The following is a 72,089-nucleotide window of genomic DNA, read 5'->3' as shown; positions in this document are numbered from 1 at the left end:
TCCGCTGACCCCTCCGCTGCCATTTTAGTTGTTGTGCTCGCCCTCTGGAGCCCGCCCCGCCTCCCAGCTGAGACGCCCTCCCACTGCCTACAAACAGCGCTCCGTGAGCCACACGCGCTGTGACTCGCTTTGCTCCCAAGCTGAGTGGTCGCTCCCTTGCCTCCCTGGCGACCAGTGGTATCGTTGCTCCGTTTTTTTTGTCATTTGAACTGCCTCCTATCGTTGCTCTGCAGTCTGCCCTGCTTGCCATAATTACATTTCACAAGCGCTATAACCTTTGTATCTGCATCTGCGCATTGAGCTGCTCCGCTTTTTGTCATTGAACTGCCTCCTATTGTTGTTCTGCAGTCTGCCCTGCTTGCCGCTTTTCATAATTACATTTCACAAGCGCTATAGTTACTGTATCTATATCTGCGCATTCCGCCCCAAGCGCTCCGCTCCGCTGACCCCTCCACTGCCATTTTAGTTGTTGTGCTCGCCCTCTGGAGCCCGCCCCGCCTCCCAGCTGAGACGCCCTCCCACTGCCTACAAACAGCGCTCCGTGAGCCACACGCGCTGTGACTCGCTTTGCTCCCAAGCTGAGTGGTCGCTCCCTTGCCTCCCTGGCGACCAGTGGTATCGTTGCTCCGTTTTTTTTGTCATTTGAACTGCCTCCTATCGTTGCTCTGCAGTCTGCCCTGCTTGCCATAATTACATTTCACAAGCGCTATAACCTTTGTATCTGCATCTGCGCATTGAGCTGCTCCGCTTTTTGTCATTGAACTGCCTCCTATTGTTGTTCTGCAGTCTGCCCTGCTTGCCGCTTTTCATAATTACATTTCACAAGCGCTATAGTTACTGTATCTATATCTGCGCATTCCGCCCCAAGCGCTCCGCTCCGCTGACCCCTCCACTGCCATTTTAGTTGTTGTGCTCGCCCTCTGGAGCCCGCCCCGCCTCCCAGCTGAGACGCCCTCCCACTGCCTACAAACAGCGCTCCGTGAGCCACACGCGCTGTGACTCGCTTTGCTCCCAAGCTGAGTGGTCGCTCCCTTGCCTCCCTGGCGACCAGTGGTATCGTTGCTCCGTTTTTTTTGTCATTTGAACTGCCTCCTATCGTTGCTCTGCAGTCTGCCCTGCTTGCCATAATTACATTTCACAAGCGCTATAACCTTTGTATCTGCATCTGCGCATTGAGCTGCTCCGCTTTTTGTCATTGAACTGCCTCCTATTGTTGTTCTGCAGTCTGCCCTGCTTGCCGCTTTTCATAATTACATCTCACAAGCGCTATAGTTACTGTATCTATATCTGCGCATTCCGCCCCAAGCGCTCCGCTCCGCTGACCCCTCCGCTGCCATTTTAGTTGTTGTGCTCGCCCTCTGGAGCCCGCCCCGCCTCCCAGCTGAGACGCCCTCGCCCCTCCCCCTCCACCATCCATATATGACAGGAGTTCCCGCGCGCAGCGTCTACGCGCAGCGTCCGCGCCCAACCCGCGCCGAAGGTGCGCCAAAGGTAAGCCCGTCTACGCCCGTCCGCGCCTGGACCGCGCCCAGCGCCAGACCCCCTGCCCCTCGCGCTGCCCAGCCCCCCCGCACCACCTACGATGCCGCCGCCCTCCTAGCCCTTAACCCCGGTCGCACCCCCACCTGCGTCCAAGCCGCTCCTGGACGCACCCATGGACCGTTCTCCTGCTTCTCCTGCCAATTTACTTGCACCGACAACATCTCCGCTCCGACCACACAACAGACTCCCGACCCCAACCACCTAGAATGCATCCTTCTCAACACCCGCTCGGTCCACAGGCACGCCATTGACCTTTGGAACCTACTAGACACCATCTCTCCTGACGTCGCCTTCCTAACGGAAACATGGATGAACGCTTCCTCCGCCCCTGACATCGCCATCGCTATCCCTGATGACTATAAGATCACACGCAAGGACCGCACCGACCATACAGGAGGTGGAATCGCTATCGTCCATAAGAAATCAATCCGCATCTCAACCAGCTCTGATGCCAACCTCGCCAACTCCGAACACCTTCACTTCCAGATCCACATCGACCCCAAGACCACTCTCAGAGGCACCCTCCTCTACAGACCACCAGGACCACGCGCAAAATTCTGTGAAGACATCACGGACTTCATCACCCCACACGCGCTGCCCTCCAAAGACTACATCCTACTGGGAGACCTCAACTTCCACTTTGAAAAGTTCAACGACCGCAACACCGCCACCCTCTTAGACAACCTCGCAAACCTCGGACTTAAACAACTGGTCACTTCCCCCACCCACATCGCAGGTCACACTCTCGACCCCATCTTCACCTCCAGCAACCATGTCTCCTTCAGCCACACTACAGATCTCATCTGGACTGACCACAGCTGCGTTCACTTCACCTACAACAAGCCGAAACCCATCATCCACCTCCAACCAACTCTACAAAGAAACTGGAACAAAATCACCACAGAGCAGATTTCCACATCACTCCTCCACACCCCCCCAGCCCCCTCTTCTAACGCCAACGAAGCCGCCTCCAACCTCACCCTTTGGTTATCCAACACCGCCGACACCTTAGCACCACTGAAAAAACGTCAACACAAACTTGGCTCCAAGAAGGCCTCATGGTTCAACGACGACCTCAAGAATTCCAAGAAACTGTGCCGCTCCCTTGAAAAGGCCTGGAAAAAAGACCCATCCACCAGCAACAAGGACACCTTCAAAAGCGCCATCCGTACTCACCACCAACTGATCCGAAAAGCCAAGAAAACAGCATTCAAAGATCGTCTTGACAACAACGCCCACAACAGCAAGGAACTTTTCAACATCGTCAAGGAATTCTCCAACCCCTCGGCCAATTCCAACGACATCACCCCCTCTCAAACCCTCTGCGACTCCCTAGCCTCTTTTTTCCACAACAAGATTGCTGACATCCACAAGAGCTTTGACAACCAACCCGGAAGCCAACCCACCTCACCATCAGTTGACCATCCTCCCCCCGGTAACACCCTTAACGCCTGGAACCCAATCTCCACTGAGGACACCATCCGCTTGTTGAATTCCATCCACTCTGGATCCCCCACAGACCCATGCCCCCACCACATCTTCAACAAAGCAGACTCCGTCATAGCTCCGCACCTCCGGGACGTCATCAACTGCTCCTTCAACTCCGCTACCTTCCCAGAAGATTGGAAACACGCTGAACTCACCGCCCTTCTGAAAAAACCAACAGCAGACCCCACCGAACTCAAAAACTACCGCCCCATCTCGCTTCTTCCATTCCCGGCCAAAGTCATCGAGAAAGCTGTCAACAACCAGCTCGCCGCCTTCCTCGAAGCCAACAAACTACTCGACCCCTCACAATCTGGCTTCCGAGCCAAACACAGCACTGAGACCGCCCTCATCGCAGCAACAGACGACATTCGTACTCTACTGGACAATGGAGACACAGTCGCCCTCATCCTCCTCGACCTCTCTGCAGCCTTCGACACAGTCTGCCACAGCACCCTCTTACAACGCCTCAGAAACATCGGAATCCAAGGAAAGGCACTGGAATGGATCACCTCGTTCCTCACCGGAAGAACCCAGAGAGTCCGCCTCCCACCATTCAAGTCCGAGGCCTCTGCAATCATCTGCGGCGTACCACAAGGATCATCACTCAGTCCCACCCTCTTCAACGTATACATGAGCCCCCTCGCGGCCATCGCCCGCCAACACAACCTCAACATCATCTCTTACGCGGATGACACTCAACTGATCCTATCTCTCACCAAGGACCCCAGCACCGCTAAAACTAACCTACACGAAGGAATGAAAGAAGTCGCCGAATGGATGAAACAAAGCCGTCTGAAACTGAATTCAGACAAGACGGAAGTCCTCATCTTAGGTAAGTCCCCCTCTGCATGGGACGACTCCTGGTGGCCGGAAGCCCTCGGAAATGCACCCATCCCGACAGACCACGCACGGAACCTTGGCGTCATCCTGGATTCTTCACTCTCTATGAACAGACAAGTCAGCGCCGTATCCTCTTCCTGCTTCAACATTCTTCGCATGCTCAGAAAAACATTTCGCTGGATCCCCTCCGAAACAAGGAAAACAGTCACCCACGCCTTAGTCACGAGCCGACTGGACTACGGAAACACCCTCTACGCAGGTACCACCGCTAAACTCCAGAAGAAACTGCAGCGAATCCAAAACGCCTCAGCCAGGCTCATATTAGACATCCCACGCAACGAACACATCTCTGGTCACCTTAAAGACCTCCACTGGCTACCCGTCAATAAGAGGATCACTTTCCGACTGCTTACCCACGCACACAAATCACTCTACGACATCGGACCAGACTGCCTCAACTCTCGACTGTCCTTCTACACCCCCTCCCGCCAACTTCTCTCTTCCAGCCAAGCCTTCGCCACTGTACCTCGCATCAACAAGTCCAACATGGGAGGCAGATCCTTCTCATACCTGGCTGCCAAAACATGGAACTCACTCCCTGCTTACCTTCGCCTCACCCAGAATCACCTAGCGTTCAGAAAGCAGCTGAAGACGTGGATATTTGACAAATAATCCACCTCCCCTTCCCAAGCGCCTTGAAACCCTCTGGGTATGTAGTGCGCTATATAAATGTTGACTTGACTTGACTTGACTTGATGACACATGGGCAACTCCTACAGAATTTTTTTTCCTCTCCGGTCTTCCATTCTGCTCCAACTTTCAAAAACCCATCTTGCACCTTCCTAGGCTCTACACTTCATTTAAGTTTTTTTTCTGAGTTGAACCTGGGCCAGGTCTTAGTGTCTCCTCAAGGAAAACTGAAGATGGTGCCCTCCCTGTCATCCTTACAGTCCAATTCTTGGGTACTGGATTGACTGAAAGTGCATGGTGAGATGGGAAGCATTTTCGCTGTTATGCCTAGGGCTCAACCCCACTTTAAGTGCCTAGTCCACCAATTTCTGCCCCATTGGGAGAGCCTCTTCGGAGGTCTAGGAGGCTAAGATTTCTGTACCAACTCAGATCAGCCAAGACATCAAGTAGTGGCTAGTTGTGGCTCATTTGGGCAGGAGAGCTTCACTTGCCCCTCCTTTTCCTTTGATTCATGATGATGGATACCAGCTGCAGGGTTCTGGTTGAAGAACCATGTTAGAGGACTCAGTTCAGGGTCGCCAACATCTAGGGATGTTCCCGAGATTGCAACCTAGGCACAGGGTGCTGGAATATAGGTGGAACTCAAGCTCCTGTCCCTGGAGGTAGTATATTTTACAGAGAAGATGAATGGGTGTGCTATTGACTTGTGCTGTGCTTTCATCTCATCTGTCCCTCTTTATCTATGCCGGCTCATTGTTCCAGGCCATCTTGAGGCAGTTTGGCTACTTCTCTTCTTCCCTCACTGATGACATGGGCAGTTGAAGCATTGTCCCTTGCGTGGCCCTGTAGTCTCACGTATGCCTTCCCACCAATCGTGTTACTGGTCTGGGTTCTCCACAAGATAAGGGGAAAGCAGGCAGACGTCCTCCAGGTGGAGACATCATGGCCCCAGAGACCGTAAACTCTTTTGTAATCCTCCTTGATTGTTTCCCACATGTTCCTCTCCTTTGCTGTAGCCTACGCCTTTACCTGGGGAGCTGTATCTTGGGAAAATAGGGACTGATGCAAGACTGTTCCAGCAAAGTGGCTCTTTGCATTCAACAGTATCTGCTACCCTCAAGGTTTACTCCCACAACTGACAACATTTTGAGGCTTAGTATTCTGTAAAGAGTGTTTAAGCAACTTCCTTTAGACATAATTGGGGTCGAGACTTCCTCTGCAATAGCTTCTTAATGAGAACGGGAGTTTCCATTCTAAAAAGCCAATGGGCAGACTTTCAGAGATTTGGGACTCCAGCTTGTAGAATTATAGGTTTCACATATCTTGGATAGCCATCCTCTCCTAAGTCCTGTTGTTCATTCCTCAGGGCAATCTTCAGACCTGCCTTCGATCTTACCGGCCTATAACAGTCTCCCCTTGAGCCACTGGCCTTGGTGGGACTTACATTTTTGTTACCAATTCATTTTTCTGGTCGTAATTTCCTCTTTCTGCTGGCTGGGTGAATTTTAGAATATGGTCAGCAACATAACCTTGCTCTGATTTTCCCAGATAAGGTGGTTTTATGTCTTGATCCTGGGTGTGTTCCAAAAATCCCATCTCTGTTTCACTATGCAAATGACCTGCTCATATCTATGTTTTATCCTCCCTCCTTGGCACAGATGGTCTATTAAGACGTTCTAGGTTTCCACATGGCTGGTTTAATTCATTTTGTTAGGACAGCTTTCTTCCATCGAGTTGTTTCACTATTTGTCACTTATGGCTTGCATCTCTGCATATCTACTCTGGGCACTGGATCCGCTCAGCTATCTCTCTGGCTAAGCAGGTTGCATGGACTCTTTTTTTCTCCGGTCTTGTCCAATAGTGCAAAACAACCTGGGTGTCAGGCCACGGGTGGCTGTCAGTGGGACTTGCCTGGGAAACATTTGTAATGCTACCATCCGGACATCTCCACACAGGTTCATGTGCTACTATAGGCTGTATTTGCTACTACAGGCTGGATGGGGGTAAGAGCCTTTCTGCTGAGTCTAGTTTCTCTATGCAGTGCTGGCTGTATTTTTTTGTCATTTTCATATAGTGATGTAGTCATGCCACATGGATGCCTTCTTCTGCTATATATATATGTAACTATATATAAAGTAAAATCACCTTGTTGTTAACTGTGAGGGCTTCGGGGGTGCGGCTGCAAAAGAGTGTGAGTGGCAAGTAGCAATATGGTACAAATTGCTGGAGCTGGTGGTTGGGAACCAGTCAATCATCCAGCAGCGATGCGCAGTGTCTCGCGATCAGCCGGACACAGTAAGTGTCTTAAGTGACTGGGTGACAGATGGAGCAGACCTTATGCATCGGACCAGTCAGCACATACTATACATCTGACGAGGGCTGTAGATGAGAGAGGATGATTATCTAAATGAAATGGTAAAATGATGAGTTTCTGAAGTTGAGAGAGCCACTTTCCAGTCTCATTTGGTGAGGTAGGGAGTTCCATAGATACTGCACCTGAACTGTCAGGTTGACAGTTTGCAGCAGTTGGCAGATCTTATTCTGTATCGTGATCCCGTTTTCTGCATAGCACGGGCGCTGAAGGGGTCTGCGCATTTCTCTTTGGTATCTTCAGCGCATACTTTAACTAAACTTATCTAACCAAATCTCTGAGTTAGTGGATGTGCTCAGGAGAGCAGGGACCAGGTTTACTAATGCTTTGGGCTGGATTTTCATCACACAGTGTTTGAGTGAGATATACTATCCTAAGCAAACCAAGATTTGCGTATTAAATTCCTCAAAGTAACTCAAAGTTGCCCTATACTGTACTTTGCGCTACTTTTCGTCAGAAAAGTCCCACCCCCAACATTTTGCGCCTCGTTGGCGCAAAACCCACACACAGAGTTAGTATGTCTGAACCTTCCTATGTCTGAGATCTGCAGTCTAACATGGAGGTTTTTCAAGTTAATGTATGCACTGAAGATGCAATAAAACACCTGCTCCAAACTCAGCACAGAAAAACAACCATGGTATGGCCCTGAAGTTTCTGGCTTGTTGGCAAGAAATTGTAAAGTAGTTTGTTTTGATGCCATGGTAGCAACCCTTGTGTATGAGCTCTTTGTTTTACTGGGAGCTAAAAAGGAACTTGAGAGCAGGCCAAAACTGCAGGCAAGTTATGTAGTATTGGGCCGCTTTGTAATGAACTTTGTTACAGTGACTAAAAGTGTCAGTGGCTTTTTTTCTTTTTTAAAGGGAGCACTGCGGTTCGCCTACTTGAAGAATGCTTTCTGCCGAGCTGCACTTTTTTCTAAAAACACTCGTTACTAAGGTGGCCCTTTGGCTCCAAGAGACAGACTGTCCAAAAGTGACTGCCACGTTCATGTCTGGTAGAAATACCACTCTGAACCTACGGCGCCTTCACTGTGTCTTGGGTAGGGCAGCTACAATTTGGGATGATGCAGTGATCATGTCTCTGGACGCAAAGATGGCATTCGACATGATCGAATGGCTCTTTTTATTTGCCGCACTTGAAAGATTCGGGTTCAGGGAGAGATTTCTATCCTGGATTAGACTCCTTTACTCGGAACAGCTGGCCCGATTCACAGTCAATGGGGGGCAATCAACAACATTCACATTGCAGGAGGGGACGAGGCAGGGCTGTCCCCTTTTCCCCTTAATTTTTGCTTTGGCTATTGAACCCTTGGCGATTTGGATCAGTGGAGACCCCCTCATTAGAGGCCTTAATTGAACGGCGGACTGGGAGGATAAAATCTCCCTTTATGCTGATGATATTTTGCTTTATTTGGCCAGACCTTAATTTTCTATTCATCGTGTCCTACACATATTCACTCTTTTTCAAAAGTACTCTCGCTATACCATCAATTGGGACAAGTCACTGGTGTGTGTTCTATGGGGGCAATGTCCAACCCTGCCTAGGGGCTGCAGGGCCAAGATAGTCACTGGTGGTTTTCTATACCAGGGAATATACGCCACGACTAACCCAACAGCATTTTATGATCACAATTTGGCTCCTCCCCTGCGTCGCTTTCATGATGACGTGCAACACTGGAAAACCCTTCCCCTTCCACTATTAGGCAGGGCCGCACTATTAAAGATGATGGAGCTTCCCTCTTTTGTCTAGACCCTACAGAACCCACCCTATTTGGTCCCAGCAAAGTACTTCGATGCCATTGAATCGGTGGTATGCACTCTACTTTGGGACAATGGTACTCCCCGTATAGCATTGGCTCTGCTTACGAAAAGCTGGTACGATGGAGGTATAGCCCTGCCAGCAATCAAAAGCTATCACTGGGCCTCCCAACTGGTGGCCACCAATTACTGGGTACACCGGCCAGGAATGGACCCAGCCTACAGGATGGGCAGTCATCATATGTTCCCAGGTAATTATCCTAGAGCAATTTATGGAAGGGGAAATATGCACCAAAATACACTCCAACATCCAGCACAATCAATATATGGCATTCGGCAACGGCCACTTTGGGGTGGAAAAATAGAATTACACAAGTCACCCCTGTTGCTACACGGCTGGGAGTGTTATCTGAAGTACCCATGATTCGATAAGTGGGACTTGATTGGTCTCTCGAAAGTTGGTGACATTTGGGTAGGGGGCAAGGTGCCCCCTTTCAGCGATCTCCAACGGGATTACAAATTACATAGTGGAGGAACTTTTAGATACCTCCAAGCCCGTAATGCATTACAAAAGACGATACCCAAAGGTACTGAGCTGCCGGTCTCCTCGTCCCTTAAGGATAGACTACTAGACGATTACCTCCTGGAAAAGGCTATTTCACTGACATACAGAAAAATACGAAACAATACGCCGGATACACTGGGGAGAATTCATGCAAAATGGGTGGAGGTTGTTGGGGACATTAGCGAGGAAGATTGGTAGGAGGCTTTGGCGTCCCCTGGGAGGTGGCAATCCGATCCCGATTTAAATTTAATCAACTCAAACCCCTGCATAGAGCATACTACACCAGTTCAGTGCTAGTTAAAATGAGTGCCCTAAACTCCTCGGCCTGCCCTAGGGGATGTGGTCAATCAGGTACCTACCTGCACCAGTGGTGGGAATGCCCGATTCTCCAGAAATATTGGGGAAAGGTCACATCAGCCCTGTTTTTAACCTATCATAAAACTTTGGAGGTCTCGCATCGCTGGTGCCTTCTTGCTTTATGGGATGGAACTGACCTATCGAGAACTGAGAGAGTGTGGGTCTCCCTTGGTAGTATGATTGCAAAACGTAACATAGCAAGAACGTGGAAAGGGGTAACTAAGTCCAGAATCAGAGACTGGGTACATGCAAGCAGAAAGGCTAATATATGAAGGTAGAGGATGCCCACAAAAATGGATCATAATCTGGGGTGCGGGGAACGAAAGTAGAGGAATGATATCCACACCATTCAATGACGCCTCCTCACTGTTAGTGGACCACGTGGGAGAATAAAGTTCAGATCACAAAGGATTTAATAAGACACAAGACTAAGTTATTGGTCCTATGTAATGTAAAGGCTGGTATTGTACTAACGGACTGGGGGTGTTGGAAATTAATGAGACTGCACTGCACCTTGTTGTTTTTAGGTCTGGCTAGAGCCAGCGCGCATGCGCTGGTCTGTGAGACATTAAGTAACTGGCTTTTAAAAGTGCTACCAAAGCCCTTTTGCCGGCCACCAGCGTGCGGTCAGGTGCGTGTGAACGTGCACAGGCCATCTCGCTTTTGTAATGGCTCATCAAGCCATACTCCTCCACCCCCTCTCTCTCTGTTCTCTCAATCCCCCCCTCCCTGCTCCCCCTCCCTCTTCATCAGCTTCTGACGTGATTTGAGTTGCATTTGTGGATAGAATTACAGCTTTTCCTTATTATGTTGCTATTGTTATTGCCTTCCCATGATATGCTACGCAAAAACAACAGCAACATAATAAAGAAATGCAGACAGAAACCATAATTATAGCTATCCAATGAGGATTAAAAAAACAAAAAAATCCAATTGAAATTTGTTATCTCTGTTTGTCTTTAATGCCTTTTATGAGTTCCGGAAGGACCCGCCGTACTGAAAGCCCTGCCTGGGCGTAGGGTACAGAGACTGACCAGATCGTCCATGAAGGAGCTCTGCTGGTGTCTCAGCCTTCGGGGGTCTCGTTGTACAGTGACAGGCCTGGCACCTCTGTGCGTAACTTCTGCTTCTTTCTCTCTCTGTCTTTTTGTACTTTTATTCCCCTCCCCCTCCACGCCCCTCCATTCCCAGTCTGCAAGCATGCCTCTTCCACTTTTGCTTCTCGGTTGCCTCTGCTTTTCCGGGAAAGGACAACGCACCTCCAAAGTGAAAGCAGCGAGTGGACAGTGACACAGCTCCAACCCCGTGATGGGTTCAGCACCCCCTCTAGAGCCCAGGTGCTCACTGAGCTGTTCTAGGGGATCTTAAAACCGGAATTCTAATCACGGTGCCCAGTCTCATTATGTGTGATCACAGGCAAATCACCTAAGTGCTTATCGGAGCGTTGTTGCCCGCTCTCTGCGGGTTTGAAAAGTGCTCACCACGTCCTAAGTACTTGTAGGGTGGAAGGTCACAAGCGCTGTAACCCCCCTCACCCTCAGGGTTTTTGATATGTAAACCTAAGAGTACAGTCTGCAGGGCTGCCCGCTAGAAAACAGACGGGGCTCCAAAATACGTGTTGACAGAGTGACAAAAGGTTTATTTCAATTGCAACAACCCAGAACTCATTTGTGTAAATCCTGAAATAAAATGACTGGGGAATACATATAAATGCAGAGCGCGTTTGCATACTTATACACATTTCAATGACATAAAAATACTATGTTTTTACAAAGACACATCAACATGGTTACTTGAAAATCCAGTGGAAATCTCAAAGTAACATTGTAGTGATTAGAGAAGGGAAGGGAGCAATGCTTCTGCACTGTGGTTCAATTAAAATAGGTTTTGAGACCTTATAAGTATTTAGTTATGCAGCACAATATCCTTGGTGCAACAACATCAACTGTTGCATGGCTAAACACTTATAAGGTCCCAAAGGCGAGACCTATTGGCTATGCACTCTTCAACCCCAGCGCCAATGCCAACGACATCCCGCCCTCGCAAAAACTGTGCGACTCACTAGCCATCTTCTTCCACCGCAAGATCGTTGAAATCCTCGACAGCTTCAACACCACGACCGCCCGAATACGCCAGACTCCACCTCCCCTGTGAACACCACCAGCGCCAACCGCCTGACCTCCTGGTCCAACATCAACGACGACGAGACACCCAAGATCATGAACTCCATTCACTCAGGATCTCCGTCTGACCCGTGCCCACACCAAGTATTCAACAAAGCAGATGCAGCCATCGCACCCCATCGCACCCCAACTACGGAAGGTCTTCAACATCTCCTTCAAAACAGCGACATTCCCGGAAAGCTGGAAGCACGCCGAAATCAACGCCCTCCTCAAGAAGCCCAAAGTGGACCCCAAGGACCTCAAGTACTTCCGGCCCATCTCCCTGCTCCCGTTCCCGGCAGTCATTGAGAAAATCGTCAACATGCAACTGGCCCGCCACCTCGAAGACAACAACATCTTGGACCTGTCCCAGTCCGCATTCAGACGAAACCACAGCACTGAGACAGCCCTCATCGCCGCCACAGAGGACATCAGGTGCCAACTAGACAATGGCGAAACATCAGCCCTCATCCTCCTGGACCTGTCAGCCGCATTCGACACGGTCTGCTATTGCACTGTAAAAAGACACTCCTCATAGAAGCCGGAATCCAAGAGAAGGCTCTTGACTGGACCACCTCCTTCCTCTCCGGCAGAACCCAGAGCGTTCGCCTCCCACCCTTCCGATCCAAAGCCACCGACATAATCTGTGGCATCCCCCAGGGCTCATCCCTCAGCCCAACACTGTTCAACGTCTACATTGCCCCCCTCACACAAGTGGCCTGCCATTACGACCTCAACATCATCTCCTACGCTGACGACACCCAGCTCATCCTCTCCCTCTCCAAGGACCCGCACACCGCCAAAACCAACCTCCACGAGGGAATGAAGGCCGTCGCCGATTGGATGAGGAGCAGCCGTCTGAAGCTGAACTCGGACAAGACAGAGGTTCTCATCCTCAGACCCACCCCCTCAGCCTGGGACGACTCCTGGTGGCCGACCACACTGGGAACAGCACCAACACCCACCGACCATGCATGCAATCTAGGATTCATCCTCAACTCCTCCCTCTCCATGTCTAAGCAGGTCAACGCCGTCTCCTCCACCTGCTACAACACCCTCCGCATGCTCCTCAGGATCTACAAGTGGATCCCGACCGAAACAAGAAGAACGGTGACACAGTCCCTTGTCAGCAGCAGACTGGACAACGGCAATGCACTCTATGCAGGAATCCCAGCCAAACACCTACGACGACTACAACGCATCCAAACTTCCTCCGCCCGACTGATCTTCAACGTCCCCTGCCGCAGCCACATCACCCCCCACCTGAGAGACCTACACTGGCTTCCCGTTGACAAGAGGATCACCTTCAAGCTCCTCACCCACGCACACAAAGCACTCCACAACGCCGGACCAGCCTACCTGAACAGCAGACTCAGCTTCCACACCCCCACCCGCCAGCTCCGCTCCGCCAGCCTCGCACCTTGCCGCTGTTCCCCGCATCCAAAGCATGACCTCCGGCGGCAGATCCTTCTCCTACATTCGCCGCCAAGACCTAGAACACCCTCCCTACCCACATACGGCAGACCCAAGACCTACTCGCCTTCAGAAGACTCCTTAAGACCTGGCTCTTCGAGCAGTAGCAGCAACCCCCCCCCCCCCCCCCCCTCAGCGCCTTGGGACCCTGACGGGTAAGTAGTGAGCTTTACAAGTACTCTTATTGATTGATTGATTGATTGATTGATTGATGCCAATGCTTGTTTGTTTTTGTTGTCTTTGTTTTTGTGTACTCAATAAAAAGATCTTTTAAAAAAAAAGTGACCGCCGCAGTTTAAATTGAAGGCTTAATTTGGTCCAGACAGTGACTGTCTTTGGCTGTGTAGTGTAGGAGTCTGAACAGGCTCAGCCAATAGTTCTAATTCTCTTACAGAGGCTGCGGCTTACATGTTTCCGGGGCAACGATAAGTGGACGACGTAGACCTTCCTTTGTGAGAACGGATGCAGTATTTAATGACTACCAGAGCATAAAGATACAGACATATAATGTGTAAAGGCATCTTCATTCTGACGAAGGGTTATATTTTTGCCTTTTATCTAAACTGAAATGTTGGTTCATTCTTAGTATAGGCAGTGAAATGGCAATAAAAGTTGTTTTCATGGGGACATAATGCTCGGACGGTCATCAATGAGAAATGACCTCCTGCAGCCTGCTAAAATATTCATACGGATAGAGAAAGTGGGCATCAGTGTAGGCCCAAAACACGTCACCAGCAGGGGGCGTGTCCTGGAAGATGCTCGTGGGTGGAGGTCGACGGAAAAGAGCATCATCACTTAATTAAACATCCCTTGCGGCCTTGTTTAATACAGCTGGAGTGCACGTGGACTTCCTGGCATTTTCAGCAGCTGTTTAGCGGTGGCAGCATTTGAAGGGAAAGCGTCGAGGGCGTAATGCGAAAGTTGTGAGCATGTAATGCGAGTCGAGTGGCGTCTTTGATCACGGTCTTGCCTCACACTGTGATGCGCAGATATTCATTTTCCTTCCAGGCCCTCTCAGAAATGTCCCTGCGCAGATTTCATATACAGAGTTGTTGCTGTAAATGCCTTGCATGAATCACTAACAAGTAAATTTTTCGGTGCCAGGAACTGCATTTCAAGGAAGTAGTTTGGTTTTGTCTGGAGCCTCGAGTAATTCAGATGGAGGTGCGAAAATGGGGCAGTGGACAAGGGAGCTCTATAAAACAATGCTCTGCCTGCGGGGAAATGGCACTTTTTGTATTGTATTGCAGCATTTATTTAGCACTTTCTACCCCTATGTGGTGCGCTGAGGCACTTGCCTACATGAGTAGATACTACATCATGTAGGGTGTGTGGTTAGAAGAATGTTGGGGCATATTAGCAAGAACCACGTTATAATTATCGCCATTTTAAATTCCAATAGAAGCCCAGGTTAGATGTGCGGTACATCTAACCTGGGCTTCTATTGGAATTCTATAACGCATATTAGCAAGCCCATTATCGCCGTTTTTGCGGCAGTTTCCTGCCGCTAAAACGGTGATAATTTTAACGAGGTTCTGGCTAATATGCCCCGTTGTTTTTGTGTTGTGTACAAAGTGTTTCCCTGTCGTGGGTGATTACCATCAAGATGCGGTTATAGTAGTATGGGACACAGCTCACACTAGTATATTGGACGATGTAGTGTTACACAGACCCCCAGTTTTATGGTTTTCAGGGTACTGGTAGCTTTGAATTGCTCTGCAGGAACCTTTATGGCATTTCATATGACTAAGTCTGCTAAGCTGTTTACTGCTCTGGGTTTTCCAATCTAAGATTTGTGTATAATTTTGGTCCTGAGCTGGCATGGTTAGAGGGAGAGAGAAGTGGAGAGATCTGTTGTGATGGACATTTTTATTATCATTCCATATCTGAGTGTCCATGTGAGATCTAAAGAAGTGGTGGTCAAATTATAAGATATTTGCGACCTGCAGTGAATGGACTGTATTAAAGTCCTCCAAAATTGTCCAGTAATGTGTGACAGACATCTTGAGTTATTCCATGCCTGTTCATTTGATGATGTTTGTTTTTTGGCTGTACAATGCTGGTGATGGCCAACCCTCATAGCAGATATGTAGTATGAGAATTTAATAGGTAGAAGTTTCAATTTGTTGCTGACCTATGCATATTATGTTTTAGTATTATTGGTGGTCATAACTGTTATTTATGGAATTATATAATGCCATGGCGAACCATAGGTCAGCCTTTTTTTTGCTTACCCGCATAACGAAAACAGTTTTCTTGTTGTATTTTTCAATTCGTGGGATGTAATCTGACGATTGCACTTGAGTGTGTGACTGTTTTCTTGGCTCTGTTGCCAGGATGGACGTGGTACAGTTACCTAAGAAATAGCCACGTTTTCAACTGTCTTCAGAAGTGTTTATGCTCTTGGCTGCTTCTAATGCTAACTAGTAGTGAGTTCCAGAGCTTAGTGTCTTGTTCTGAGAAAGTAGTGTCTCCTATGGATTTCATATGGTAATGTGGTGTGATGATAAGTGGTGCAATCCTAGAGCTCAGTGTTCTATTTGGTTTGTATTTCTTGAATTTAACTTGTAGGTTTAGGGGTCCTTTTCCTTGGGAGACTCTGTGCACAATACAGACAGAGTGTCTTGAACATTGCCCTTCTACCTATAAGGGTATACAACCTTTACAACGCAACTTTTACAACGACCTACCATTACCACGCATTTTTTACAACGCAGGATCCATTACAACGCATACCATTACCACGCATGTATTTACAACGCAGGTACTTTTACAACGCATACCATTACAACGTAAGTATTGGTAAGTATATTATTTTATTAAAAATATTATTTGGGTTTTTGGGTAAAGGGGTATTTTTAGGGTTTAGGGTCAGTTTTGGGTTTTTTGGTAAAGGGGTATTTTAGGGTTCAGGCTCAGTTTTGGGTGTTTGGGTAAAGGGGTATTTTTAGGGTTCAGGGTCAGTTTTCAGTTTTTGGGTAAAAGGGTATTTTTAGGGTTCAGGGTCAGTTTTCAGTTTTTTGGGTAAAGGGGTATTTTTAGGGTTCAGGGTCAGTTTTTAGTTTTTGGGTAAAGGGGTATTTTTAGGGTTCAGGGTCAGTTTTCAGTTTTTGGGTAAAGGGGTATTTTTAGGGTTTAGGGTCAGTTTTCAGTTTTTGGGTAAAGGGGTATTTTTAGGGTTTAGGGTCAGTTTTCAGTTTTTGGGTAAAAGGGTATTTTTAGGGTTCAGGGTCAGTTTTCAGTTTTTTGGGTAAAGGGGTATTTTTAGGGTTCAGGGTCAGTTTTCAGTTTTTGGGTAAAGGGGTATTTTTAGGGTTCAGGGTCAGTTTTCAGTTTTTGGGTAAAGGGGTATTTTTAGGGTTCAGGGTCAGTTTTCAATTTTTGGGTAAAGGGGTATTTTTAGGGTTCAGTGTCAGTTTCAGTTTTTGGGTAAAGGGGTATTTTTAGGGTTCAGGGTCAGTTTTGGGTTTTTGGGTAAAGGGGTATTTTTAGGGTTTAGGGTCAGTTTTGAGTTTTTGGGTAAAGGGGTATTTTTAGGGTTCAGGGTCAGTTTTGAGTTTTTGGGTAAAGGGGTATTTTTAGGGTTCAGGGTCAGTTTTGGGTTTTTGGGTAAAGGGGTATTTTTAGGGTTTAGGGTCAGTTTTGAGTTTTTGGGTAAAGGGGTATTTTTAGGGTTCAGGGTCAGTTTTGAGTTTTTGGGTAAAGGGGTATTTTTAGGGTTCAGGGTCAGTTTTCAGTTTTTGGGTAAAAGGGTACAGGGTAAAAATTAAATATAATTACATTTAAATTACATTAAATTAAATTGATTACATTAAATTAAATTAAATTAATTAAATTAAATTAAATTAAATTACATTATATTAATTTTAATTAAATTAAAATTTAAAAAATATTATATACTTACCAATACTTACGTTGTAATTGTATGCGTTGTAAAGGTATATGCGTTGTAAATACATGCGTGGTAATGGTACTTCGTTGTAATGGATTCTGCGTTGTAAAAATTGCGTGGTAATGGTAGGCGTGGTAAAAGTATGCGTTGTAACGTCATACATCCACCTATAAGCCTCCAGCAGAGCGTTTGCAGGACTGGAGTCATGCATTCTTTCGAGTGAAAATAACATACAACTGTGAAGGCAGTGGTGGCTGCTACCGGGAATCAGTAGTGGGGCAGGGTGGGAGGAAGGGGCAGGGGGGATGTCATTAAAAAAATCACTTACCTCTCGGCCGGCTGGCTGGCCGACCACCCCTTCTCCTACGTCCTCTTCCCGGCTTCTTGGCGGAGACAGGAAGCAGGATGCATCAGGGCTCCCAGGCTCCCTACAGCCAATCACAACGCTGCAATGCAGCATTGTGATGGGTCTGAGAGCCGTGGCACAGCGCTCAGCCAGGGGCTTAAGGGGTGGGCATGTTCTCCATGCAGGCTATAATGCAGCCTGCATGGAGAACATGATATGTGCGCATGGCTGTTTTGGGTGGCCCAAGAGTGCCGGCCAAGCACTCATGCTCACATAGAGAGTGCAGACCACTCCTCCCCCTGCTCTGAGAGCAGCCCCACCCCACAAAGACACCACAACGGGGAAAGCTAAAATGATAATAACCTTTAGTTATTATCATTTACATTTTTCTTTTTTTACACTGTAAAAAGCAGTGGGGCGACGCTCCTCTGCCTTAGCAGAGGAGCCGCCACTGGTGGAGCAGGAGCTTTGCCGCAGCATTTTGGATGAGTTGAATTTTGTGTATAATGAATGCGGGTAGGCTAAGGTATGGGTGTTGTTAAAGTCAAGCTTAAAAATTTCGAGCCTGAGGATTGCTTGGAGTTTATGCTGGTCAGGGCCAGCTTTACTACTGGTGGCACCCTGTGCGACAGTGTTTGTTGGCGCCCCACATGACCACCTCGACATGGATTCCCTCACTACCAAAATCAAAATCAAATCAGGTGTTTGTTAAGCGCGACTACTCACCCCAAAGGGTCTCAAGGCACTGGGTGTGGGGGGGGGGGGGGTCGCAGGTTCCAGTCCATCAAGGAGGGGTTTGTGGAATGACCCACCATCCACATCAGTGGATGGTGGGTGTTCTGAAGGTGAAGTGGACGCATCGATGGTCAGTCCATGGGAGTTTGGTGGTGTGGCTGAAGGTGATGGAGTTTCCTGTTGTGAAGAGGGGTTCGAGAGTGTGTCCTGCTGAGTGCATGGGTTCGGTCACGATCTGGCGGAGTCCAATGTTGTGGAGGTTGTCCAGGAGGGATGTGGCGCTGGGGTCCAGTTGGTTGTCGAGGTGGAAGTTGAGGTCTCCCAGTAGGGTGTAGTTGGTGGGCGCAATGGCATGCGGGGAGATGATGTCTGTGATGGAGTTGGCGAAAAGTCTGCGGGGTCCTGGGGGTCTGTAGATGAGGGTTCCACGGAGGGTGGAGGTAGGGCTGGCCAGTATGTTGAAGTGAAGGCATTCCATCAGGTCTGTGGGCTCGTCGGGGATTGTGCTCAGGTGGAGGGTGGATTTGTGGACGATGGCGATTCCTCCTCCAGGGCGGGTGGGGTGTTCCTTCTTGGAGATCTTGTATCCTTGGGGAATGGCAATGGCAATGTCCCTTCCCGAGGTGGTGTTGGTCCAGGTTTTGGTAAAGAATGCTACCTCCGGGGTAGTGCTGTCGAGGAGGTCCCAGATTTCGGAGGCGTGTTTGTGGAGGGATCGGACATTGAGGAGGATGCATTGCAGGGTCTTCGGTTTGCTTGTGTTCTTGCAGGTGTATTGCGCTGGGACAGTGGTCTTGGCATGCCAGCAGCGGTTACAGCTGAAGGGTACGTGGGTGTCGGCTGGTGATGCTAGCTTGCACTTGTTGTTGCGGCCTGGGTTGAGAGCGTGGAGTGCCGCTGGGTCATAGCGTTGGTGGTGCAGAGGTCCAGGGTTCCTGGCGCTGCTCGCAGTCAGGTCGCAGATGGGCGCAGATGGGCTTGCCTTTGGTTCCCCGGCGGCACGGCCGCACCACAGCTACCATTAAGTAGGGGTTGGGGAGGGCTGGACAACTGGGAGGCGGGAGTGAGGAGGGGAGCTGGATTGGGCCAGTCGCACTGGTCATGCTGGGGGGGGGATGCGGTGGCAGCAGCGGCGGGGAAAAACAGGCAAAAAAAGGCAAAAGGAAAAAGGGCAAAAAGAGAGAGAAAAGTGCAAATAAGGCAGCAAAAGTGCAAGAAAGAGTGGAGGAAAGACACAGAGGACACAGGAAAGTGAAAGGGGGAGATTGAGATAAGGGTAAAAAATGAGTGAAAAACGGAGGAAAGACACAGGAAAGTGAAGTGGGAGCTTGAAATGAGGGGAAAACAACAGAAAATGGAGGTTAAGACCCAGAAGGAGAGTGAAGGGTGGAGATAGAATTGAGGGAAAAATCGAGTAAAAAAGGAGAGAAAAAGCGGAGCAAGAGAATGGAAACAGAGGTCCACTGGACCACCAGGGATGAAGCGCAGGTGAAACCTGCGGGTGGAGGAGGGTCTTGAACACCAACACTCAAGAGTGCAGGGGCTCGGGGGAAGGCCTCACTTAATGGTGGAGCTGCAAGGGAGGGAGAGCAATTTCACTGATAATGAGTCAGTGGTCTTGCTCCCACAATTTGACTATGCCCCCCAAGTATTCATAACCACTGACTCTTAGATTCATTTAGTTTTATTGTGCCACTCATACCAGTTTAAGGTGTCAGAACACTTTACATCACACATACGATGCACGGAGGCAATTGTACGTGTGTAAATCAGTGTATAGAAAATGTTACATAAGACAGAGGCCTAGAAGGTGTAGGAATCACATGTCATCCATACTGGTAGGCAATTTAATTTAAGAGTCTTTGGTCTGGAAAAGCACAAATTCGGAATTTAAAATCTAAAACCAGTGTTAGGGTTTTCTTTAACAATAGGAATTGATTTCTACCCAAATGAACCTTTTTTTGCAAAATTAAGATGAGGAGAGACAAGGCAAAAAAAATGTAGCTGTAATATACGCCTTACTCGCCTTTCTCGCTACTACTAGGAAAGTACGCAGATCCAGATGGGGCGGTCGCTCCTTCTCACTGAATGCTTCCAGTTCTTGGAACTCTCTTCCCCTTAACCCAATCTGCAAATCTTTCGTAGACTGCTTAAAACTCACCTCTTTAGCGCTACATAACATCTGCCTGTCTGATCAAAAGCGCTACGAGGCCTCAGGGTAGTTACGCGCTATATAAACTCTATTTCATTCATTCATTCATATATTCCTTACAGTTTGCATGCAGCTCTTTGAGGACAGTTAATAGCTGCCTTAGGATCTATATTAGGATTTTAACTTTTAACCTGCAAGTAACAAAATGATCTCTCTGACAAAAGCGATAACCCATTGACCTATTTATAGTGTATTCACTCTGTAATCTGAATGAGACACGTTCTTTGCTGCAGGCATATTAACCTTCTGCGCTATGATGATTTAAAACTTCCACTACCAGACAAAGCTGTGGTCTAGCTCCAGGAAGAACATTATTGATGCTTGAAAATTGCTGGGACATGGAACATGGCATCAGGTGCTTTTAAAAAAATAATCATGGCACTCCCATCACAACTCATCGTCTGGTGCTGTGGCCCCGATCGCATCGCCCTAGAGCGGCCCTGACGCTGGTGTGCAAGGTATGAGAAGATGCAACGTGGTGTTTTCAGTGTGTGGAAGGCACTATTGTGACATTGTTAGCATGAAGTATCAAAGATAGGTCTGAATCCATGGTCAATACTAACTTCTCTTGATGTTATCAGAGGGAATTCAAGTTTGTTAAGTCATATGGCTGTAGGCTGGTAGCTTTGCCATTGTCCATATCATAATCTCTGTTTTTGTAGTATTGAGCTCTAGATGGTTATTCATTATCTATGTGTTTATGGCATGAAGACAGTCATCCAGTTGTGCATTATAGAGGTCTTGAGGGGTACCCATTTTTAAAATGATTTTTGTGTCATCTATATAGTTGCTTCAGGTGAGGTTGTATGATTTAATCAGATTTTTTAAGGAGCTTAATTAGATGTTAAAGAATAGAGGGGATATGATGGACTCCTGTGGAATGCCACAGTCTTTTGTGTAAGGAGGTGATGTGAAAGGGGGTAGGTAGACTGCACTTTGTCTGGCTGTGAGTTAAGAAGCAATCCATTTTGAAGCATTTTCACAGATGCCGATATTGTGAAGTCGTTGCAGGGGTGTGTGGTGGTAGACAATGCCAAATGAAGCGGATTAAATCCAGAAGTATTAAGGCAGCTATGCTATTTTTGTCCACTGTGAGTTTTATATCATCCCAGATGGATATGATGGTGGACTCTGTGCCTCTGCCTGGATTGAAACTGGACAGTTGGTCTGACAGTAAGCCATAATGTTTGGTTAAGTTAGGGAGTTGAGCAAACTCTGCTTTCTCATACTTTTTTCATGTGCATCATCTTGGTTCTAGGTTTTTCTTTTTGAGGAGAGGTCTGATGCAGGGACTTCTTGCACAGGCATATGGCTATCTCTGCTGCACAGGTTGAGTGAAGGATATCTTTAAAGTTTCTTCTGTTATTTTACGCTTTTTGTAGTAGCAACTTATAGGTGTGAGGGAGATGAACACCTGACTTTAAACATGGCTTTAAATGACTGTGGGATGGATATCTTTACATGAGCTACAATGACGCTGAACCTCTATCATTCATCTTACCAAGAGGTTATCAATGTGTGTATTCTCTTCGAGTTCCAATATATAACATTTTATTACCATCTCCAACCTATCAACTTCTTCGGAGTCACTTCTTATTTTCAAATCCAGATTACAATTTTTTAGGGAAACTTTCTCTATTTACATTTTGCCAGAAGAAAGAGGGAAACCTGTTTGGGAAAAGGCAAAACCTGCGAAAATTGATTTGAAAAATTCCAACTTTAAATGTTATGCCTTGAACCAGGCGAGAACACCGTACTCAGCAATTAATGCACCCTGCAGTATTAGCACAAGACAATACAGGCAACTCATATTGAAGCCCTAGTGGTAAAGGACAACTTAGTATTGTTCAGTTTATTGTTCTCATAGTTCTGACCTAAATTGACACATCCTCTGCTTCCTAGCTCTCAAATTGGTACTATTTCTTGCTTTTTTGTTCTTGCCAAATAACTGGAATTCTGTCTTGGTGGGATGAGCCTCGGCTAGGCGCTGGACACCATGTCTGGATGATATGCAAGCAGTGTTCAAGGCATTGGATGTCAGAAGCAGAGGAGATTTTCAAAGAGAGTTGTGTACCATCAGGATATTGGTGAAATCTTGCTGTCGTTAGCAGTGAGTAAAGCACCAAGTGGCTCAGTGTAAAGGATGTAGATGACAGGAGATAGTATGGAAGCCTGGGGGACTCCAATTGTAATAGGGATCTTTTATCACCAGGAGGTGCCCATGTGAACAAACTTGTGTACATTGAAAGGGACAGGGGAAATTGCCAGTGCATCCTATGTAAGACTTTAGGGTTTTGATGAGGGTTTGATGGTCAACTGTGTTGAAGGCGTAATAGAGGTGTATATGAGGGTGCTAGCATCACATTCAACTGTGGTTAGGAGGACATTTTCAGGGATGTCTAAGGTAGCGGCCTCCATGCTGCAGCATTATCTAAAGCCAGACTGGTGGTGATTCAGGAGATCGTTAGCATGGATATGACCTTGGTTTGAACGTAAACTGCTTTTGCAATTAGCTTTCCTAAAATGCATATGTTAGTGATGGGCTAGTGGATGAGGAATATATCAGGGTCTAAAATGTTTCTGAGAGCATTTTGGAAGATGCCTTAAGTGAAAAAAGTATTGGTATTCCACTATAAGAGCTGGTTCAACTAGAACACAAAGGTTATAGATCACTGATAAAAGCGGCCTGCAAGTACTAAATCAAAAAGAATATGAGTGATTGATGTGGTGTGGTGTAGTCGAATAACCAAATAACCTTTTTAAGAAGATTTGATTTCAAAATGTTCTAACACATTCACAGGTCTATCTCCAGAAGGTTTTTATTCTTTTTTTCTGATGCATAAACTGCAAAATTATGTGTTTGTCTACACACATACCACACATTTCAACCCAACATAGTAGTACAGATGTGCCTGAAAGTGAAGATAAATTCCACAAGATACCACATACCATTTTCATCTTTTGGGGAAACAAAAGTAGCTTGTTTGCACTCGATCAAACAGTATAGTTTGGCTTCTGTGGCCTCTCAGTGTGCTAGAATCTGTGGAAACATGCACAGTAATGTGAGAAGCCACCTTTGGTTACAGTCTGTGCTATTTGCTGTTACGCTGTACTGCACTCCTGAATCTAACTGCATTGAATAGCGGGTGGATGGTAGTGACACTTGAGTATGCAGATTACATAAATACCAAATGAAATAATTAAACTCTCAAGTCAACAAGCACTGGCAAAGCCAATATTTCTTGCCTTGAAATCCTGTTATTTTTTAATTCATTTTTTATTGCAAAACTATGCAATAAACATAAAAAATGTGAAACCAATTAATTGTGAGGTATAAATCGCGAGTGAAAATCTGAATGTTTAGTAAATAATTTAAATATCTGAAAAGTATGCCAATGTGTAGATGTGTTTCACAGAATTAGAAATGTTCGCCTATTTTCGTTTCGTGGCGCTTTGTCCATTTGTGAGTAGAAAAACTCAACTCAAAGGAGATCTCTGGCGCTGACGCCAAAGTCCCAGGACTCCAGGGCTTCCTGTGTTATTACATAGGGTGGTAACAGATGCTCCGTCTTTTTTTGCACTGTGGGGGTGGGCAGCTGCATGCCCTTCAGAGTCGTTATAAAATATATGTATATTCTACATATATATAAATCACTGCATGACTTAAACGTTTCTGGCTGACAGTTTACAAACAGACTAAATCACGCTTCAGATGTGTAAAAATAACAGACACACCCCTGCGAGGGAGGATTAACCAGATCCAGATGGGAGTGAGCAGCTGTTTACTGTGACATGTGCACTGTGCAGCCAGTTATATTGGCGCCTGGTCACCTTCCTCCATGACCTTGAGAGTTTATGAGCAGAGTCATGCCTTACTGTGAGGACTCAATCCAGCCCAAATGCATTCACCCCCATGGATCGGAAAATACCAAAGGAAATAGCCATTCATCAGCTGGTGAGTGCTGTTGCTAGTTATGGGGTTTATAGTGTTAGCCTTGGGATAGTGGGAAGGTGGAGATGGGAAAAGATGCTAATGTGTCATTGGGGCATTTTACCGACAGCTTGACTTTTGCTGAGTTTTGGAGGTGATGTCACCAGAGCGGTTGGTTGGGCTTGGCGGGCCGGCTCCCGCAATGTGCTCTATGGTTTTGGATTTGAAAGTGCAGTGACAAAAGTATGCCCTTTATGGGACAAAATTATGAGGATTTGCAAAAATCTTTTGACAGACTGCCAGTGGGATTTGCTTCATTTAAAAACCCAATGAGGCTTTCCTTGAATACCGTGATTGACCTTGAATAGTGAAAATGACCCCTATACTTGGATTTGGGACGCACACCATGAGAGTGCTCCTGTCTTGGTTTAGAATTTGAAGGACTCCCAAACTCAAATGTTGTAGAGAAAACCTGGGTGATGTCCCACACCAGGAGGGTGGAAGAAACCAAGGTTGGGTCAAGTATATATGCTATCTCTCAGTGGCATTAGGGCTGGTAAATATGTGGGTGAAACGAGAAGGGATCAAAGGACTATACCAATTATAAAATCAATCTATTGGAGCTGGTTTGATCCAGCCCGGGAGAGTAATCTAGTAATCAGTGCAGAATTATGGACCATTCTGTCATTTAAACATGTGCCTTATTAATAATATAGCAGACCAGATGTCAAAAACACTCTCCTTGGAATATACTCTCCTTTGTTTCATTTTCTCAGTCATGAGGAGAGTCCCCAGAAAAAGATGCACATTGGGGAAAAAACCTCTCTACATGTTTAGCTGTCCATTGTAAGGTATTCCTAGGGAAAAGTAGAAATCCCCAGTCCTGATCAATTACAACGAGGGGACTCAGGAGAATATGTTGAAAAGCCTAATTCCGATACTTCGATCCTGATTATCTTTGCCACGTGGCAGTTTTTACTTGCAGACTGGAGGATTACTGATCACTGACTACTTAATCCTGCTTTTTAACCAAAATTTTAAAGAGCAATTAGATATATGATCATGAAACTTTTCTGATGTTTAGAAAATCTTACGCTATACATATATTTGTCTGTTTTATTGATACATATTCTGAAATAAACATTTTTGATTGATTGTCATCGGCCTACCAGCGAAAAATGCCACAGAGAGCAATCCTATCTAGAAACATCTTAAGAGGAAACAGACCATGAAATACATAAATACACAAGGCCCAAACACACCCGGTCATGCAGACTATCTGACATATGAGGCGCTCCGTGCATATTAAATTAAGCGGACCCTGTGATCATGCGCTGTCACTCCTAATCAGGCTACATGAAGAGAACTTTGCTGGGTTAAGAAGGGGTAGCCAGGGACAGGTCACAGATTCCATTAAAATATAGCAGGGGGTTCGGCCGGGCTGAGTTCTTGCTCCAGCCTTGTTCTCACTTTATATTAGGCAAAACAATAAAGACCCACTCCCTCGGCGTACGACCAAATCAGTGACTAAAGAGGGGTGTTCCAAACGTCCTGCTCCCTACAAATCTCTTACCAATATTGTAAGAGACACTATGCACTGTTCTCCGCCAACGTATAAAAACCTGTTCTCCCGGGCCACACACCAGAACCCACACATAAGGTGTACCCGAATTCCGGGAATTACCACTGCATCCACACCCAACGTAGGACACTGCTCTTGTTAGAGCAAAAAATGTGAAAGACGCAAATGACACCTCACGGAAACACCACCGTCGGGGTAACTGGTATCAAATTTCCAGACAGGCCCCTGTCTCATCATCGGTTGTCACATGCGTCTTAAAGAAAAATAAGATGAAAGGAAAGAAGTGTCCAAAACAACCAACATATATAGTGACAAACTAGTGAAGGCGCAGAAATATCTGCTAGTGACCAACACATACAAACAAAGTGAAAATAACGTAACAAAGTGCCTAAAAACACACACACACACAATAATCCGTCCCTTACCCAACTTTATTCATAGGGCGGAGATTGTGTGCTTGTATAAAAAGGCTGGTCGTTAATCATGTCTACCACAACCTACTGCCAGTGCCGACATGTTTCACTGCTATGTTATATTAAAGCAGTTTCTTCAGGGCTGCACTCTGGGAATGTCACTTCACTGTTTTGGACACTAGTTCTGTAGTGTGCTGCCAAGAGAGAACAGGTAAAAGAACCAATTAAAAACATGTAGACCTGAACCAGGAGCCAACGCAGCCTGGATGTACTGAGAGAGGTATGGGGTGTACAAAGTGAAATATTACCAGGGGGCAGCCAGGCCATTCATACCGGCCGCTCCTGTTTCTTTAAGGGCAATAAACACTTCTCCCGTAAGTCTGTACCTTATTGCTCCAGTATAAAATCTGTAAAAGGTAAAGTGTATGCATTTGTATCATGATCAAACTGAGACATAGGCTTCGTATTCCTGTCTCCTCGTTTGTACCAACACACTCCGCAAGGTTCTGCACCGGTGTCATAACTACGGCGTGCCTATAACTGATGTGAGAAAAGCTCTCTTAACGCATGCTCCCCATCCCATTGAGTGGCAGGCTGCAAAAGATATCTCAATCGCACACCCCGCTGTCCTTACACTTTTTCAAAGACAATGCTTCGCTCATTAGGTATCCTGCCCCTCAATGCCGAGTGGCGTGTTGGAAAAGTGGTGCTAACAACATCTATGCCCCACACAGCGCCCCTCCGTATAAACAGATTACTTTCCTGCTCGGATTCTCTAACGGGCCTCCTCTCACCGTGCCGTGCTCGGAAGGCGCCTTTCCTCAGCCGTGCACGCAAAGTGAATCACGGGGCTACAAGACTGCAGTGCCGGCCGGGTCCCGCCCCTCCCTGCGTACCACGGGACTTTGGTGTTTATGTGTCGGCCATCTTTGCCTAGTGGCCGGGAGTTATTCAGTGCAGGTAAACGTGTGGAAATTTATAAATACAATCACTCCTGCATTCAAAAAATAAAGTACAAATTGAGTAAAAATAGAGTAGGCATATAAGTAATGCACTGCAGGAGTGCCGACGGAACCCCGCCGCTCAGTCCTTGCCGCTAAGGAGAAAACGAAAGAAAAAGAACTCCTATGTGGCGGCCATGATAGCCTAGTCAATATTGATAACATAAGCCCAGGTATCTACAGTATCAAGGCTATCTAGGGCCAGGTTGCGTCCTTGCAGGAATTTCGAAGTATGCCACCTATGCTACATGGAACTAATCACTGCCCCTCTTGAAGCTGGATCTAGTGAGCTATGCGCTTTGTAGCAAAACAAACCCTCATCCATCACTTCTTGTGTATCAAGAAACCTTGGTCTTGAATGGGACCCTGCATAGATAGTAATAAGGGATTCAACTATACTCCTCAAACCTATCTAGGCATGTATGATATAGATATTTACACACCTCCATCATTCCTCATTCTCAAAAAAGGGGGGGGTTGCGATCACCTCTCGCCATACTGCCAGTACCACCCCGGTGTTACAAAGGGGGGTTATATATCTGGACCATACACTAACACAGGCCCACCATATCCAATCAAACAACCTAAGATCAACTGTATAATGTGGTGAACAATTCAGAACATACAGGTCAAATATGGAATTTACAGTTTGACGCGGTTCCATTCAATAATTTCGTTCAGACCCGTCCTGTCTGTTTTCTCATTATAAATCCAGCGTGATTCTTTAGCTAATAGGATCGCCTCTAGTTTTTGGGGGGACCCTCGGACCTTCTCAAGGATGGTCCATTGAAAGGTGTGTTTCGTGGAAAAACAGTGTTGGACCAATCTCGTTGTCAATTTGCCAGCCCTAATGGTACTCAAATGCTCTTGTATGCGTACTTTAATTTTTCGACTGGTCAGGCCGATGTATTGTAAACCACACTGGCATGTTAACCTATACACCACTTGAGTGGAGTTACAATTGCTAAATTGGTTGTGGAACCACTCCTTGCCAGATGTCAGTGTCACACTTTTGCTCTTTCTAGTCAATGGGCAGGGAGGGGCGGGACCCGGCCGGCACTGCAGTCTTGTAGCCCCGTGATTCACTTTGCGTGCACGGCTGAGGAAAGGCGCCTTCCGAGCACGGCACGGTGAGAGGAGGCCCGTTAGAGAATCCGAGCAGGAAAGTAATCTGTTTATACGGAGGGGCGCTGTGTGGGGCATAGATGTTGTTAGCACCACTTTTCCAACACGCCACTCGGCATTGAGGGGCAGGATACCTAATGAGCGAAGCATTGTCTTTGAAAAAGTGTAAGGACAGCGGGGTGTGCGATTGAGATATCTTTTGCAGCCTGCCACTCAATGGGATGGGGAGCATGCGTTAAGAGAGCTTTTCTCACATCAGTTATAGGCACGCCGTAGTTATGACACCGGTGCAGAACCTTGCGGAGTGTGTTGGTACAAACGAGGAGACAGCAATACGAAGCCTATGTCTCAGTTTGATCATGATACAAATGCATACACTTTACCTTTTACAGATTTTATACTGGAGCAATAAGGTACAGACTTACGGGAGAAGTGTTTATTGCCCTTAAAGAAACAGGAGCGGCCGGTATGAATGGCCTGGCTGCCCCCTGGTAATATTTCACTTTGTACACCCCATACCTCTCTCAGTACATCCAGGCTGCGTTGGCTCCTGGTTCAGGTCTACATGTTTTTAAGGTCCAACACTGTTTTTCCACAAAACACACCTTTCAGTGGACCATCCTTGAGAAGGTCCGAGGGTCCCCCCAAAAACTAGAGGAGATCCTATTAGCTAAAGAATCACGCTGGATTTATAATGAGAAAACAGACAGGACGGGTCTGAACGAAATTATTGAATGGAACCGCGTCAAACTGTAAATTCCATATTTGACCTGTATGTTCTGAATTGTTCACCACATTATACAGTTGATCTTAGGTTGTTTGATTGGATATGGTGGGCCTGTGTTAGTGTATGGTCCAGATATCTAACCCCCCTTTATAACACCGGGGTGGTACTGGCAGTATGGCGAGAGGTGATCGCAACCCCCCCCTTTTTTGAGAATGAGGAATGATGGAGGTGTGTAAATATCTATATCATACATGCCTAGATAGGTTTGAGGAGTATAGTTGAATCCCTTATTACTATCTATGCAGGGTCCCATTCAAGACCAAGGTTTCTTGATACACAAGAAGTGATGGATGAGGGTTTGTTTTGCTACAAAGCGCATAGCTCACTAGATCCAGCTTCAAGAGGGGCAGTGATTAGTTCCATGTAGCATAGGTGGCATACTTCGAAATTCCTGCAAGGACGCAACCTGGCCCTAGATAGCCTTGATACTGTAGATACCTGGGCTTATGTTATCAATATTGACTAGGCTATCATGGCCGCCACATAGGAGTTCTTTTTCTTTCGTTTTCTCCTTAGCGGCAAGGACTGAGCGGCGGGGTTCCGTCGGCACTCCTGCAGTGCATTACTTATATGCCTACTCTATTTTTACTCAATTTGTACTTTATTTTTTGAATGCAGGAGTGATTGTATTTATAAATTTCCACACGTTTACCTGCACTGAATAACTCCCGGCCACTAGGCAAAGATGGCCGACACATAAACACCAAAGTCCCGTGGTACGCAGGGAGGGGCGGGACCCGGCCGGTGTTCTAACTATATTTCCACCCCCGTCGTTTTGTACACCCCCTACGTCAGAGGGGTGTCGATTCATGCAGGTTCCGCCTGTCTGTTCGTGCTCCGCTGTCTGGTTGCACACCCTACGAGTGTCACTCACTCTGCGCATGCGTGCTTCGGTTTATTGATTTTATTTATGCTTTTTTCTCTCGTGACATTATTCCCATTTGTGCGGGGGAAAATAACCCAATCTGGCAACACTGGTTGCGGCGGCATTTATAATTTATTTGGGGACAGTGACACTACTGTCACTGAGTGTCACCAAATCAATGATAAATGCCGCCGCAAGGGAGCTCGAGTGCAGCGCGGTCGCCCATCAATGGTGCCGCCTGGGGCGGACCGCCCCCGCCCCCCCCTAGCTACGCCCCCTGGGGGGGGGTGGTTGTTGTAACAGCGGTGTGGTGAGGCAGGGCTCCTTGTAACGTCTTCATGTTTGATGGGGCCACAGAGGGTAACACAGTCAGTAACGCAGTCACGTCTGGGGAATAACAGGCAGAAGTCACCTGCACCAGGTGTTCACTACAACCCAATGAGTCTCAGTCACTGAGTGTTTACAAGACTGATGCAACAAGATGAGGCCTGAAGTATGTTCACCCAGAGAGCAGGTGTGCAGAGGTGTCAGGCGGTGAATGCAGCTGAGAGCCACAGTCCTGCGCCCTGAGATCCCCGAGACCCCCTGAGAGCCACAGTACTGCGTCCTGAGACCCCCGAGACCCCCTGAGAGCCACAGTCCTGCGTCCTGAGACCCCCGAGACCCCCTGAGAGCCACAGTCCTGCGTCCTGGGATCCCCGAGACCCCCTGAGAGCTCAGTCCTGCATCCTGAGACCCCCGAGACCCCCTGAGAGCCACAGTCCTGCGTCCTGAGACCCCCGAGACCCCCTGAGAGCCACAGTCCTCCGTCCTGAAACCCCCGAGACCCCCTGAGAGCCACAGTCCTGTGCCCTGAGATCCCCGAGACCCCCTGAGAGCCACAGTCCTGCGTCCTGAGATCCCCGAGACCCCCTGAGAGCCACAGTCCTGCGTCCTGAGACCCCCGAGACCCCCTGAGAGCCACAGTCCTCCGTCCTGAGACCCCCGAGACCCCCTGAGAGCCACAGTCCTGCGCCCTGAGATCCCCGAGACCCCCTGAGAGCCACAGTACTGCGTCCTGAGACCCCCGAGACCCCCTGAGAGCCACAGTCCTGCGTCCTGAGACCCCTGAGACCCCCTGAGAGCCACAGTCCTGCGTCCTGAGATCCCCGAGACCCCCTGAGAGGCACAGTACTGCGTCCTGAGACCCCCGAGACCCCCTGAGAGCCACAGTCCTGCATCCTGAGACCCCCTGAGAGCCACAGTACTGCGTCCTGAGACCCCCAAGACCCCCTGAGAGCTCAGTCCTGCGTCCTGAGACCCCCGAGACCCCCTGAGAGCCACAGTCCTGCGTCCTGAGACCCCCTGAGAGCCACAGTCCTCCGTCCTGAGACCCCGAGACCCCCTGAGAGCCACAGTCCTGCGCCCTGAGATCCCCGAGACCCCCTGAGAGCCACAGTCCTGCGTCCTGAGACCCCCGAGACCCCCTGAGAGCCACAGTACTGCGTCCTGAGACCCCCGAGACCCCCTGAGAGCCACAGTACTGCGCTCTGAGACCCCCGAGACCCCCTGAGAGCCACAGTCCTCCGTCCCGAGACCCCCTGAGAGCCACAGTCCTGTGCCCTGAGATCCCCGAGACCCCCTGAGAGCCACAGTCCTGCGTCCTGAGATCCCCGAGACCCCCTGAGAGCCACAGTCCTGCGTCCTGAGACCCCCGAGACCCCCTGAGAGCCACAGTCCTCCGTCCTGAGACCCCCGAGACCCCCTGAGAGCCACAGTCTTGTGCCCTGAGATCCCCGAGACCCCCTGAGAGCCACAGTACTGCATCCTGAGACCCCCGAGACCCCCTGAGAGCCACAGTCCTGCGTCCTGAGACCCCCGAGACCCCCTGAGAGCCACAGTCCTGCGTCCTGAGATCCCCGAGACCCCCTGAGAGGCACAGTACTGCATCCTGAGACCCCCGAGACCCCCTGAGAGCCACAGTCCTGCATCCTGAGACCCCCGAGACCCCCTGAGAGCCACAGTACTGCGTCCTGAGACCCCCAAGACCCCCTGAGAGCTCAGTCCTGCGTCCTGAGACCCCCGAGACCCCCTGAGAGCCACAGTCCTGCGTCCTGAGACCCCCGAGACCCCCTGAGAGCCACAGTCCTCCGTCCTGAGACCCCCGAGACCCCCTGAGAGCCACAGTCCTGCGCCCTGAGATCCCCGAGACCCCCTGAGAGCCACAGTCCTGCGTCCTGAGACCCCCGAGACCCCCTGAGAGCCACAGTACTGCGTCCTGAGACCCCCGAGACCCCCTGAGAGCCACAGTACTGCGCTCTGAGACCCCCGAGACCCCCTGAGAGCCACAGTCCTCCGTCCCGAGACCCCCTGAGAGCCACAGTCCTGCGTCCTGAGACCCCCGAGACCCCCTGAGAGCCACAGTCCTGCGTCCTGAGACCCCCGAGACCCACTGAGAGCCACAGTACTGCGTCCTGAGACCCCCGAGACCCCCTGAGAGCCACAGTACTGCGCCCTGAGACCCCCAAGACCCCCTGAGAGCCACAGTCCTGCGTCCTGAGACCCCCGAGACCCCCTGAGAGCCACAGTCCTGCGTCCTGAGACCCCCGAGACCCCCTGAGAGCCACAGTCCTGCGTCCTGAGATCCCCGAGACCCCCTGAGAGCTCAGTCCTGCGTCCTGAGACCCCCGAGACCCCCTGAGAGCCACAGTCCTGCGTCCTGAGACCCCCGAGACCCCCTGAGAGCCACAGTCCTGCGTCCTGAGATCCCCGAGACCCCCTGAGAGCCACAGTCCTGCGTCCTGAGACCCCCGAGACCCCCTGAGAGCCACAGTCCTGCGTCCTGAGACCCCCGAGACCCCCTGAGAGCCACAGTCCTCCGTCCTGAGACCCCCGAGACCCCCTGAGAGCCACAGTCCTGCGCCCTGAGATCCCCGAGACCCCCTGAGAGCCACAGTCCTGCGTCCTGAGACCCCCGAGACCCCCTGAGAGCCACAGTCCTGCGTCCTGAGACCCCCGAGACCCCCTGAGAGCCACAGTCCTCCGTCCTGAGACCCCCGAGACCCCCTGAGAGCCACAGTCCTGCGCCCTGAGATCCCCGAGACCCCCTGAGAGCCACAGTCCTGCGTCCTGAGACCCCCGAGACCCCCTGAGAGCCACAGTCCTGCATCCTGAGATCCCCGAGACCCCCTGAGAGCTCAGTCCTGCGTCCTGAGACCCCCGAGACCCCCTGAGAGCCACAGTCCTGCGTCCTGAGACCCCCGAGACCCCCTGAGAGCCACAGTCCTGTGCCCTGAGATCCCCGAGACCCCCTGAGAGCCACAGTCCTGCGTCCTGAGACCCCCGAGACCCCCTGAGAGCCACAGTACTGCGTCCTGAGACCCCCGAGACCCCCTGAGAGCCACAGTACTGCGCTCTGAGACCCCCGAGACCCCCTGAGAGCCACAGTCCTGCGTCCTGAGACCCCCAAGACCCCCTGAGAGCCACAGTACTGCGTCCTGAGACCCCCGAGACCCCCTGAGAGCCACAGTCCTCCGTCCTGAGACCCCCGAGACCCCCTGAGAGCCACAGTCCTGCGCCCTGAGATCCCCGAGACCCCCTGAGAGCCACAGTCCCGAGACCCCCTCACTCACTCCTGCAGACCTGGTGTGCAGGGCTCACTTAACCAACACTTCACACTAGGAACAGAACTGAAGCATGAGGAGAAGATTACACGCCAGCATGTTACAAAAGCAAACACTACATTACATGAGACAAAAGTGACAATCGTGAGCAAACAAAATACATGAAGAGCAAATGGTGCATTACAGGAGGAAAAGTGACGTGTGCAGGTTACAAAAGCGAACAAAGTACAAGCAAAGGCATAATACTGCACCGGAAACCGACGGCTCGACCGCTGTTGTCTACACATACTGAAGTGCTCGGTCAGTGACGCAGGGTGGCATCTGCTCATGTATCTAAACATAGCTCACTAAGTCCTGACCCTCACTCAATCCTGACCCTCACTCAACCCTGACTCTCACTCCTGACCTGGCCCTCACTCACTCACTCCTGACCTGGCCCTCACTCACTCCTGACCCTCACTCAATCCTGACCCTCACTCAATCCTGACTCTCACTACAGACCTGGCCCTCACTCAATCCTGACCCTCACCCAATCCTGACTCTCACTCCTGACCTGGCCCTCACTCACTCCTGGCCCTCACTCACTCCTGACCCTCACTCAATCCTGACTCTCACTACAGACCTGGCCCTCACTCACTCCTGGCCCTCACTCACTCCTGACCCTCACTCAATCCCGACCCTCACTCAATCCTGACCCTCACTCAATCCTGACTCACACTCACTCCTGACCCTCACTCAATCCTGACCCTCACTCACTCCTGACCCTCACTCACTCCTGACCCTCACTCCTGACCTGGCCCTCACTCACTCCTGACCCTCACTCAGTCCTGACTCTCACTCCTGACCTGGCCCTCACTCACTCCTGGCCCTCACTCACTCCTGACCCTCACTCACTCCTGACCCACACTCAATCCTGACTCTCACTCCTGACCTGGCCCTCACTCACTCCTGGCTCTCACTCACTCCTGACCCTCACTCAATCCTGACCCTCACTCAATCCTGATTCTCACTACAGACCAGGATGTGGTCGAAGGCGGTATTTCGGGGACTCGTAGCAGCTTGCTATCGTGCGAGTGTCCCATGAAAAAGCATCCGGGGCGCATGTTGCACTCCTAGCACTTCGAGCGATCAAGCGCTAGTCTCTATTTTGAAGGGGAACGACAGTGTCCGTTCAGTGCAGGGAGCTCTGACTGTAGTTCTATAGGTTCCTGGTTCGTTCGGGGAGTCGGCTGTAGCCGGTTAGGGGCCATTCTCATTTTTCCTTACACGCTTGGGAAGCGTGAATCACTATCCGTCGGAAGCGTGATCATGATATATAAGTACGCATGGGTATTTTTAAGAAAATGCACTTTTCCCCCGCGCCTGGAGGTTTAGGCATGGGGTGACATTGCAAAGTGCTCCTAGAACCCCGGTCTTATCGCACCATTGTAAAAGGAATTTGAAAATGTAATCTACTTATCTCCCGGGCCTTATGATATCGTTACCGGTGCTCATTCAGGCGAGCCATTCCCTCTCGTATTTCCTGGTGCCAGATAAGTACACGACCATGGGAAGTTAATTGAGTGCCCATGATTGCCCCAATCAGCGAGGGGCAGAGAGGAGAGGCAGGACAACGCAGGGGCAGAGAGGAGAGGCAGGACACAGCGCAGTGGCGGAGAGGAGAGGCAGGACACAACGCTAGGGGGGAGAGGTGAGGCAGGACACAACGCAGGGACTGAGAGGAGAGGCATCTGGAGGGGAGAGTTAACTAGGGGAAAGGGCAGGGACATGAGCGGCTTTGAAATGGGGCTGGGGCTAATGGGGACATTAGCAACATGGAAGGAAATTAAGAAGATAGAAAAAAAAATGAAGTGAAATTAGAGAAAAGGTGGTGAGAGGAAAAATACCAGAAAGATAGAGGTGTGCTATTGGAATGAGAGGGGTGCTTGAGGCGTGGAAAGGGAAGGAAGAACATGGAAACTGGAAAACGAGAAGAAGAGCATTGGCAGGTGGAGAGGCAGTGACTCAGAAAGGTGGGTGCCTTTTACAGAGCAGGAGAGGGCAAGGAAAACTAGAAGGGAGAATGGCACTCGGGGAAAGAACCCGATAGAGCTGAAATTGAAATTGTGCATTCAGGAGAGCAGAGAAGGCCAAATGGGGAAGTGAGGGGCGGGGACAGGGAGGAACAGGACAGGAATGGGCAGAGCAGGCCTATAATAGGGAGAAAAACATGTGCAGAAATATAAACGGGCGGGGGAGGGGCAGACAGGCAGAATACGAAGGAAAAGGTGGTGCGAGGCGGAAAATGTGCAATAGGGTAGATGGTCTCTTGTATCCTGGAGAAGATAGGGGAAGAAAAAGTGGACTAAGATACGGCTTGTGGTGAAGAGCGGTGCAGGCGGGAGACAGGGACGCGGAACTGGTGAGAGGAAAGGGGCAGTGTAGATCGCACAGAAGGCGAGGGGAGGGAGGATAAGCGAAATCAGTGGTGAGGGAACGGGTTGCAGAGAAGGTGCTGAAGAGAGATAGAGGGAGAAGGGTGGTGGTGACCGGTGCGGGGCTGGGGTTGGACAGGCGGTTAGGGAGGGGTAGGATTGAGGCAAGAGAAGCAGAGGGGTAGAAATAGAGGAAGGGGCGAGAGGGAAGGAGGGCTGCAGTCCTCGAAGACACAGCTTTTTTTGTTTTACACTCAACATGTTCATTGATAGAAATGTCAAGTATAGAACTCTCAAAAGGTAAAATTGGATTTGAGGTTATACACTAGGGCTTCATGAAAAGAAATACTCACAGGTAGACAAAAACAACACAGATACTTTGGGTGGCGAGCACTTTTCAAAACGGTAGGCTGAGCTCCCTGCACATGCTCGCGCTTTCAGAGATGCCCTGCATTTTGCTAGAGGAGCTTTTAGCTGGTCGCAATCAAAAGGTACCCTACAGTAAAAAAAGCTGGTCGCTGTTGAATACCATAGATTGACTAGAAACCATACAACATGCATAGACCTTCGTGTTGAATGCAAATTTTAAAAAAATGGTCAGGTCACAGACTACCAGAAACAGGAGGTGTCGTTTCTCAAAGGAAAACTCAAATCCAAGTCACCCAAAAATCGAGTGAGAGGTATCTTTGAACCAGGTCTCTGTGAGGAAGAGCATGTCAAGTTTGTGAAGGGTGATGGTATCGGAGATTTCAAGTTTGTGTTTTACTGCAGATCTGCAGTTGTGAAGCATACAGCGCAGCTCTGTCAAGACTGTTTTGGTGACGGGGGCACTTGGGCTCTGAAGGGTGATCGGGATATTGTACTTATGTGGGGGTGCTCGGGAAGGTTTAGGTGGATGCTTTGTTCTGACAGAGGTGATGGTCGGAATAGTGTAGATAGTGGGGTTGCTAGGGTATGTCTGTTGAAGAAGGGTGGCGTTCAAGGGCTTGTGTGAGTTAACGACGTTTGTAGACGGTAGGTTGAGCTTGGCTGTAGTCAAGTCAAGTCAAGTCAGATCATTTATATAGCGCACTACATACCCAGAGGGTCTCAAGGCGCTTGAGTAAGGGTGGGGAATTATTTGTCGAAAATCCAGGTTTTAAGCTGCTTTCTGAAGGCTGGGTGGTTTTGAGTGAGGCGGAGGTGAATGGGGAGGGAGTTCCATGTTTTAGCCGCTAGGTAGGAGAAGGATCTTCCCCCCATGGTGGATTTGTTGATGCGTGGAACCGCAGCGAGGGTATGGTTGGAGGAACGAAGCTGGCGGGAGGGGGAGTAGAAGGATAATCGCGTGTTGAGGCATTCTGGTCCAAGTTCGTAGAGTGCTTTGTGTGCATGAGTGAGGAGGCGGAACGTTATCCTCTTATTAACAGGGAGCCAGTGGAGGTCTTTTAGGTGACCTGAAATGTGGTCGTTACGCGGGATGTCTAGTATGAGTCTGGCTGATGCGTTTTGGATGCGTTGGAGTTTTCTCTGAAGTTTAGCGGTGGTACCGGCGTATAGGGTGTTTCCGTAGTCCAGGCGGCTTGTAACTAGTGCGTGGGTGACCGTTTTTCTAGTTTCGGTGGGGATCCAGCGAAATGTTTTTTTGAGCATGCGGAGGATGTTGAAGCAGGATGATGAGACTGCGTTGACTTGTCTGGTCATCGAGAGAGAGGAGTCCCGGATAACGCCCAGGTTTCGTGCGTGGTCCGTTGGAGTGGGTGCTTTTCCTAGGGTAGCTAGCCACCAAGAGTCGTCCCAGGAGGAAGGGGAAGTACCTAAGATGAGGACTTCGGTTTTGTCTGAGTTCAGTTTGAGACGGCTATGCTTCATCCACTCGGCTACTTCTTTCATTCCTTCCTGTAGGTTGGTTTTAGCGGTGTTTGGGTCTTTGGTGAGGGAGAGGATCAGCTGAGTGTCATCAGCGTAGGAGATGATGTTGAGGTTGTGTTGATGTGCGATGGCCGCGAGGGGGCTCATGTATACGTTGAAGAGGGTGGGGCTGAGTGAAGAGCCTTGTGGCACGCCGCAGATGACTTCGGTGGCCTCCGACTTGAACGGTGGGAGGCGGACTCTCTGAGTTCTTCCGGCGAGGAATGAGGTGATCCAGTCCAGTGCTTTTCCTTGGATTCCGATGTTGTTGAGGCGTTGTAAAAGGGTGCTGTGACAGACTGTGTCGAAGGCTGCGGAGAGGTCAAGGAGGATGAGGGCGACTGTGTCTCCATTGTCCAGTAGTGTTCGAATGTCATCTGTTGCTGCGATGAGGGCGGTCTCAGTGCTGTGTTTGGCTCGGAAGCCGGACTGAGATGAGTCGAGGGATTTGTTGGCTTCGAGAAAGGCGGCGAGCTGGTTGTTGACTGCTTTCTCGATGACTTTGGCCGGAAATGGTAGGAGCGAAATGAGGCGGTAGTTTTTGAGTTCGGTGGGGTCAGCTGTGGGTTTTTCAGAAGGGCGCTGAGTTCGGCGTGTTTCCAGCTTTCAGGGAAGGTGGCGGAGTTGAGGGAGCAGTTGATGACGTCTCGGAGATAGGGAGCAATGATGGAGTCTGCTTTGTTGAAGATGTGGTGAGGACAAGGGTCTGTGGGGGATCCTGAGTGGATGGAGTTCATCAGGCGGATGGTGTCCTCAGTGGAGATTGGGTTCCAGTCATTAAGGATGTTTAAGGGGGGTGAAGGTACGGCGGAAGGTTGGGTGGGTTGGTCTCCGGGTTGGTTGTCGAAGCTGTTGTGGATGTCTGCGATTTTGTCGTGGAAGAACAAAGCAAGGGAGTCGCAAAGGGCTTGAGAGGGAGTGATGTCGTTGGAGTTGGCAGTGGGGTTGGTAAACTCTTTGACGATGTTGAATAATTCCTTGCTGTTGTGTGCGTTGTTGTCAAGTCGGTCTTTGAAGGCGGTTTTCTTGGCAGTCCTGATCAGTTGGTGGTGTATGCGGGTGGCGTTTTTGAAGGCGTCCCTGGTGCTGGTGTTTGGGTCCTTTTTCCAGGCCTTCTCGAGGGAGCGACAGAGTTTCTTGGATTCCTTAAGATCATCGTTGAACCAGGGGGCGTTTTTGCTGCCAAGTTTGATTTGACGTTTTTTCAGAGGTGCTAGGTTGTCGGCGCTGTTGGTTAGCCATTGAGTGAGGTTAATGGCTGCTTGGTTGGCGTTCGAAGAGTGGGCAGGGGGGTTTTGAAGAAGTGATGAGGAGATCTGGTCGATGGTGATTTTGTTCCAGTTTCTTCGCAGAGTAGGTTGAGGGTGGTTGTGGGTTGTGGTCTTTTTGTAGATAAAGTGAACGCAGCTGTGGTCCGTCCAATGGAGAGCTGTGGTGTGACTGAAGGAGATATGTTTGCTGGAGGTGAAGATGGGGTCGAGTGTGTGACCTGCATTGTGGGTGGGGGTATTAACAAGTTGCTTGAGTCCGAGGTTGGCGAGATTGTCCAGAAGGGTGGTGGTGTTGCTGTCGATGCTCTTTTACAGGTGAAAATTGAGGTCCCCCAATAGAATGTAGTCTTCGGAGGGGAGGGCGTGTGGGGTGATAAAGTCCGTGATGTCTTCACAGAATTGTGCACGGGGTCCTGGTGGTCTGTAGAGGAGGGTGCCTCTGAGTGTGGTCTTGGGGTCGGTGTGGATCTGGAAGTGAAGGTGTTCGGCGCTAGCAAGGTTGACGTCAGAGCAGGTTGAGATGCGGATGGAATTCTTATGGACGATAGCGATGCCTCCTCCTGTTTGTTTGATGCGGTCCTTTCGGATGATTTTGTAGCCTTCCGGGATGGCGATGGTGATGTCTGGGGCTGAGGAGGCGTTCATCCATGTTTCTGTTAGGAAGGCGATGTCTGGGGAGATGGTGTCTAGTAGATTCCAGAGGTCGATGGCGTGTCTGTGGACCGATCGGGTGTTGAGCAGGATGCATTTTAGGTGGTTGGTGTCAGGTCTCAGTTTGGTGTTAGTGGATGTGGAGTTGGTCTTAGTGCCGTCAAACTTGCAGGAGTTGCATGTGAAGGGTCCATGGGTGTGTCCAGGGGCAGCTTGGGCGCAGTAGGGGAGTCGGCCGGGGTTAAGGGCTAAGAGGGCGGAAGCGGCGTATGTAATACGGGTGGGGTGGGTGGTGCGGGGTCCAGGGGGTCTGGCGCTGGGCGCGGTCCAGGCGCGGACGGGCGTAGACGGGCTTACCTTTGGCGCATCTTCGGCGTGGACGCTGCGCGTGGACGCTGCGCGTTGGGGCATTCGACTTAAATGGAAGGGGGAGGGGCGAGGGAGGGACAGCTGGGAGGCCGAGGGCGGGGTGTAGGTCCGAGCAAGGAGGCGCCACAACAAACGTGACGATGCAAATGGCTGCTAGCAGAGTAGCCAGGTTGGATTGGGCAGTACTACTAAAAGCAATGCGAGGCAGAAACTAATGATGCAGGCGCTACGGTGTCAGATTACTAGAGGCGACACAGATACAATTTATGAGCAATGCGAGGCACAGACAATTAATGCAGGCGCTGCGATGTCAGAGCGCTACAAGCAGCACAGTTACAATTTACGAGCAAAGCGAGGCACAAATCAGTCTGCAGCCCAAGCGCTACGATACCACTGCAGACGGGTGGGGAGCTGCGTGGGGGAGCGGCCATCTCTGGAAGAATCCGGACGGTCACAAAGGAGATGGCGGAGGGTCGGGGCAGTACACTCAGTGGGAGGGAGGGACAGCTGGGAGGCCGAGGGCGGGGTGTAGGTCCGAGCAAGGAGGCGCCACAACAAACGTGACGATGCAAATGGCTGCTAGCAGAGTAGCCAGGTTGGATTGGGCAGTACTACTAAAAGCAATGCGAGGCAGAAACTAATGATGCAGGCGCTACAGTGTCAGATTACTAGAGGCGGCACAGATACAATTTATGAGCAATGCGAGGCACAAACAATTAATGCAGGCGCTGCGATGTCAGAGCGCTACAAGCAGCACAGTTACAATTTACGAGCAAAGCGAGGCACAAATCAGTCTGCAGCCCAAGCGCTACGATACCACTGCAGACGGGTGGGGAGCTGCGTGGGGGAGCAGCCGTCTCTGGAAGAATCCGGACGGTAGTGGAGTGAGGGGGCGAGGAGCATCTCATTGGAAGTTGGGAGGGAGTAGAGGTGCATAGATGGGTGGAGATCTTAGAGCATAACAGTGAAATGGCAGCTGTAAGCTGGGAGATGGAGGTGATCAGAGAGCCTAGCGTATTTTCCAGTGAGAATGAGGCAGAGCACGGAAGGTTGGGTGGCTCGATTGAGACAAGGGGGGGTGGAATTGGTGGTGGAAGGCAGGGAGAGGTGGGGGGACAGGAGGTAAGTTGGGGAGAGGTGGGGGGACAGGAGGTAAGTTGCGGTGTGGGGTTCACAGGTGGAGTAAGTGAATTGGGCGTTAAGGGAGAGTTGTCATTGTTGGTGTTGCAAGAGGAAGAGGAATTAAGGACAAATTTAGAGGGAGAAAGGTGCGGAACACGGCGGTAGGGAAGTAGGAGGGGGGAGGCCTGAGTGGCGTCATGGGAATGTAGGAGGTTTGGGAGGAAAAGAGGTGCAGTGGTTGTGGAGGTCCTGTCAGTTAGGAGAGGTGGCAGTGAGGGAACGGTCATCTGGCAGAGTGAAGGGGGTTGAGAGAAAGGGAAGTTGAGGAAAGGAAGTGGTCCTGCTGGGCCCGAGGGAGGGAGATGGAAGGGGTTACTAGGAGGGGAAAGGGGGTAGTGCAGCAGTACTGGGGGAGTAGGAGGGAGGAGAGAGATGCAGTGGGAATGTGGCGAAAACGGGATGAATGACGAGGGGATGAAGGGGTGGAGAGGAGGGATAAGGGGAGCATAGGGAAGGTTAATTGGGGGATAGGGTTGGAGGAGAGGTGGACTAAAAAGGGGGGTGATAGGAAGAAGTATGGGGAGGAGAAGAGATTGGAGTATCGTGATAGTGCAGATGGGACGAGGAGCGTATTAGCTAGTGGTAAGGCTGAAGTAATGTGGGAGGGGACATGCTGTGAGGAGATGAGGTAAGTTGGGGCGGGGAGAGAAGAGGGCCGACCTGTGCTTCTCGAGAGTGCAGCCAATTGGAGTGGGGTGGGGTCGGTGGAGGAGAAAGGGAGTAATGGGTGGAGCTGGAAGGAGAGACAGGGGGAAACCCGGTTGCAGAGGAGGGGAGTAAGGTGGGGAAGAGGTGGTCAAAGAGCGAGAGGCAGGCGTCTTTGCCTTGGATCATGACAGTACCGTTGTTATAGAGTGAGATAGTGAGGTAGCCATTGAAGCACTCAGAGGGGGAAATTTTTAGTTGTTTCCCATAAGGGATAGAGGAGGAGGAGGTGACGTTAAGGGAATTGTAAAAACTGTTGGACCAAGAGGGGGTGTCGCGAGTGACGAAAATGAAATCGTTTTTGAGCCTCCCAAGACAACCATTGTAAAATTGATCAACAAAAAGGGAGTCCGGGAAACGTTCAACAGTGTTATGCTTCAGTCGTTTTATTGTAGCTTTAGTCTGGTCGGGAGGATAAATGATTTTGTAGCAATTGGCTCCAGACTTAACTCGAGAGGTGGCCATGTTGGGAAGATGAGGCGAAGAAGGGTGGGGGAGGGATGAGAGGGGTGTTATTGGGAAAGCGGTGGTGAGGAGAAATAAAAGGGCAAAAAGGGGGGCGCATAATCCAAACGTTTTTGGTGAGATAACTCAGTTAAAGTGCCGTCAGGGAAGTGAGGTGGGAATTTGTTGGGCCCTTCAACTAGGAGTATGAGGTGCCACCTAGCACTAGATAAAAGTTACAAGGGAAATATTTGCAAATAGTAGGGACCCATCACAGAGCAAATACAGACAAAGTAGAACAGAATAAAAATGACCACCCAGTGACCATTGGAGAACACTGAACTTAGTACCAGCCTGCTAAAAGAACCATATTCGGTACCAGCCGCCATGAATGCCCAAATTCTCAACAGACTACTATATGACCCTAAGCTCCTGTGAGACACTAACGTTAGGGCAAAGAGCATAGGGTGGATCACAAAATGATTAGCAATGTCTAGAAAATGCACAGTAACCTCGTCATCTTCAGACCACCTCTGATGCAGCAGGAGTCATGACTCAATTTGAACTGTCCCCACGGAGACAGTGCACGTGTAAAGTGAATGCAGGTGCACATGGGATGTATGTCCTCGTCCTCGAGGCCTCCACTGTGGACAGTGCACGTGTAAAGTGAATGCAGGTGCACATGGGATGTATGTCCACGTGCCCGAGGCCTCCACTGTGGACAGTGCACGTGTAAAGTGAATGCAGGTGCACATGGGATGTATGTCCACGTGCCCGAGGCCTCCACTGTGGACAGTACACGAGTAAAGTGAATGCAGGTGCACATGGGATGTATGTCCTCGTGCCCGAGGCCTGCACTGTGGACAGTACACGAGTAAAGTGAATGCAGGTGCACATGGAATGTATGTCCTCGTCCTCGAGGCCTCCACTGTGGACAGTGCACGTGTAAAGTGAATGCAGGTGCCACATGGGATGTATGTCTTCGTCCTCGAGGCCTCCACTGTGAACAATGCACGTGTAAAGTGAATGCAGGTGCACATGGAATGTATGTCCTCGTCCTCGAGGCCTCCACTGTGGACAGTGCAAGTATAAAGTGAATGCAGGTGCACATGGGATGTATGTCCTCGTACTCGAGGCCTCCACTGTGGACAGTACACGAGTAAAGTGAATGCAGGTGCACATGGGATGTGTCCTCGTGCCCGAGGACACCACTGTGGACAGTGCACGTGTAAAGTGAATGCAGGTGCACATTGGATGTATGTCCTTGTCCTCGAGGCCTCCACTGTGGACAGTGCACGTGTAAAGTGAATGCAGGTGCACATGGGATGTATGTCCACGTGCCCGAGGCCTCCACTGTGGACAGTACACGAGTAAAGTGAATGCAGGTGCCGCATGGGTTGTATGTCCTCATCCTCGAGGCCTCCACTGTGGACAGTGCACGTGTAAAGTGAATGCAGGTGCACATGGGATGTATGTCCTCGTGCCTGTGGCCTCCACCGTGGACAGTGCACGTGTAAAGTGAATGCAGGTGCCACATGGAGATAAGAGATAAGTTTACGTTTTTACTTTTCCTGCTAAGATGTGCTGATCTACCTCAATATTACATTTAGACTCTGTCGAAGATTTCTGCGGTGTCTGCAACGAAATAACTTCCGACGTAGGTCAGGAAAACATTATGGTGAATATACACAATTATTTTTAATAGGAACAATTGTAGAGGTCTTGGCAAAGATACTTTCAAATTTCCGTTTAATTTTAAATGTATTTATTCGTTTTCCTAAAAACAAAGAACCCCACAGGGGCAATTGTATCATCGTAATACAGTGACTCATACATTGCAAAGACAGCCTCTTAGCAAGGCTAGGCATAGCGGTAACCGAAAGTCCAAAAAGAAGAAAGCACTAAGAGATCCCAAACAGAGTCCATCTTGCTATTTGCTGCCCCTGTTGAGAAACAAAACCCCACAACCCCCTCTCCATCCGGCATCCCCTGAACAGTCTTCATTGAGTACCTTTACAATGGTCCCAGAGCCCTCAACCATTTCCTTAGGCTGTGGGCAGGTCCTTTCATAGCTCCGGCAGACGCAGCATCCTCAGATATTGAGGCAGGGTAATTTCGTGAAATTGAGCTGAGAGAAGGTGTAGGAATGGGCTCCAAATTTTCTGGAAGGTGTCAGTGGAGTTGTTCAAGGTAGCAGTGATGCGCTCCATTACCAGTATGGACCTGAGCCTATGAAGCCAACCCATGTCTACGGGGGGGGGAGGGGAGGAGCCTGAATGCGTGAGGACATTTTCTAGTGCTGCACCCATGTCCATGTCGTTCCCCAGGCAGAGCTGGCCCTTGCTGCCTCCGACCCCCCGCTGCTTTTGGTGCCCCTTGCTCCTCTAAGGTGCTATCACGGCGTCATGGGGTACCCTTGCCAGCCCACTTGCTGCTCTCATTAGCTCTAGCCAGTCTCTGCTTGCAGCGCTGCGCCTTTGAATGGCCCAATGTATCCGGGCACGGGATCGGCAGTTACTTGTGGCTGGGCGTCTCTCCGCTGTGTTGCTCTGCTGGGCCCTGGGCTCGGCACTGCTCTTTGCAGCTACAGTGCCACCTCTGCGGGGGGCCCCAGCTTCACTGTGCCCAGCCCTTGTCTCCAGCCTGACACCGCGCCTACTCCAGACCCTGGCCACCTCAGCCCCTCACTCTCGTAGTACACAGGAAGAGCCTTCTCCGGAGGTCCTCAGGGCCGACAATCTCTTCACTCGCCCCAACGCAAATCAGCACACACCTGTGCTGGCTGCCCCGTGTCCTGCGGGTGATAGGGCCTCTTTGAGCTTGTGTGCTCTGTCCCCTAACTGTGGCTCTCCGGCTTAGTGCTGTGCCAGGCGACTGTTGAGGGTCTTTCTGAAGGTGTTCAAGAGGGGGCGTGTCTGAGGTCTTGTGGTAGGTTGTTCCATGTCTTGGCTGCGATGTGGGAGAAGGATCTTGCTCCTGCTCTGGCTCTGTGGACGCGCGTGGTTTTGGCTACTGCAAGGTTGGAGGAACGTAGAGGGATCTGATTTTCTGGTGGAAGTAGGTTCTGAGCTTGTTGCCACTGACTGGGGACTGTGTGAAACGTGGAACAAGTATGCATTTACCATGCTAGGAAAGAGCACTGGCACTGGGGACCTTGTAAGCATGAACGAAGTGACTTTATGTGAAAGTTGCTTTAGATATCAGTCACAAACTATGGTTGACCATTTCAAATAAGTGCAGTTTTCTACAGATTTTTTTTCACAAACTCTGAAAACTAATTTCAGTTTACAAATGAAAAAAAACATGTTTACCTGTTTACAATGCAAAGTGAATAAATATTTTTTTTACTATCTTTCCAACAGGCACTATGTAAACAATGCTGCAGATGGATACATATTGAATGCATTCGAAAAGATGCAACATCCTTGTTACATCAAGAAGTTTTCAAATGTAGCAAATGTATTTAATGAACAAGTTACTTACCGTCGGTAAAGATGTGTTCGCATGTGAGCTGTAGATCACATGATTTGCATAATTGTGCCATCTAGTTTTGGTTACGGATGTTCAAAAGTAGTTTTTCTTTGAAGAAGTCTTTCCAGTCACGAGGTTAGGTGACTCCTTCTTTTGTTGATAGTGCGCATGGGCATCAATTCCATTGTTAGACTGTTTTCCCGCAAGAGGTTGAGAATGCAGTATATAAGTGTAGTACAGAGTTGTCAATGCGTATGTTAAGTAAATAATAACAACTGCAACAACCACAGGTGTCGGGGGAGGTGGGAGGGCACATGTGAATCCACAGCTCTACATTCCAAGAACAGATGCTTACACTGATAATGACCAAGATCTCAACTGTGTTCTCAGTTTGCAGTACTGTGAGAGAAGTAAAGAAACCTTCTCAGTGAAGTGAAATGAGTTATTCTGATACATTGAAACTATTTTCACAACTTGTTTACTGTAATATCGTTGTTTGAGGTGCTCATTTTATTTTTTCTGATACATTGGAAATATTTTTACAACTTCTTTACTGTAATATCGGTGTTAGTGGTGCTCACATTTATTATTTTTTGATACATTCAAACTATTTTTACAACTTGTTTACTGTAATATCAGAGTTTGTGGTGATTATTCTAAATTCTATTTTTGGATATCCAGAACACAATATTGTACTTCAGTGAAAATTATTTTGAAAACATTTGAAAAATAAATTATTAGAGTGTGATTATGTATTCTTTTTAGTGCTTTATTAAAAATATGCTGGGGCATGGTCACTTTCATTGCCATGACGGACACCGCCAGCAAATAAACTGACTGTATAAGCTCCACAGCGGCCCCTCGCCAGGCACACCAGGAGCGGGGAGTGGTCAGATACATACCACGCCAGATAGGAAACCTCCCTAACCTGCCGTGCCAGCTCAGGGGTAATGAGACAATAACCCAGCCGAGTATAAGTTCCCGTCGCCGAGGTGTAGCAGGAGAAGAGTCTGGATCCCGAGTGTCTTTACCTACATACTCCAGGGTATAAATGTTAGATCCCTTCTCAACAAGGGGAGAAGGAGTGCTTTGGTAAAGGGCACATGGTTACAATAGTTAGAGTTGCAAAAGTCCAAGACAGAAGAAACCAGTCCCCAGGAGAGGAAAGAGGAAAGAGGGAAGGAGGGGGGGGGGGCAGGGAGCTGGGAAGCGGGTCAGATCTGGCAGATCAGCAGTGGGAGTGAAAAAACCTCGTGGGGGCCCAAGACGGTAGAGTAAACGGTCTCCAAGCTTAGATGGGGTCTCATAGTCATAAATTGAAGTCTGGGCGCCATTTTAGAGTCAGGCAAGTTCCAGGTACCTGGGCGCAATGAACCCTGGGCACAATGGCCGCCATCTTAGGGTCAGGCAGCTGGGTTCAGGTCGGCCCATGCCAAATCCCCCAGAGTCAGGGTATATTCCGAGGCACACACTCTCGATGTCAGGGAGGCCCTCAGCATCCGTGGGAGACCCCAACCACAAACATCAGAGGTCTCCTACTGGTGCGCCCTGCAGGGGCTATGTATTGACCGCTACAGGCAGGCAGTTGCGCTGATTGTTATCATGCTGCAATAGCCACTGGGTAGATGGGAGTCTTTGTCGCTTTTTTATTTCAGAGTGCTGGGTTGGAGTTAATTGGATGCTGGGTTGGAGATGGGTGGATGCTGGGTTGGGGATGGATGGATGCTGGGTTGGGGATGGATGGATGCTGGGTTGGGGATGGATGGATGCTGGGTTGGAGATGGATGGATGCTGGGTTGGGCATGGATGGATGCTGGGTTGTGGATGGATGGATGCTGGGTGGTGGATAGATGGATGCTGGGTTAGGGATTGATGGATGCTGGGTTGGGGATGGATGGATGCAGGGTTAGAGATGGATGGATACAGGGTTAGAGATGGATAGATGCTGGGTTGGGGATGGATGGATGCTGGGTTGGGGATGGATGGATGCTGGGTTGGGGATGGATGGATGCTGGGTTGGGGATGGATGGATGCAGGGTTAGAGATGGATGGATGCAGGGTTAGAGATGGATAGATGCTGGGTTGGGGATGGGTGGATGCTGGGTTGGGGATGGATGGATGCTGGGTTGGGGATAGATGGATGCTGGGTTGGGGATGGATGGATGCAGGGTTAGAGATGGATGGATGCAGGGTTAGAGATGGATAGATGCTGGGTTGGGGATGGATGGATGCTGGGTTGGAGATGGATGGATGCTGGGTTGGGCATGGATGGATGCTGGATTGGGCATGGATGGATGCTGGGTTGTGGATGGATGGATGCTGGGTGGTGGATAGATGGATGCTGGGTTAGGGATGGATGGATGATGGATTGGGCATGGATTGATGCTTGGTTAGGGATGGATAGATGCTGGGTTGGAGATGGATGGATGCTGGGTTGGAGTTGGTTGGATGCTGGTTTGGAGTTGGGTGGATGCTGAGTTGGAGATGAATGGTGTGGGGTGGATGGATGTTTGAGAGGTGGATGCTGGGTTGGGGATGGATGAATGCTGGGGTGGGGATGGATGGATGGATGCAGGGTTGGAGATGGATGGATGTGTGAGGGGTGGATGGATGTGTGATTGGTGGGTGGATGGATGCTGGGTTGGAGATGGATAGATGTGTGAGGGGTGGATGGATGAATGCATGGATGGATGGTTGACTGTGGGTGCTTGGAGCATGAATTGATGGATGAATTCGTGGGGAGGCGTGTTTTTGCACCGCTGGATGGGTAACTGAAGAAACTGTGAGGCCAGAGGCCTAACGGCCCCCAAGGCCTGAAGTGCGGCGTATTCGCCATTCACGCTGGCTTGTGGCCTCTGTGTGTTTGCAACAAGGTGACCCATTGACACTGAAGGTGCTGTTTTTTCTGTATTTGGCATTTAGTCGGTTTATTGGAAGTAAACCAAGACTCTTGCCTCAGAATGTATTTATTGTTGAAGTGAATGCTTACAAATTAAATCCTCGTTTCCCTGTGACTTAGGAATATAAGGTCACCTCCCTGGGCACAATAGAGATGTATGAGTGGGAGTCCCACAGGTGAGGGCCAGTCTCTCCCCTGAAAGTGTAGTTATCCTCTTCTCCACCGGATGTGATTTCACGCTATAGATTAGTGAGGTCAATGATATTTTAAAACCCTGAACGCCAGATCTCTGCAACCCGCCCTTTCACCGCCTGCCTCTCCATTCAGATCCTCCTAGTTATCAAGCCAGATAGACATCCACCCATTCATCCACCACCATTTCACTCATCCTTTCATCCACACAACCACCTTTCCATCCACCACGCATAGAATCACATACATCCACCTATTCAGCTCCCCGCCCACCTGCCCAGGTATCACATCCCCTACCCAGGCGTCCTTAAACGAGAGAAAAGCTCCAAGTGTCAGACATTTGGTTGTAGAAGTTACTCGTGGGGGAAGGGGCTGAAGCACTTTGAGCCCAATGGGCGTTGCACAGCGTGTGGTTGTGTTTAGTGCACGACCAGCACGTGCCGTGTGCACGTGGCTTGTGTTTTGGGAGGTCAGGCTGTGGATGGGGAGGGGGTGGCCCCCAGCTGTTCCTGGGACTTCAACCGCTGCCGTGGGGAGTTTCAAATCAAAGAACATATTATATAGTGCGCATGCATGCAAGGACACGCATGCGCACTAAAACGGCAGAACACCGGGGAGCTTAAAAATACCTGTATAAAGCCAAAAGTACATTGTGCGGTTGCGTAGGATAGTGCGCATGCGCACACACGAGGGGGGAGCGCATACAGACGGGGAGCAGGGAACCACGGAAAACCGGCACGTTTGTGAGACAAACGTATGCGTGGCTACTGTCACGTGGATCCCAATAACCGTTTTAGCCTTGTTGTGAAGGACGCGATACTCTAGCCCTTACGCGTTGTGCAGGAGCAGAGACTACTTTGGCATCCATCTTTGTGAGGGATGCGGCCTGTTATTTCGGTGAGAAGACCAACCTTTCAGCGGCCATCTTTTTGTGTGACGCCTGCCTCCCCGGCCGCCATCTTAGCATGGGGAGCGCGGCCGCTCGTCTACCACCCAAGAAGCCATTGTTATGCGGGGCGTGCGACGCTGCGACCGGTTACCGTTAGACAGAAATGAAGGACTTCGACATCATATCCGATAAATGCGCCGGTTATGGGCGCTCCTGGAAACGCACGCACGTGAGTGTGGACTATCTGTGGATCAGGCTTCATGGGGGTATAAATGGGGAAGGGAGGGTGATAAAGATAAGAGATGAAAAGTGACTCCTGGTTCTCTTCTCCTGTGACGATCTGCTGTTCTCTTCCACCCCGCCTACATCTTTAACTCCCTGTTCTCTTCTCATGTGCTGATCTGCAGCTCTCATCCACCCACCTCCTTCTTTAACTTCCTGTTCTCTTCTATCGTGCTGATCTGCTGTTCTCTTCCACCCCACCTCCTTCTCTACCTCCCTGTTCTCTTCTCCCGTGCTGTTCTGCTGCTCTCTTCCACCCCACCTCCTTCTTTAACTCCCTGTTCTCTTCTGCTGTGCTAATCTGCTGCTCTCTTCCACCTCACCTCCTTCTCTAACTCCCTGTTCTCTTCTCCTGTGCTGATCTACTGCTCTCGTCCACCCGCCGTCTTCTTTAACTCCATGTTCTCTTCTGCTGTGCTGTTATGCTGCTCTCTCCCACCCACCTCCTTCTCCAACTCCCTGTTCACTTCTCTTCTCCAGAGCTGATCTGCTGCTATCTTCAACCCGCCTCCTTCTCTGCCTCCCTGTTCTCTTCTCCCGTGCTATTCTGCTGCTCTCTTCCACCCCACCTCCTTCTTTAACTCCCTGTTCTCTTCTCCTTTGCTAATCTGCTGCTCTCTTCCACCCCACCTCCTTCTTCAACTCCCTGTTCTCTTCTCATGTGCTGATCTGCTGCTCTCATCCACCCACCTCCTTCTTTAACTACCTGTTCTCTTCTCTCTTGCTGATCTGCTGTTCTCTTCCACCCCACCTCCTTCTCCACCTCCCTGGTCTCTTCTCCCGTGCTGATCTGCTGTTCCTTTCCACCGCCTCCTTCTCTAACTCCCTGTTTTCTTCTCCCGTGTTGATCTGCTGCTCTCTTTCACCCACCTCTTTCTCTAACTCCCTGTTCTCTTCTCCTGTGCTGATCTGCTGCTCTCTTCCACCCGCCTCCTTCTTTAACTCCCTGTTCTCTTCTGCTGTGCTGATCTGCTGCTCTCTTCCACATGCATCCTTCTCTAACCGCGCACACACATACATACAACCATGCGCGCGCACACACATACATACAACCACGCGCGCGCACATACATACAACTACACACACACACAACCGCACGAACACACACAACCACACCACACACACAATCGCACACACAACCACACACAACCACACACACAACCACACATACAACCACACACACATACAACTACACACACATTCAACCACACGCACAACCACACACACAACACACACACACACAACCACACACATCTATCGCCCTCACTCTATCGCCTTAACTCTATCTATCTGTCACCCTCACTCTATCTGTCACCCTCACTCTATCTATCTGTCGCACTCACTCTGTCTGTCGCCCTCACTCTATCTGTCGCCCTCACTCTATCTATCTATCGCCCTCACTCTATCTATCTGTCGCCCTCACTCTATCTATCGCCCTCACTCTATCTATCGATGGCCCTCACTCTCTATCTATCAATCTATCTATCTATCTATCTGCCTCACTCTATCTATCTATCTGTCTATCTATCGCCCTCACTCTATCTATCACCCTCATTCTATCTATCTATCGCACTCATTCTATCTATCTATCTATCTGCCTCACTCTATCTATCTATCTGTCTATCTATCGCCCTCACTCTATCTATCACCCTCATTCTATCTATCTATCGCCCTCACTCTATCTATCTATCGCCCTCATTATATCTATCTATCTATCTATCTGCCTCACTCTATCTATCTATCTGTCTATCTATCGCCCTCACTCTATCACCCTCATTCTATCTATCGCCCTCACTCTATCTATCTATCTATCGCCCTCACTCTATCTATCTGTCTATGTATCTATCTATCTATCTATCTATCGCCCTAACTTTATCTATCTATCGCCCTCACTCTATCTATCTATCTATCGCCCTCACTCTATCTATCTATCGCCCCACTCTATCTATCTATCTATCTATTTATCTATCGCCCTCACTCTATCTATCTATCTATCTATCTATCTATCTATCTATCTATCTATCTATCTATCTATCTATCTATCTATCTATCTATCTATCTATCTATCTATCTATCTATCGCCCTCACTCTATCGCCCTCACTCTATCTATCTATCTCTCTATCGCCCTCACTCTATCTATCTCATTCTGTACTCCACCACCTGGTCTTCTAAAAGTACAGCCCTGCCACTTTACATGCCTTTTCCAAAGGTGCCAGGATACAGGAATCCTGCAATGATCTATCATCTCCAATGTTGCCTTCAGAGGTTTCTGGGAGAGGGGATCTTTTAAGTGGATGCAATTTGTTTTTATACCTGACCCACTCCACAGTGTCATTTATGAGGACAAATTAAATGCAGGGGTGCAGGTTGTCAGCTGGTCGCCATGCCTGCTTCCAGCAGGCAGGTGATAGCTGCTGAGTCCGCCAGTGGTGCCAGTCAGCAGTTATTATGGACTGCATGGCCATGCGATGGGGGTTTCAGGCCAGTGGTGGATTGGATATTTGTATAGCCGTGCTGTCCCTGTGGTCCTGTCTTTTGCTGTGCTCTGCCTGTTTAGCAGAACACAGCACCACTGTTTGTAGATGGACATTTCTGAGAGTTTTCATTTCTATTACCTACAAACATAGCACGCATATTAGTAGACTGCAAGTAAAACCCCCAGAGTTTAGCTGTGCTATTGAATGGTCAAAGATCCTCTGTTCAATGGTACTCATTTTATCGACCCTAGAAGGATGAAAAGCTATGTAAACTCATGTGGAATCACAAGTGAACATGTGAGTATAGGAGAGCAAACACAGATCCTTGGAGTAGGCACATTAGCTCCTTGGGCCACCAGTGTAATATATAACTGTTACCATACCTCATGTCCCAGTAAGATAATGGTGTTCGGACAGTGTAGTGGCACACACAGTAGAGTGTTTTAGTGATACTGCCTGTCTTCAGAGCAGCCTGTGACCGAAAAGGGGGCTCTCTGTAAGCTCACTGACTCCTAGCAGTCACTGCAAACCATGCTGAGTGCTCGGGTGGCAGCTATAGAAGCTGTATAAATATTACATTGCCACCAGTTGACCCGTGATCCTCCGGTCCTAATGGAGCAGAGCCTTTGAAAGTCAGCAGGATAGTATGATATTTACAGAGCTCTCCCTGAGCCCGGTGCAGCTGACCTGCTGTGGCTGCCATTAATAAATACAATTGATGCTTCCTCGTTCTGAGCTGCCAGTGCCCTCTGCCTTTAGTTTCCTGTGCGGCTGAACTGTGCAGCCGCTGCCTGGTCCCTTCTGCTCTGTTTTCAACCTTGGCTGGCAGCTATGGGGTTAAGGCTGCTCGAGCAGGAGCAGTGTTCGCCGCTGGATCTTGAAAGCGCATGCGTGTAATCACATGCATGCGCAGTACACGGGCAGTAGAGTGGGGTGCTTCAAAATACATGCAGCCAAGACATGGGGTTTCCACGCATGCGCATAATTATGCGCATGCGTGGAAACGCGGGGGGTGTAAAGACAGATGGGGTGGCTCTATCGATAGTACACCGGCACTGCAGTCTTGTAGCCCCGTGATTCACTTTGCGTGCACGGCTGAGGAAAGGCGCCTTCCGAGCACGGCACGGTGAGAGGAGGCCCGTTAGAGAATCCGAGCAGGAAAGTAATCTGTTTATACGGAGGGGCGCTGTGTGGGGCATAGATGTTGTTAGCACCACTTTTCCAACACGCCACTCGGCATTGAGGGGCAGGATACCTAATGAGCGAAGCATTGTCTTTGAAAAAGTGTAAGGACAGCGGGGTGTGCGATTGAGATATCTTTTGCAGCCTGCCACTCAATGGGATGGGGAGCATGCGTTAAGAGAGCTTTTCTCACATCAGTTATAGGCACGCCGTAGTTATGACACCGGTGCAGAACCTTGCGGAGTGTGTTGGTACAAACGAGGAGACAGCAATACGAAGCCTATGTCTCAGTTTGATCATGATACAAATGCATACACTTTACCTTTTACAGATTTTATACTGGAGCAATAAGGTACAGACTTACGGGAGAAGTGTTTATTGCCCTTAAAGAAACAGGAGCGGCCGGTATGAATGGCCTGGCTGCCCCCTGGTAATATTTCACTTTGTACACCCCATACCTCTCTCAGTACATCCAGGCTGCGTTGGCTCCTGGTTCAGGTCTACATGTTTTTAATTGGTTCTTTTACCTGTTCTCTCTTGGCAGCACACTACAGAACTAGTGTCCAAAACAGTGAAGTGACATTCCCAGAGTGCAGCCCTGAAGAAACTGCTTTAATATAACATAGCAGTGAAACATGTCGGCACTGGCAGTAGGTTGTGGTAGACATGATTAACTACCAGCCTTTTTATACAAGCACACAATCTCCGCCCTATGAATAAAGTTGGGTAAGGGACGGATTATTGTGTGTGTGTGTGTTTTTATGCACTTTGTTACGGTATTTTCACTTTGTTTATATGTGTTGGTCACTAGCAGATATTTCTGCGCCTTCACTAGTTTGTCACTATATATGTTGGTTGTTTTGGACACTTCTTTCCTTTCATCTTATTTTTCTTTAAGACGCATGTGACAACCGATGATGAGACAGGGGCCTGTCTGGAAATTTGATACCAGTTACCCCGACGGTGGTGTTTCCGTGAGGTGTCATTTGCGTCTTTCACATTTTTTGCTCTAACAAGAGCAGTGTCCAACGTTGGGTGTGGATGCAGTGGTAATTCCCGGAATTCAGGTACACCTTATGTGTGGGTTCTGGTGTGTGGCCCGGGAGAACAGGTTTTTATACGTTGGCGGAGAACAGTGCATAGTGTCTCTTACAATATTGGTAAGAGATTTGTAGGGAGCAGGACGTTTGGAACACCCCTCTTTAGTCACTGATTTGGTCGTACGCCGAGGGAGTGGGTCTTTATTGTTTTGCTGAATTTGAGTGGAGGGCGACCCGCTCCAGTATCCCTCTGTGCTCCTATAATTGTTTTTACTCACTTTATATTAACCAAGTGGTTGAGTTCCTATCTACCATTCAAGCAGATGCTCCCTCTTTAGCAAACCAAAATAATTCCCACCCTTCTATTCGCAGATGACACTCTTCTGGTTTCAAAGACCCCGTTGGGCTTAAAAAAACTATTAATTAAATCCAAGCTCTTCTGCGATGGGAGGGGTTTGGAAATAAACACCTCTAAAACCAAGCTAATGCTGTTGAACCCCCACAAGTCCTTTAGAGGAAATCCTAGACAATACTTCCCTGGAGAGAGTGAGCTCCTTTGATTACCTGGGAATCAGACTATCGGAGGGTATGGCCTGCAAACACCATCTCAATAAGGCCTACCTCAAATTCTCACAGATAACAGGGGCTCTGAGGAAGGAGCACTGTCTCTCTTACACAAAGTCAATAGCACCTGCGTTGAAATTATATAGCTGCAAGGCTGTGAGTAGTGCCCTTTATGGGGCAGAGCTGTGGGGCATGGGGAGAGTAAGTGACCTCACATCCACGGGGAACAAGTTCCTCAGAAATCTGGTATCCCTCTAGCAAAGTACTCCGCTGAGCATCAAACCTATTAATGATCTAGTGAAGCTTCACCCTTGCTCTTCTGGCAGAGACTAGTTACCACTCTGGAATTGACACCCTTTGTCACAGCCTTCAAAGAGGTTCATGCCCTAGATACTGTGAATAAAATAGGCTGGATCAAACATGTCAAAGGCCTCTTGTCCAGCATTGGCCTATAAGGACACAATATTGACAGTTCCCCGGCCCTTCGCAGAAGTCAGATCAAATTATTGTACTGGGACTGGTTCGAGCAAAAGGCATACTCAAACAGTGATCAAGGCAGACTAACCAAAGAATTTAGATGGTTTAAAGCCTGTTGCTCCCTAGAAAGCTACCTTGACATTATCAAGGTTCCAGCCGACAGGAAGCTCTACATCCGAATCAGGTACGGCAGTCTCCCAATTAATGAATTTATGAACAGTTGGCTGACCAACAAAGACCAGCCAAAGGACTCCCCCTGCTGTCCCTGCCCGCACAAATCAATAGGTCATGGATGGATGCATGACAAGAACAGCATCTCAGAGGTACTTATTATCAGTCATTTACCGTGCTTGTACTAGACATACAAGCTATTCACTTCTAACTTCAATGTACATGATCATATACGCAGAGTCCAGTGTACAATCGAGTAGTATGCGTATCTCACTTGACGTTTCAAATCATGGGGCAGTTCGTATTCCACTAGATCATAAGACTCAGCCACATAAGAGCAACCTATAGGAAACACGTTTAGAACTTAGCGCACACACGTACGGTGCAACATCATTATTCATAATACTCTATAGCCCTATGAGGTTTTTTGATGTTTTACTGTTCAACAATAATACACTAAAAAATACGGTGTTGCATTCAAAATTTGTGTGGGGACATTAAACAGTACTTTAATTGATTATTTGTTGATGCACATAACACAAATGTCATTATGTTTTTCGTGGTTTTTTACAGTAGTCCCTGAAGAAGGGACACCGGTCCCGAAATGCATCGGGCCCATCTTCCCCTCAATCGCCGCGTATAATTGATTGATTTGTATTAATTGCAAATGAATATAATAATGATTATGTTAATATAGAACTGAATTGCAAGAACAATTAAAGCTGAAGGAGACATCTGATACCACACAGTATAAAGGGATGAGAAGATGCAATAATTGCATCCACTGCAATAATGTAATGCAACAAAATTTTGTAACACACCCCAAAACTGGAGAAAAGATTATTTTAAAACTCACATCAGATTGCAATTCAAGTTTTGTCATATACAGTATTAAATGTTCATGCGGATTGATGTATATAGGGAAAACAGAAAGAAAAATTAAAATAAGAATAGGAGAGCACAAAAGCATGATTCGCAATCTCAATGTAAACTCCAATCTAGCAGCCCATTGGCTAAAACACCAACACAATATCACCCAAGTACGTTTCATGGTGATAGAAAAGATTGAAATGAAAGAAGGGACAGACTGTCTCAAGTTCTTATCTCAAAGGGAGGTGATGTTGACTAAAAAAATTCAGACAATGGAACCATTAGGTTTAAATGATAAGCTAGATCTAGGCTGTTTCCTGTAAATACACAAACACAAGAATGCCATGATTATGCTGTCTTTCAGTTATGTATGTGACACATTGAAGATATACACAGATTAATGTCAAAACAACCGGTCATAGAAATATTTTTTCTGTATCATATGTAAAAGTAGAATATAACTGTATCTCAGTACATTTCTAACCATATTGTTGACTCAAAACACCAGTCAAGAACAAGCTTGGATGTATAAGCTACTACATTGTTTTCATAACATTTACTCATATAATCGTGTCACTACCAATCATTTGATATCTTTATTTAAAATTGTGCACATGAACAATCGGTACCCTGCGTTGTGACGTCACCGAACTAGAACACAGCGACATGATGCGACTCATACTAATATTTTCATTTAAGAGGTAGCTTGTATTTCGGGCAGTTTCCACTTTCCAACAACACACGGTTTCATATGTTTTTTAAAATAGCCTTACTACAGAACAGGGCTTCATACGGGTATAAGAAGCTTTATTTATGTATATTGCACCTTTTCAATATGGCCGCTGGAACGCACTCTGTATCTAGAGTCCTTCTTCGACAATCGTATTTCTCGAACTTAAGATATAAACTCACACGAGATTAAGACTATCACGGAAACCAAAACGGCGGCGTGACTGTGTACGGGAAGCTCTCTCACATACCGAAGGTAAGCGTTTGTTGTAGTTTACCCCTATACATTGCACAAACTATATGCAAGCTGTCTCTTCAATCGTATTACTTCGGTACTGATTCTGCGATTTTTTGACATTTTTCGCAGATCGGGAACGAACACTCCTGCTTAAGGTATTTCATTTGAACCATGTCCAAACATGTCGCACAAGATGTTTCGTAGCATTGCTATCGTCCACAGTAATTGATACAGGGAAATATTCTTTTTTTAGAAATCGCTTTCACTTTAAAGGCTGATGGATGCATGAGAAGAACAGCATCTCAGAGGTACTTATTATCGGTCATTTACCGTGCTTGTACTAGACATACAAGCTATTCACTTCTAACTTCAATGTACATGATCATATACACAGAGTCCAGTGTAGAATCGAGTAGTATGCGTATCTCACTTGACGTTTCAAATCATGGGGCAGTTCGTATTCCACTAGATTATAAGACTCAGCCACATAAGAGCAACCTATAGGAAACACGTTTAGAACTTAGCGCACACACGTATGGTGCAACATCATTATTCATAATACTCTATAGCCCTATGAGGTTTTTTGATGTTTTACTGTTCAACAATAATACACTAAAAAATACGGTGGTGCATTCAAAATTTGAGTGGGGACATTAAACAGCACTTTAATTGATTATTTGTTGATGCACATAACACAAATGTCATTATGTTTTTTGTGATTTTTTTGAAGAAGGGACAACGGTCCAGAAATGCATCAGGCCCATCTTACCATCAATCGCTGCGTATAATTGATTGATTTGTATTAATTGCAAATGAATATAATAATGATTATGTTAATATAGAACTGTGAAAAATGTTATAAGTGAATAGCAAAAGAGTAACAAAATGTCAAATGTGAGATTTTCAAGAAACAGAAAAATAATTCAGAAATCACATTAAAAAGAAAAATCTGAAGCTAGACTAAGATTTTCAGTATTTTTTTGTTTAATAAAGAAGAGTAGCCAATAAATTATCAGCTGTGCGTTTGGTCAGGTCATGATATCACTAACCGTCAGTGCAAAATGGTGTAGTATGTACCTGGTATTGCATTTAGTAGCACACTGTAACAAATATACTACCACAGCATGGTGTGGTAGGCCACTGTCATTAGCAGACAGCACATTTTCCATTGAAATGACCACTAAATTTGCACAGACATTCAGTTTTACTGATAAGACTATCTAGCGATAATGTATGGAAATTTGGATTAAGCAAATATTTCTCATTTGTGCACAATCAAGTGTCTTGATTTGTTTTGATCCTAATATAATATTTGTTTCCATTACACTTCTGAATTCTTTTTAAAAGTGCTTCTTTTGTGCTTTGCTAAATTTTGATTTAAAAATACCTGTACTGTTCGGGTATATGTATTTAAATTTTTTTGTCTTAGAAGAAAAGGACATTATACAGCCTTTTCTTTCACTCCAGCAAGATTGTCACATAGTTCATTTCACAAAATCCCTAAATGAAATCTTTAATACAAAATCCTTAAAATCCTTTTCATTTCACAAAATCCTAATCCTTAGATTTTGCAGAAACAAATGTAAACAACAGTCTCTAAATTGAAAGAATAAACAGAACTTTTTCAATGGGCCAGAGGGACATTTAACCCTTTGTCTGAAATCAGGATAAATGGACTGGATAAAAACAAAATGTAAAGTCTTTCAAGTCATCTTTAATGCTCATTCACCTTCAGAACTTCAGCATGAATATTTCGGTGCCTTCTCAAGGGTCACAGGCTGATATTACTGGGACCTCTCACAACCCTGAGCCTGGTGCACACCAGCTGCACCACTAATAGCTAAGTACCTGTCTCAAGTAATCTGTGCTTAACCTTCTAGTAGTAGCTTGGCAAAATTGAGTCAGGCTTAATTTAGGGGCATTGTGTAAAATGTTCTGCAACGTACAAACAGTAATGAAGTGAAAACACAAAACAAGAAAAATCCCAATCTAATTTGAAAAATAGAGTAAGTTAATAAATAAAATGAGACCAAATGACAAAAATCTAATCAGTAGAACGAGAAATAAGCAATCTGGCTAGTCCCATATCTGAAATACAATATTAGGTTTTTAATCTCGACTATGGATTTCTACATGGGACAGCTAGGCTTCTGGGTGGTAGTCACTGTAATTCCATCTTAACTATAGCATTAAGTGCCATATTACAAGTACAGCGATCCACGGACCACTATACTCACGGTGGCAGTCTGACCGCCACCATATCCGGCGGTCCGAACCCCACAATATCACTGCCACTGCCAGGATCCAGCAGCCCATAGCAGTGACGGTGTAGAAAGCAGGCAGGAATCACGCTGATGCTGATGCTGGCACTGCCGAGCAGATTCCAACCTGCCTTTCAACCAAGCATTTCACGGTGGGGACCCAACATGAAATTCTTAGCAGACAGGTATGGAAAGCGGCCCCCAACAGGGCCCCTGGGTAAATCTGCCATGCACAGGGGGCCCATCATGTGCCCCCTAAAAGTGCACAGTTGTGCATGCACTGTGTGACATGCACTATATGGTGCATGCCACACCATGCACGAGCGTGCTGTAGACACTCTCACGGCAGCGGTAAGCTGTTTAGGGTCTCCTTCGACCATAACATACCAGCTGCCATGACACTGCCGCCACGCTACCCACCCGCCTTAGATTCACCTAGGAATCTGGCCGGCGGGATCACCACGGGCTTGGCGGTCTTCCTTGGACCGCTGCAGTGGAAGGTGTACAGGAAGACTGCCAAACTCGTCATACTTTTAAATACCATGCTCACTGCTGCATGGGCCACAATTCCTCTTTTGGGGTGACTTATTCCTATTTAAAAGGGAGGTTTTGACCTGTCAAAAGTGTATATTTTGACAGGTCAAATTGAAGTTTTTACATTACTACATTCAGGTTTCAATGGTAGGCCTCAAGTCATGTTTGCACTGCCACTGTAGCGGATGGCATAACATAACAGGTGCATATAACAATAGTGGCATGTACTAGGAACTTATAGGCAAGAAAAATATAACACTTAGTAGTATGCTATTTTGTTCATGATAAAAGGGGAGCACAGGCACATTCCCATTAGTTAGCTGGGCTAACGTGCATAGAGTTCTAAAGCCAGCCGAAATATAGGGTTCAGCAAAAGTAAAAATATCTGAGGTGACCACGTGGAAAAAGGCAGATTTCCAACACCTGTTAAATGCAAAGTAAACCCAAAGCCCAGATAAGAGCCTACATTTTCTGGACCCTACCATTAGCAACCTAGCTAATAAATCCCATCTTCCTAGATTCCAGGGGATGAGCAGTTCATTTAACCCAAATGTAAGTTGCACTTGCACCCAACAGTAGAATTATGCTGTTAGGGAACAGTAGCGGCTCCTCCGCCATGACGGTGGAACGTCAACCCACTGCTTTTAAGCAGTGCCAAGTAGAAACATAAAATGATGCGGGTGGGCAGGGCTCCTTTGCTTTCAGCACTCCTACTTTCGCAATGACTGTTTGGTTGGCCCCAGTCATGCACACTTTTCCCGTTCACCATGCAAGCTCCATTACAGTCTGCATGGAGAACATGCCCACCCCTCCAGGCCCTGGCTGAGTGCCATGTCACGGTGCTCAGACCAATCACAGCACTGCATTGCAGCATTGTGATTGGCTTAGGGAAGGGAGCCTGGCTGCCTGCTTCCTGTTGTTGGAGCCGGAGGCAGGAGAGAAGGACCTTGTATTTTTCCGGCCCCCCCACTTAACCCGCTCCCTGCGACCCCGCGTGCCCACTCCGACACCCGTGAGCTATGTCGGTCGCCACTGTTATGGAAATATAATCTATAGAAATCTGACTAATTCTAAATGATAGTTCTGCATGCACCAGATGCAGTGATACTTTACTTGGATGTTTAGTGTTACAAATGCATACTCAAACATTAGCAACATAGACTAATGCATGTAGTGTTTCTGTTCACCAGAGTCAAAGACCATACACTTATCTTAGCATGAATAAATAAGCTAGTTAGAGCCTGATTACGAGTACAGGCTACATTATTTATCAGGTGTGATAAATAGCGCCTATTATAACTTTCCAAGGAATAAAATGCAAATTGTGGTATTAAATACACCAAAATCTGCATGATATGGTAAATACTGTAAACATTTCCCCTGTTTGAAGATTGAAGTGTGCAACGCATCCGTAAATTAGTGGATTTCTTAAACATCTCCCAACTCGCAATTCTGACCTGTGCACAAACAAGGGTTTAATCACGGGCCGGAATATACTGACCCATTCGTCATCAGGCCCTTAGATTTCATTTAGCGTCTCTTGCAAGATTAGTCTCTACTGGCCAACAGCCATCTCCATTTTCTTGTCCAGAAAGTTGGAGTTTTGGAAATTACAAGTTGTCTGAGTAAGAGAAAGATGTCTGAAAACAAAGCTTCCCCAGAGAGCTGATGCATTTTGTGGGTGGGTCTGGGATGTTGGACTGACTTAATCTGCTGATTATTGTATCAGACATGCTGATCCCATGCTTTCCATGATTAGCCTCATAGGGATTTATGAAAGATGTTTGCAAGCATCTGTAAGACATTTGTTGTCTACAGGAATCAACAGAGAGCCATAAGTTGCTTTCATTATCTTGTTATCGTAGCATGTAAGTGGAAAGGCAATGCTCTGATTTGTTTTGATTACTGAATAATAAATAAACTAACATACCACACCTAACTGTGGTGATCGATTAATCTATCTGGCAGAAAGTAGATTTTTCTGTTATCTATCTTCCCAATGGTTGGTATTTAATACCAAGGAAATATCATGATAAAGAAAGGCTGTCTTTATCTGTCACAAGGATTCTAAAATTCAGGGGCATATTATCAAGGGATTTATCTCTGCTTTTTTGGCTTTAAAAGCCAAGAAAGCGGAGATAAATTTATCTCCCTATTACCTAGCTGTCGCTAACACCAGTTAGCGACAGCTAGTAGGAGATAGCGACCATCTTGGGCCCCGCTTTGCATGTCAGAGAAATTTATCACTAATGACATGCAAAGTGGGCGTGCCAAGATGTCAGCGACTGGAAACAGTCGCTTACATCGCTATCTCCTATTACCAACTTTTGGAGATATTCGCGCTAAGCGCGAATATCTCCAAAAGCTAACACCTGCCCTGAGCAGTTCTTAGCCATGTTATCCAATGGAAGGTGGATAACATGGCTAAGAGAATTTGCTCGGTAATGCATGAATATCGCTGACTTTTCAGCGATATTCATGCATTTCGGCCAATTTTTATCGCTTAGGAGATAAACCTTGATAATATCAAGGCTCCTAAGCGATAAAAATCGTCGCTACACGGCGATAAAATTATAGCCTCTAAGCCAACATAGCGATAATTATCGCTAGTTGTTGGTAATATGCCCCTCAGTTGCAAGCCACAGGTACGTGTGGAGCACCAGTGACATACAGCATATTATATATCATGGTAATTGCTTAGCACACATTGGTCACTGGTGTGTTGCTATAGTGGTGTCATGGGCTGACTGCAAAGCGTCTTCATGCGCAGCTTTAGGATTTTGTTGAGATCAGAATACGTTTGCAGAGGTTTGTTTTGTCTAGAGCGCTGTGAGTAGCTATTTGTCGTAGCAGCCAAGATCAACTCAATGTGTAGGGTGCTTTTTTGTGTTGCACACTTAATGGGTATGCTAGCAGGACAATATTCAGTTAATTCTGTGCATGTAATTTGTGTCTTTAAAGAATATATTAATTTTACTGGAGTAGTTAGTTTTTCTTCTTCTTTGTGGAGAGCCGGGTTGTGAGCCATAGTGGGAACAGCTGTTGCTCAAGAAGGGCACAGGGCAAAACATTGCCCCTATGGCTCAGTGTGACCCTTGATGGTTCCACACTGAAGAATCTTTCCGGACCTTGCTTAAAATACACTCTAGTGGTATTTGGTGGGGTTCTGCTGGCTAGTTTTTGCTGGTTTAAGACAGACGCTGCTTTGTCTTGTAAAGAACTGAACGAAAAGAAAAGAAAAGAAAAGAAAAGTAAAGTAAAGAAAAGAAAAGCTTAGAGTGAGAGCAAATCTAGCAACAGCCTGAGGTCTGGTTACGCAGCAACCACTGCAGTCTTTGTAGCACTGAATCCAGCAGCTAATGGAGGGTTTGACTGGAATTTGGACTTCTTCTGTTTGAAGGGGGCTGTTTATGGAAAGTCCTGCGACAGCATTGGCATATGCTGTAGTGATGGCTGTTGGGCACAGGCTTTGAGGAACAGGAGCTGAGGATAGAGTCGGTTTCTTCAGATAACTTTGGGTACAAACACTGTAAAATTGTTCCATTTAAAGGATATTGGAGCAATAGCTCAATCAATTTGAAAGGAAGATTTCCTTGTGGAAGTTTAGGAAAAAAAAGTTTTGGCAAGCTGTGCACTTTAAAATACAAAAGCACCTTTTCAGACCATTGGCACCAAATAATGAATTTTAAACCAGATTGGGCTATTTGATGGGAATTTGTGCACAATCCCTAAAGTAAATGATAAGAAAAGGGATAACAAATTGTGCCTTTTAAGTGGCACATGTCCAGTGTCCTTTAAAAACTGAAGAAAATAAGAGACTATTTTCCAGAGTGTTTTGTATTTTTTCCCCCCAATAAGTTTTTGGGGAAATTTAACTTTGTTACATTTACAGCAGCATGGCCAAAACTGGATAGGATGTAATGCTTGTCTACCCCTCAATGACACACGGAGCCCAATTACTAGTCTGGTGGTCTGAGGAAAGCCATACTCTTGGTGGTGCAGCAGTGGTGGTCCAGCATCCGCAGCACCGGCGGTCCAAACACCCCATTATCACTTGGGCAATCGAAGTGCCATGGGACCACCACCGCCACTGCCATGAACCCACATTCCCTGGAGGTAGTCAGCGGTCCAGAGGCTGTAATTTGCTTGGCGGGACCACAGCTGCATATTACGAGTTTCCACTGCCATGAAAACTGTGGCCGTTGTACAACATGTGCCACGCGTGTGTATACACACCAGCTACTTGTGTGGCATTCCCATTGTCGTGCCCCTTTCAAAGTCACTGTCACCTTTAAAAAAGGCACCAAAGCGGGAACCGCCACACCACACCACCCGCCAAACCACTTTTAAGTTTTAATTTGCAGGGTGGCAGCCCCCCCGCACCGCCAAAAGTTGTAATTGGGCCCACAGTATACCAAAAAAGAACATAAGCAAATTGTTTTCAAGCATATAATATTTCTGATATTGCCAATGATTTTCCCATTGCCTTCAATACAATAAATCCAAGTGTCAGCAAATAATTTTCTCCATGCTACTAATGTTTAGGATGGCCACCATCACAAAGCATCAAACTATATTTGCTAACACCAATATCAAAACACGTATGCCATATTGACAATGTGGGGGTCCATCTGCATAATGTCTCAGTAATGCACCTATTTCCCAAGTTTCCTCACTGCAGTAGTTTGGTAGGTATTTTTTACATTCACCAATGCTGCAGTAAAACATAGGTCTCTTCTATTTGAAAATAAATGCAGGTGATTCAAGACAGGGCTGGCTTTAGCACTGGTAGCGCCGGTGCGACAATCTTTTTTAGCCCCCCCCCCCCATGACCTCCTCCTCAGATTCCCTCACTACCACCCTGCAAAAGGGCATCCCATCTCTCTGTAGCCCCTCTCTCTCGCCTACATTTCATTTGTTTTAAAGTGCTAGTAAAGTCTGGTTTTACTAATCCACTAAGCTATCCACTTTAAATACAGATCTGTTCTTTGCAGCAGGCATATTAACCCTCTGGGCTACTATGGTGAGTCAAAACTGCCATTAGCCAAAAACACTGGTTTCTCTTTCTAGAAGGAACATTAATTACAAGTTATTTTGACATTAGTATTGCTACCTGTAGGAGGCTGGTTTAGTATATGGTGCTCACTTGTGTAAGTGTTGCACCCTGCAGTAATCCAGACAACCGTTACGGTGATTGTAGTGGTCTTAGACATCCTTAGAAAGCTCTCTAAGTGGTAGCTTTGGAGAGCAGCCTTCTGGCTTAGTCCAGAAAGAGTGTACAGCAGCTTATTTTAAGAGTACTTAATCTTATGATGCAGGTTAAGTGAAAAAGAACCACACAGTGTAGTTATAAGAATATGTATTTATTATAAACACTCACTAACACATTGCAATATCACCTACCTGGAGATATAAACAAAATACACACAAATACTTTGGATATAGAACATGTAAGTAGCACAAATACACAGTGGTCTCTAGGGAGAGACCAAACCATATACTAAAATAGTGGCATGCGGACCACGACTCAACTCGAGACTGGAGGCCGTGTGCATTGTAGGAACACGACTGCATACTCAATGCAAGTCCAAGGGTAAGTCATGGTTTCAGTTTTAAAGAAGAAGGACCCTACCCAGTGGACCCTAAAGACACCCCATGGAAGATGGAAAGTTGGGGAGTCACCACCCATGAATACCCCAGGAACAAGGATACCTACACCAGGGAAGCCAGGAGCATAGTGGCGGAGTGAGATCGGAAACCGCTGTAGACCACAATGGAGGACTTCCGCAAAGATGCTTCTAGTGAAGAAGGTCCAGTGGAACCCAAAGGTGGAATCAAGATGAGAGGTACCTGCAAGCAGAGGAGACAGAATCTATGCCACTCAGGAGTGACCAGGAAGGAACATGGAAGATGAATGCCCACCGATCTCATGGATGCAGGAGAGTTGATGCTGCCCTTTAAATTGCAGTTGTGCGGAAAATGTGACACTGTAGAAGACCAGGAGCCATTCACAAGCTGGCCCATGTCAGATGTCAAGAGTCAATGGGTCAGAGTCCGGCTGGGGCACCAACAAACCTTGGCAACGGCAACCAATGCAGTCGGCGAAGAAGGTGCAATTTCGGGACCAGCAAAGTCCAAGTGGCTCACCACAAGCAGGTAAGTCATAGCTGGCCCGAGCAAGTGGAAGAACCCACTGGAGCCAAAGGAGACCCTCGAGAGGACCCATGGGCCGAAGGCACAGGAGTTGCAAGAGGACCTCGATCAGCTAACCAAAGATGAAGGGCCATGGTGCAAAGGATGCAGTGCATCTGAAGATCTTGGCTGCAGGAGATGCTTGAGGCTGGAGCTTCTTGGAGCCTGCCGATCTCTGGAGGAGAGAGTCAACAAGCCTTGGAAATGGCAAATAGATGCAGTGCACAGGGGTACTGCTCCAGCGATTCTGACTAGGGATATTGATTTTAAACTTGCTGTGAAGACCGTGCAGGCCTCAACAGAGGTGAAGAATCACCACCTGTGTTGCTGAACCTTTCGGAGTCTGTAGGAGCTCAGGAACAGCAGACTGGTCATCTTTGTTGCGGTGCCTGCAGATGCAGGGGAGTGACTCCTTCAGTCCAAGGGAGATTCCTTCGGGTGTCTTGGCTGTCCACAAGCCTTGTGAAGAACCTGTATGGAGCACAGGCATAGACGTTGCAGAAGACTCGCAGGACGATGAGACCAGGAGCCGCAGGAGTCTTCCCAGCTGCTGTCTCCGTTTCCAAAGCAAAGTCCCGCAAAGTCCAAAGTGCCCAGATGGTTGAAGTTAAAGTAGTTTCAGATCTGAATCTTGTCCCACAACGAATCTAGGGACCCACCCACTGGTAAGCCCTTGAGTACCCTATGGAAAGGGTTGGGACAAATCAGGGGATGATACTCCCATGTCCACTGTCCAGTTTTGTGCCTGAGCGGGAGCCAACGGCTCCATGAACTGGCGTCAAATGGAGTATGCAAGGAGGGCACCAAATCTGCTCATCAAAGCAGTCTAGTGGCGCTGGTAAGTGCCCCCACCCTGTCCCAATACACTAAGTTCTGTCAGGAAGGTGGTCACACCTCTCTATGACAGGAAACCTATTATCCTGCCTTCTTCTGCTCTGCAGCATCCATAGTTTGCTGTCCGGGTCTAGAATACTGGTACCTGGAGCACTGAGGGCCTCCCAGAGGAGCTTTACAGTGCATTGAATCATACCTCCAACACCATTTATGAATCCAACATGTTTGATACCAAACACAACACTTTAGAGGTAGCCATTGCATAATGACTCATGGCCACTCTATGTATCATAATGGCTGATACACTTACAACCTTGGAGAATGGACTCTGAGGGTTTGTAGGGGTGTACTGATCATGCACGGGCACTCTCACACTTACAACGGAGCACACTGTCTTCAAGATTGAAAGGATTGCCTTAGGGGTGACTTATAGGTTTTAAGTGCAGTGACCTCAGATATAACAAATAGGCCTGGGCGGTAAATTCCATTCTGCTCGCGGAATTGGGTAATTTTGCATTCCGCGGAGAACGCGGAGTTACCAAAAATTCAATTACCCACGGCTTCGTGGAATTTTTTGCTTGTTCGCGCTTTCAAAATGCGTGTTTTTGAGATATTTCTCCCCAAGCACGCAAACAGCGTTTGCGAACAGGAAAAAAGTACCGCAAACGGGCGGAACAAGCAATTCCGCATGTTTGCGAAACTTTTGCTTGCTCGTGGAGATTTTTTACTGTTTCGCGGACCTTTGCGTAGCGTGACTACGCAAAGTCTGCCCACCCCTAATAACAAATCGTATATCTGTCTTAAGTGGTGCTAGCATCAGCTTACACAGGCTGCACTGGCAGGCCTGTAGTCACAATAGAGTAGTCTCTCATGGGTGGCATAATACAGGCTGCAACCCATGGGAGAACCTGGTGTACATGTGCCCTGGGTATCTTTTTACCATATACTAGGGACTTACGAGGATACACCAGTAGCCAGTTTGGAGTGTGCCTAGGTACTCATCATGTCTAATTTAGTGGAGAAGCACAGAGACTGTGGGCCTGACTAATTGGATCCCAGTCAGACTAGTCAGTAAACCATAATGACACCAGCAAAAAGTGGGGGTGACCATGAAAGCAGAACCTACTTTCATACACAACCCCCCAAATGTAAGGAGATGAGACTAACCTTCCGGAGTTCAGTCTTCTTTTTCTAAGTGGAAATATCTGGAAAGTCCATCTACATTGGCATGGTTACTCCCAGGCCTATGTCCCACTGAAAAGTCCATCCCCTGTAGAGAAATAGACCACCTCTAAAGTTTGGGATTTTTTACCCTTCTTTTGTTTAAGCCATAAGAGGGGCTTATGGTCTGTCTGATCAAGGAAATAAGTACCAAACAGGTTTGGACTCAACTTCTTCAAGGCCCAGACCACAGCAAAGGCCTCCCTCTCTATAGCTGACCAACGTTTCTCCCTATGGGGCCAACCTCCTGCTTATAAAAGATATATAGTTAGAGTTAGCTGGATATGTTTTTTGTTTTTTTAACAGAGGAAAGACCAAAGCCTTCTTCTAACACACTGGAACTGTGCCTGACTCAAGGGAAAGGTAAAATTAGAGTTGATCTGTGAGTTCAAGGACTGAGAAGCCCTTGTAAGGATGTGTGATGATCATAGGTCCAAAGGGGAGCCCAGTGGGCTTTTTGGATCATACTCACGGAATCCTTCATATGGATCTTATCGAAAGAAGAGAGTTGAGAATTCAACCTCAGAGAGACTAATGGGTGAGTCATTCTCAGAACTTCTTTAGTATTTGTAAATTTAGTATATGTTGAACACTTTATCATGAAAAAATTCTGATAAATTATCAACAAACTCCTGTGATGATGGAGAGGATTGATTTTGTACAGACTGGTTTAAGAGAGGGTTAAGAATTTCAAAAATTGTTCGAAGTGCAATCCTTGCCGCTAGTGTGATGTCATGGGCCGAGGCTCACATAAGCATTCATGAATGACACATTCCCAGGAGTGGAGCTTGGTAACTGGAATGGGGGATCATGCACCAGCTACTAGTCATTAGCAGGGTCAGGTCACCTAACTGGTGACTCCTGTGAAGGGATGTGTGTGGGGAAGGGTAAGACAGTCCCTTGGGAGACGGGCTGCAGTATGTTCTCCTCAGTACACCGCAGGTCCCAAGCAGACACTTTGACAGCCCAGAAAGCCACAGAAGCAGACAGTCTCCAAACTTCCAGTGAGCTCTGACCCCTTTTTAAAAAAACTCTTTAACCTAATTCTGGTTTGAAAATGTTCACGTATGACCTCAGACACACATTATTGTGTTATGATTATGAGCTCACATTTTTGAAACGTCAACCCTAGAACTCCAGTCTAATTTCAATATTTAAAACAACCTATACTGGAATAAATAGACTGTGTCCCAGCTCATCATTATTTTACTTCTGGTGCATATTTTATTCAAGCATTAATTTATAGGAGAAATGATTTTCCTAACTTGTTAAGACTTCACCCATTAGCTGGCTATAGTAGACTTTAGAAATCGTAGGCAGCCATGTTGTACCGTTTGAGGAGTGAAACATCAAAATCACAGCAAAAGTAATGATCACATTTTGTTTTTGGGAACAGGGTTAATCTGGGCATAGTTGCAGCTCGATAAAGTTTTTTTGAATTTTTTAATTTTAAAATCGTTTATTGTCTTTATGCACAGTATTACAATGCGAAGAAAAGGGAAATCACATTCTGAGCATCGATGTCATTGACATATGTAATACAGTATTTCATGCGAATGCGTGTGCGGACCAAAGTTGTACACAACCCATGCATCCCACTAAACAATTTAGATTTGAAAAAGAAACAATGGAAACAGAACTGTCCAGCCTCTGGCGTCAGTGTCCATCTGTGCGGATAGAAGCACAACAATACTTAATGCCTTACACAAAGTCACCACATTTTTATGGAGAGACAAGCATTACAGACACAACTCATATATAATTTCACCCTCCTCCCCCTCTCCCCCCGTTGAATGCGACAATTAGAAGTACATCATCCCCAGTTCCCCTTCAAAGGACCTCAAGTTTCCCCCTGTATTCAGTCATGTCCTGCAAGGTCTGGGAGCAGATTCCTGCCTCCAGTGCATTTTCATCCTCTTCTCTGGCTGCCTCTTGTGCAAGTAGATACTTGGTAGGCGGGCTCCAAATATCCTGTGGGCGTGAAGTGATACGTAGCAAGTCTGCGTAAGATTGCATGTGGTCCTGCCATGTGGACACAGTGTGAATCCAATCCTTAAATTTAGGAGCTCGGCCTCTCCCCCATCTACACGCCACTTGACGTTTTGCTATCAATATCCCCATCATTGCTGGGGGGCGGAGCCGGGCCGGCGACCAAGATGGCCGCACGGGGTCCCGGCTCCGCCGACCTTCTTCCCTCCCCGCCCGATTTGCTCGCCTGCCCCGTGCGAAGACGGTGCCTCTGCACGTCGGAAGGGACGCTGGGCTGAGGCGTCTGACTCTGGTGGAAATCCGCGCTCCATGGCCGGAGCTGGGCTCCTTCGCGGGGTGCGGCCCGTCCGCTACCTGCTGCCGGGACCTCGCGCTGTCCTGCATCCGGCCGCCAGTGGAATAACACTGGCCACACAGACCCGTGGGACGCCGGTCTCCCGTCATGGAGACCAAGCTACTCCTCGACGCGGCTGGTGCCCGCGATTGCCCTGATCCGCTCTCCCTCTGCGCGGTCTGCTTCTTTCCCCCCCCCCCCCCCCCCCCCGCCGGCATACTTCATCGGCAGCCGGACAATGAGACCTGCTCTTTATTTCGCTGGAGGTACGCTGTTTGCCGATTTACATCGCATTGCTCTTGATGCTCCGGCTCACTTTCACCGGTGAAGACACAATGTTGCTGTGATACTCCTTGGGCTGGGGGGGCCCGTCTGCGCGGGCTGGTGTGTGGGGAGAGTGGCGTTCTGTGTTTATTTGTCGATGGGGCACCGGTGCACCTCGACCCCCTGTCTGGCGGGGGCCGGCGGTCCCGAAACTTGTCTGCACTACGCCGAGGGAGTGCTCCCGAGAAAATGGCGACTCGATAGATTCTGCCTAGTCATGGTGGCGGCCGGGTGTATTGGATACCGGAAGATGGCG

This window comes from Lissotriton helveticus, chromosome 5_1, assembly GCF_964261635.1.
Source record: "Lissotriton helveticus chromosome 5_1, aLisHel1.1, whole genome shotgun sequence".
Taxonomy (NCBI): Eukaryota; Metazoa; Chordata; class Amphibia; order Caudata; family Salamandridae; genus Lissotriton; species Lissotriton helveticus.
This window is presented reverse-complemented; position numbering follows the sequence as displayed.